Source organism: Oncorhynchus tshawytscha, linkage group LG26, assembly GCF_018296145.1.
Source record: "Oncorhynchus tshawytscha isolate Ot180627B linkage group LG26, Otsh_v2.0, whole genome shotgun sequence".
NCBI classification, from domain to species: Eukaryota; Metazoa; Chordata; class Actinopteri; order Salmoniformes; family Salmonidae; genus Oncorhynchus; species Oncorhynchus tshawytscha.
The window spans coordinates 24939748-25011836 of NC_056454.1; the positions used below are offsets into that span (position 1 = coordinate 24939748).

General features: G+C 44.4%; 1 protein-coding gene across 1 annotated transcript; it reads left to right on the forward strand.

Annotated features, from left to right (window-relative positions):
- Nucleotides 1–31476: 31476 nt before the first annotated feature.
- Nucleotides 31477–48246, forward strand: LOC112225416 (insulin receptor substrate 2). Its single transcript, XM_024389377.2, has 2 exons — nucleotides 31477–35054; nucleotides 47447–48246. Exons 1-2 carry the CDS (start codon nucleotides 31718–31720, stop codon nucleotides 47449–47451), a joined length of 3342 nt encoding a protein of 1113 aa, XP_024245145.1. The 5' UTR covers nucleotides 31477–31717; the 3' UTR covers nucleotides 47452–48246.
- Nucleotides 48247–72089: the final 23843 nt, after the last annotated feature.

Below are 72089 nucleotides of genomic sequence, written 5' to 3' on the forward strand. Positions count from 1 at the left end.
TAATGGGTGCAATAAATCTAACTGAAACTGATCTTTGTGTAGCATAATTATAATCAATCAATAAATGTACACGCAAAAACATAGGTATTAAATACAATCCTAAAAAAAATCTAGCTTTAGTAGTGCATGCTGAGAAATAAGATAATGATGGGTGTCGTTTTGATGGAACGTTTTACTGTCCACTGAGTAAAACTGACACAATCACACTCTCATACTCAACACTGGTTATTAACACATACAACCAGGTTATTGTACACCACTGAGAGTTAATTTAACTCCTGAATCAACACTAGAAATACTGAACTGAAAAATCTACATAAAGTAACACTAACCAATTTGTTGTGCACTTGTTAAATCTCCCTCTGTATAACTGGCTTACAGGAAAGGTAAAGTTTAAGCTCCTCAACAGAGATTTACAATAATGTATGTTCCTTCCTTTATAGAATGGAGGAGGATTATTCGTAATGAATAATACCGAGCAGGGCCTATTCCAGGCATAAGCAACTGTTTAGGGCCCTAGGGGCCCCCACCCAATTATTTAAAAATATTTAGGAACTAATTCGGGGTCTAAACTTACTGTAGAGAGTTACAATAGTAGAATATATGGCAAAATGTGTCGAATTGCAGGAAATTAGATACAAATTTGCAAAAATGTATCTCCGAACTATGACAGCATGTTAGCTGTAAAACTACAATTTTTTCTTTCTGCCCCATGGCAAAATTAGTAGAATTGCATGAAATGAGTTACAAAACTGCAAAATCTTCTCTTTGCCCCATGGCAAATGTGTAGAATTGCAGCAAACTTGATTTGAAACGGCATCATTTTCTCTGTGTCTCATGAGAAAATGTGTAGTATTGCATATTAACTCTAACCACACACTTATCTATGACCGTTGCATTGATGTTAGACGAGGACACTGAAGGTGAGGTCTGAGGCTGAGACTCTTACACCATGACTCAGTATCAGGGCCAGCCACTAACATGTTTTACCTGTAAGGTGAGGGGTCCCACAACCAAATTTTGCTTAGGGCCCACAAAAGGATAGGGCTGGCCCTGATACTGAGTCATGGTGTAAGAGTCTCAGCCTCAGACCTCACCTTCAGTGTCCTCGTCGAACATCAATGCAACGGTCATAGATAAGTGTGTGGTCTGGTCTGGAGTTGATATGAGGGACAAATATAAGGTTAATAGGTCTAATATCATGAGGGGAGATGTGATTGTCCCTGTTACTCATGGATCAAATGTAATACAGCAAACATAGAACATTCACATAAGTTTGGAGCATTACATATTGACGTAGTGGTATTGAAAATAGACAGTGGCTGCGGTTCCAAAGGTAACCGTACTGTTCTGCCGCCTGTCCCGCCCCCTTGGAAGCCTCTCCTCCAGCGAGAAAAATCTGTATCAAGTTCTGCGCATGTGTTTCTTTACCTCTACACACACATGTTTGTGGTAACCCTTCGGTCACTTTCTCACTGTCAATCGTGAATAATAATTCTTCAAGTTTTATGAGTGAAACGTTTATACAGCATCTGCATGCCAACCATTTGATCTCAAACTGTAGCATACCTGTGTTTTGTTTAAATCAATGCAAATATTTTGCCTTATGGCGGCCATGTTGAGTTTTGGCCGCATGAGAGGAAAATAGGGGGTTGCATTCACATGTGCTTGCATGTGTGTGTGCATGTTTGTGTGTCTATGCAATTGCATTGGAGGATATGCATACTGTATTTGTTAGTGAATGTTCTTCATTCAGCATCTCAGACAATGGAACTCAGTTTGACTTCTGTGGTGCCTCGAGAGAAAAACAGAGATGTTGTGAACAATAAAAACAGAGAGAGAGAAAAAGAGAGAGATGAGAGAAGCCAGACAGCTAAGTTATGCATGTGGCGTGATTAACCAATCAAGTATTTTAATTGAATGCTGCGTGTTAATGACTGTCTGTCTGAGAGGAACAGATAGGGCCCATGGGTAGGAGAGGGGACACTCCCTCTAAAACTCAGTTAATCACATAGTTAAAGACATGCCCCGGACCTTTGGCGCCTACTAAGTATTTTTTAAAGGCTGGATGTGTCAATGTGTAGTTCATACATGCATAATCTATGAGCAGAATTACTGTTTTACCTCAATTATGAACTCCCTTGTTTGAAAGCGACTGTTTTTCTGGAAGCTATGCTGTGCCATTTTCCCTACATTTTTCCCCATGTGGTCCAGCCCCCAAGTAATTTGAGTTCTAACCAATGAACATCAGCCTCTCGCCATTTGAGTGATAGCAAGACGCACACACAGTGCCATCCATCATTCTTAAATGGAAGAAGTTTGGAACCACCAAGACTCTTCCTAGTGCTGGCCGCCTGGCCAAACTCAGCAATCGGGGGAGAAGGGCCTTGCTCAGGGAGATGCACAAGAACCCGATGGTCACCCTGACAGAGCTCTAGAGTTCCTCTGTGGAGATGGGAGAACCTTCCTGAAGGAAAACCATCTCTGAAGCACTCCACCAATCAGGTGTTTATGATAGAATGACCCGACGGAAGCCACTCCTCAGTAAAAGGCACATGACAGCCCGCTTGGAGTTCTCCAAAAGGCACCTAAAGGACTCTAAGACCATGAGAAACAAGATTCTCTGGTCTGATGAAACCAAGATTGAACTCTTTGGCCTGAATGCCAAGCCTCACGTCTGGAGGAAACCTGGCACCATCCCTACGGTGAAGCATGGTGGTGGAAGCATTGTGCTGTGGGGATGTTTTACAGTGGCAGGGACTGGGAGATTAGGAGACTAGTCAGGATTGAGGTAAAGATGAACGGAGCATCATCTGCTGGACTGTTCATTAATCGCGGTACTCCATTTTGTTAATTTTTTTGTTTATCTGTCGGCCCCAGCCTTGAACTCAGGCCCTGTGTGTAGTTAATTGACCCTCTCTGCCCATTCATCGCCATTTTACCAGTTGTTGTTGTCTTAGCTGATTAGCTGTTGTCTTACCCGTTGTTGTCTTAGCTAGCTCCACAAATCACCACCTGTGATTGCTTTATGCCTCACTTTATGTCTCTCTCAAATGTCAATATGCCTTGTATATTGTTGTTTAGGATAGTTATCATTGTTTTAGTTTCCTGCGGAGCCCCTAGTCTCACTCAAAATGTCTCAGATACCTTCTTTGTCCCACCTCCCATACATGCGGTGACGTCACCCAGCATAACTAGTACTTCCAGAGATGCAACCTCTCTTATCGTCACAAAATGCCTGGGTTTACCTCCACTGTACCCGCACCCCACCATACACATGTCTGTACATTATGCCCTGAATCTATTCTACCACGCCCAGAATTCTGCTCCTTTTATTTTCTGTCCCCAACGCACCAGACGACCACTTTTCATAGCCTTTAGCCGTACCCTCATCCTACTCCTCCTCTCTTACTCGGGTGATGTCCAGGTTAACCCAGGCCCTGCGTGTACCCAGGCACTCTCATTTGTTGACTTCTGTAACCGAAAAAGCCTTGGTTTCATGCATGTTAACATCAGAAGCCTCCTCTCTAAGTTTTTTAAAACTCACTGCGTAAGCACACTCCGCCAACCCTTGTGTCCTTGCCGTGTCCGAATCCTGGCTTAGGAAGGCCACCAAAAATTCTGTGATTTCCATCCCCAACTACAACATTTTCCGTCAAGATAGAACTGCCAAAGGGGGAGGAGTTGCAATCTACTGCAGAGATAGCTTGCAAAGTTCTGTTATACTTTCCAAGTCTATGCCCAAACAGTCCGAGCTTCTAATTTAAACAATGAATCTCTCCAGAAATAAGTTTCTCACTGTTGCCGCCTGTTATAGACCCCCCTCAGCTCCCAGCTGTGCCCTGGACGCCATATGTGAATTGATTGCCCCTCATCTATCTTCAGAGTTTGTTCTGTTAGGTGACCTAAACTGGAATATGCTTAACACCCCAGCAGTCCTACAATCTAAGCTAGATGCCCTCAATCTCACACAAATGATCAATGAACCCACCAGGTAAAACCCAACATCCATAAACATGGGTACCCTCATAGATACTATCCTGACCAACTTGCCCTCCAAATACACCTCTGCTGTTTTTAATCAGGATCTCAGCGATCACTGACTAATTGCCTGCATCCGCTCATCACTGTCAAATGCTCCCTAAAATACTTCTGCGAGCAGGCCTTTCTAATCAACCTGGCCCGGGTATCCTGGAAGGATATTGACCTCATCCCGTCAGTAGAGGATGTCTGGTCGTTCTTTAAAAGTAATTTCCTCACCATTTTAAATAAGCATGCCCCTTTCAAAAAATGCAGTCCTAAGAACAGATATAGCCCTTGGTTCACTCCAGACCTGACTGCCCTCGACATGCACAAAAACATCCTGTGGCGGACTGCAATAGTATCGAATAGTCCCCGCGATATGCAACTGTTCAGGGAAGTCAGGAACCAATACACGCAGTCGGTTAGGAAAGCAAAGCTGTTTTAAACAGAAATTTGCATCCTGTAGCTCTAACTCCAAAAGGTTTTGGGACACTGTATAGTCCATGGAGAACAAGAGCACCTCCTCCCAGCTGCCCACTGCACTGAGGCTAGGTAACACTGTCACCATCGATAAATCCACAATAATCGAGAATTTCAACAAGCATTCCTCTACGGTTGGCCATGCTTTCCTCCTGGCTACCCCAACCCCGGCCAACAGCTCCGCACCCCCCGCAGCTACTTGCCCAAGCCTTCCCATCTTCTCCTTCACCCAAATCCAGACAGCTGATGTTCTGAAAGAGCTGCAAAACCTGGACCTGTACAAATCAGCGGGGCTAGTCAATCTGGACCCTCTCTTTCTAAAATTATCCGCCGCCATTGTTGCAACCCCTATTACCAGTCTGTTCAACCTCTCGTATCATCCGAGATCCCTAAAGATTGGAAAGCTGCCGCAGTCATCTAGACCCAAACTGTTACAGACCTATATCCATCCTGCTGTGACTTTCTAAAGTCTTCGAAAGTTATAACAGATTACTGACCATTTAGAATCCCACCGTACCTTCTCCGCTGTGCAATCCGGTTTCCAAGCCGGTGACGGGTGCACCACAGCCACGCTTAAGGTACTAAACGATATCATAACCGCCATCGATAAAAGATTGTACTGTGCAGCCGTCTTCATCGACCTGCTCAAGGCTTTCGACTCTGTCAACCACTGTATTCTTATCGGCAGACTCAACAGCCTTGGTTTCTCGAATGACTGCCTCGCCTGGTTCACCAATTACTTCTCAGACAGAGTTCAGTGTGTCAAATCGGAGGGCCTGTTGTCCGGACCTCTGGCAGTCTCTATGGGGGTACCACAGGGTTCAATTCTTGGGCCGACTCTTTTCTCTGTATATATCAACAATGTCGCTCCTGCTGCGGGTGATGCCCTGATCCACCTCTACGCAGACGACACCATTCTGTATACATATGGCCCTTCTTTGGACACTGTGTTAACAAACCTCCAATCGAGCTTCAATGCCATACAACACTCCTTCTGTGGCCTCCAACTGCTCTTAAACGCTAGTAAAACTAAATGCATGCTTTTCAACAGTTCGCTGCCCGCACCCGCCCGACTAGCATCACTACTCTGGATGGTTCTGACTTAGAATATGTGGAAAACTACAAATACCTAGGTGTCTGGCTAGACTGTAAACTCTCCTTCCAGACTCACATTAAACATCTCCAATCCAAAATTAAATCTAGAATCGGCTTTCTATTCCACAACAAAGCCTCACTCACTCACTCACTCACTCACTCACTCACTCACTCACTCACTCACTCACTCACTCACCCACTCACATACCCTATTAAAACTGACTATCCTACCGATCCTCAACTTCGGCGATGTCATTTACAAAATAGCCTCTAACACTCTACTCAGCAAACTGGATGCAGTCTATCACAGTGCCATCCGTTTTGTCACCAAAGCCCCATATACCCCCCACCACTGCGACCTGTATGCTCTATTTGGCTGGCCCTCGTTACATATTCGTTGCCAGACCCACTGGCTCCAGGACATCTATAAGTCTCTGCTAGGTAAAGCTTCGCCTTATCACAGGTCAATGGTCACGATAACAAAACCCACCCAAAGCACGCGCTCCAGCAGGTATATCTCACTGGTCATCCCCAAAGCCCTCTTTTAGCCGCCTTTCCTTCCAGGTCTCTGGTGCCAATGACTGGAACGAATTGCAAAAATCTCTGAAGCTGGAGACTTATATTTTCCTCACTAACTTTAAACATCAGCTATCCGAGCAGATAACCGATCGCTGCAGCTGTACATAGCCCATCTGTAAATAGCCCATCCAATCTACCTACCTCATCCCCATATTGTTATTATTTACTTCTCTGCTCTTTTGCACACCAGTATTTCTACTTGCACATCATCATCTTCAGATCTATCACTCCAGTGTTAATTTTCTAAATTGTAATTACTTGCTACTATGGCCTATTTATTGCCTTACCTCCTCACGCCATTCGCACACACTGTATATAGACTTTATTTTTTCTATTGTCTTATTGACTGTACGCTTGTTTATTCCATGTGAAACTCTGTGTTGTTGTTTGTGTCGCACTGCTTTGCTTTATATTGGCCAGGTCACAGATGTAAATGAGAACTTGTTCTCAACTAGCCTACCTGGTTAAATAAAGGTGAAATAAAAAATATTTAAAAAACAGAGCGATCCTTGATGAAAACCTGCTCCAGAGTGCTCAAGACCTTAGACTGGGGTGCAGGTTCACCTTCCAACAGGAAAACCACCCTAAACACACTGCCAAGACAAAACAGGAATGGCTTTGGCACAAGTCTGAATGTCCTTGAGTGGCTCAGCCAGAACCCAGACCTGAACCTGATCGAACATCTTTGGAGAGACCTGAAAAAAGCTGTGCAGAAACGCTCCCCGTCCATCCTGAAAGAGCTCCCCAAATAATGGTTTGCCAAGCTTGCAGCGTCATACCCAAGAAGACTCGAGGCTGTAATTGCTGTCAAAGGTACTTCAACAGGTACTGAGTTAAGGGTCTGAATAGTTATGAAAATGTGATATTTCTGTTTTTAATTTTTAATAAATTATCAAAAATGTCTAAAAACCAATTTTTGCTTTGTCATTATGGGGTATTGTGTGTAGACTGATGAGGGGGAAAACACAATTTAATACATTTTAGAATAAGGTTGTAACCTAACAAATTTGAAAAAAGTCACAGGGTCTGAATACGTTCCGAAGGCACCGTATGTGACTTAGTATGCAATTTTCGGGGACCACTTTTGATCTCTTTAATGGACTTTGCTGAGTTTCTTAGTGTGCAATGCAATTTTGCTCGGCATTTGCTTTTGTAACAGTGGACTCATTAGTGTGTTATTGGCTTATCTGATGCATCTCTGCAATTAAACCACATGAGGAAAGAGAGGGGCTGATTCCCTCTCTCAGACAGTAGCCATCTATTCCATTAGAATCAGTTGCTCTCTAAGGGTAGACATCTGCATTGGGGAGTTCATCCCCTACTCAATTTACAAGTAATACCATGCAATATGATGTTTTTGTAGTCCATTTCCATGGACAGTGTGTTCATACATTTATGATACAATTCCATATGTCATCTTCTTTCATATCATGTTTTAATTTTTTTATATATATACATTATTCAATACCACAATGGTCCTGGTATTATGTTATTTAGAAATATATACATTATTCAATGCCACAATGGTCCTGGTATTATGTTATTTAGAAATATATACATTATTCAATGCCACAATGGTCCTGACATTATGTTATTTAGAAATATATGCATTATTCAATACCGCAATGCCCCTGGCATTATGTTATCTTATGCCAAAGCATTGGGACGGCGCCTTGTGTGAATGGAGGCTGTGAAGACAAGAGACTCTAAAAACATTTTGTGTGATTAAAGGGATACTTTGGGATTTTGGTAATTGTCTCTTTATCTACTTCCTCAGAGCCAGATGAACTCATGGTTACCATTTGTATGTCTCTGCGTGCAGTTTGAAGGAAGTTACTAACTAGTGTTAGCACAATGCCATCGTATGGGCCCCAGCGGTCGATCTCATTGAGCAAGTCTCCACTCTCCCTTTGCTTTTGCTCTGCTGGCGAAGGTTGTGTTTCACATGTGTTTTTGACTGTGGGTTCTAGTGCTAGCTGGTTAGTTACCTAGTTGGGCTCTGGCTTGCTGCTTTACCGACCGTGTTGGTTTCTGTGTGGATTGATCTGTTTTATTGGATCTAAATTCCTCTCATGCAGCTGTCCAATGGCTCCTGTCTGTTCCTCCTGTTTGTTTACGCTCCGCCCTGGCGTAATATGGTTTCCCTCTCCCTGTTATTTCCAGACAAAATACTACTCCCCCCGTTGCCGCCTGAATAATAATCATGGTCTCTCCTCTGATGTACTTATCCCTGCCCACTCATCATGCATCCTACGTAGACGCTGCTACCTGCATCGTGGCTCCCATCGCAACTGGTCTGTCAACTATACTACTGGTAGCAAAATTAACTCTCTCTGGTCTCACTCTGGCCCTGCTCCCAATCCATAGTCTCTTACTGTAAACCATGACTGCCAACGCCCCCTTCAATAAACCACTATCCATAAACTCCCCCCTCCTCAACATTTGATCAATGAACAACAAAGCCCCCATGTTCAATGAACTAATATCTGAAAAACAAGATAGACTTCCTCCTCCTAACTGAAACTTGGCAACAACCTGGTGATTTATATTCTCTTAATTAACCAAGCTACTCCCGCTGATTATGGCTACCTGTGACACCTCCGCTCCACTGGCCGTGGTGGCAGCCTCACTGTACTGTACAACTCCAAAATCTAAATAACTGAACTGTCTCTCCCTACTGTCTCCTCATTTGAATACATTGCCTACAAATCATCTTGCTCCATGGCCACTATCCTTGTGTACCGTCCTCCTCAAGCTAATGAATCATTCCTGTCTGAACTATCTGAACTAGTCACCATTGCTGTCCCACTCTCCCCCCGCTTACTGTTGCTTGGCGATATGAATATTCATGTTGACTCAAACTCAAAACTTGCCTCTGATTTCATTGCTGTTTGGGACTGTTTCGATATTAACCAACAAGTCAATTTTCCAACTCACATCGAGGGACACATACTTGACCTTGTATGCTCTGTTGCCTCAACCTAACTCATATTTTCCCTACCGTGTTCCCATTGTCTGACCACTGTCACTCCCCAACTGATCTGATGAACTAGGTGCCAAACGAATTGCTCTATCTGTCTCCCTGAACTCTCTGGCCCCTCTCCAAATTAAACCTGTCTCCTTCTCCTTCCACTGGTTTACCCCTGAGCTCAGTGCTGCAAGTTCCACCTACTTCTCCAACATCATCAACACCTCCAATAAGAACTCCAGGACTCTGTTCTCCACTGTTAGCAAACTACATCAGCCTCTTGACGACACCTTCTCTACTTCCTGCACTGAACTCTGCAACTCCTTCCTTCAGTTTTTTCAAGGATGAGATCACCAAAATAAACTCATTATTGACTGACCAAGCTCCCAACCGTCACCCTTGAAACCTGTCTCTATATTTCTACCTCTCAGACCTTTTTCTCCTCTACCAACCCACACGCGCAAATCCCATACACTGATGCATCACAGTCTTTCTGTTCCTCCGCTCTCTTTATTCATGTGTCTGTTCAGTCTGATGTATTGTTTTGACTCCTATTTCTTTTTCTCTACAATTGTAAAGCGACTTTAGGTCCTTGAAAAACAATATCATTCCCATATATTATTATTATTATTATCATCATCATGTAAACTAGCCTACTCGCACAGCCTACACATACTGTATCTGTGAGCTATTGGCTAGAGTGCGTGTGCCAAGACCAGAGTAGCACTTTTACTATTTAATGCAACAGTTTTTGGCAAAACTATTGGTAGAGTTGAAAATGCAATGGAAACACATTGAACTATAGATTTTCATTTGGTACATAAAAACTCATGCGAAGAAGTACATTTTGTGTGCACTACTTCATCATGCACTGATTTTTTTCTGAAACAAGTCAGTTTGGTGGGAACACCACTGGTGGGAAAATGTGCATATTTTCTGTATTGCCAGTGGAGAATATTTGCATGAAAATCTGTCGCCAGTTGGATGGAAACCTAGCTATATGGACATAAAAATAGTATCCACAAGTTCATCTGACTCTGGGGAAGTAGATAAAGGACCTCATTGCCAAAATCCCAAATTATCCCTTTAATGTCTCATGTTTTCTACTGCAATAAAGTTGTTATTAGTCAGGCTACATTTTATTGACCGGCCCATGTTGTTCAGGCCAACGATGAGACAGTGATGATATTATTAGGAGTGTAGCAGGCTGGAGAGAGTGGAACATGGGGAGGTATGTGAAGAAACATGAGAGAGAGAGAGAACGAGAGAGAGAGAGAATGTTGTTATTCTGTTGTTTGATGTCTGTCTTGTGCATAGCAGTCAGGTGAATCCGCCAACGAGGAAAAGGCCTGTATCCCAGGATGCTTTGGTTTTCAAACATCTAACCTCAGAGGATCAGACTAACCATCAGCTGTTTTCACCTACACGAAAGCATTCCACAGGGATGCTGGCCCATGTTGACGCCAATGCGTCCCACAGTTGTGTCAAGTTGGCTGGATGTCCTTTGGGTGGTGGACCATTCTTGATACACACAGGAAACTGTTGAGCATGAAAAACACAGCAGTGTTGCAGTTCTTGGCACACTCGAACCTGTGTGCCTGGCACCTACTACCATACCCCTTTCAAAGGGACTTAAATCTTTTGTCTTGTCGTTTCACCCTCTGAGTGGCACAGATACACAATCCATATCTCAATTGTCTCAAGGCTTGAAAATCCTTCTTTAACCTGTCTGAGTGAGAGGAGAGGCACTCTCACACCCCTGGTTATGCATCACTACAGACCCTGGTCCGATTTCAGGCTGTATCAAAACCGGCCGTGACTGGGAGTCTCATAGGGTGGCTGTAACACTTGTCGTCTGGAGAAAGAGAGGAAGACCAAGGTGCAGCGTGGTAAGTGATCATTATTTTAATAAAACAACTGAACACTGAACAAACACAACAAAAACGACAGACGAACAGTCCTGTAAGGTGATGATAAACACTAAACAGAAAATAATCACCCACAACCAAAATGGGGAAAACAGGCTACCTAAGTATGATTCTCAATCAGAGACAACGATTGACAGCTGCCTCTGATTGAGAACTATACCAGGCCAAACACAGAAATACAACATAGGAAAAGAACATAGACTACCCACCCCAACTCACGCCCTGACCAAACTAACACAAAGACATAAAAAAGGAACTATTTTTTATTGTACCTTTATTTAACTAGGCAAGTCAGTTAAGAACAAATTTTTATTTTCAATGACAGCCTAGGAACAATGGGTCAACTGCCTGTTCAGGGGCAGAATGACAGATGTGTACCTTGTCAGCTCAGGGGTTTGAACTTGCAACCTTCCAATTACTAGTCCAATGCTCTAACCACTAGGCTACCCTGAAGGTCAGAACGTGACAGTGGCATCGTCCAGGTTAGGGTTTGGACGGGGTAGGCCATCATTGTAAATAAGAATTTGTTCTTAACTGACTTGCCTAGTTAAATAAAGGTTAAATTAAAATAAATAAAGAAACATAAGCAAACGTGTGAACATTACACACTTTAAGGAAAAAACACATGGATTTCACGTGAACATGTGATCGCGTGACGTTAATGTGATAAAGTGACAATGCGAAGCAACATGTGAAAACATAAAACTTCACGTGACCACATGTGAGAACTTGTGAAATTAATTTGAAATAAATGTGACAACAATGGGATGCAAAATTTCAACATGTGACAACATGAAACTACACAACAACATTTGAGCACATGAAAACATGATCTTGTGAAGACAATGTGACATCATGGGGATACATATTTTTCCATTTGATGCCATGAAATTACATATGACAACATTTGAGCACATGTAAAAGTCCAGGTGTCAATAATTTTACCTTAAAAAGGTATAATTGACATGAATTCAAATTAAACAGTCATGTCCCTCTGCAGGTTTTGTTCCAGGGATGTACCCAATTACGTTTTTAGGACGTTCTCTGAACATTGTGTCATGGTCACCTGGAGGTTTTTGTCTAGTTGAGGTGAAAATGCGGTAAATGTACAAGTTCTATATTTTTACAGCTAAATTAAGGTGTTGATGGATAGTATGCAGCTGTATTCTGATTACTCAGGACTCAACTTCAATTTGGATTTGAACTGACAACCTCTTTCTTGCTAGCAACCGGAAATTCCTGCTGTGACACCAAGTATTCGGTCATAGTGGAGATTCGCTATATGTACAGTACTAGTCAAAAGTTTGAACACACCTACTCATTCAAGGGTTTTTCTTTATTTGTACTATTTTTTACATTGTAGAATAATAGTGAATACATCAACACTATGAAATAACACATATGGAATAATGTAGTCACCAAAAGAAGTGTTAAACAAATATATTTTCTATTTGAGATTCTTTTCTATTTGAAATTCTTCAAATAGCCACCCTTTGCCTTGATGACAGCTTTGCACACTCTTGGCATTCTCTCAACCAGCTTCATGGTTACCTGGAAAGCATTTCAATTAACAGGTGTGCCTTCTTAAAAGTTCATCTGTGGAATTTTGTTCCTTCTTAATTTAATGCATTTGAGCCAGAATATACAGAATATAGCCCTATTTGGTAAAAGACCAAGTCCATATTATGGCAAGAACAGCTCAAATAAGCAAAGAGAAACAACAGTCCATCATTTCTTTAAGACATGAAGGTCAGTCAATCTGGAAAATCTCAAGAACTTTTAAAGTTTCTTCAAGTGCAGTCGCATAAACCAAGTGGTATGACGAAACTGGCGAAACAGGACCGCCACAGGAAAGGAAAACCCAGAGTTACCTCTGCTGCAGAGGATAAGTTCATTAGAGTTACCAGCCTCAGAAATTGCAGCCCAAATAAAGGCTTGACAGAGTTCAAGTAACAGACACATCTCAACATCAACTGTTCAGAGGAGACTGCGTGAATCAGGCCTTCATGGCCGAATTGCTGCAAAGAAACAACTACTAAAGGACATCAACAATAAGAAGAGACTTGCTTGGGCCAAGATACATGAGCATTGGGCATTAGACCTGTGGAAATTTGTCTTTTGGTCTGGAAATTGGAGATTTTTGGTTCCAACCGCCATGTCTTTGTGAGACGCAGTGTAGTTGAACAGATGATCTCCTCCTGTGTGTTTCCCACCATAAAGCAAGGAGGAGGAGGTGTTATGGTGTGGGGGTGCTTTGCTGGTGACACTGTCAGTGATTTATTTAGAATTCAAGGCACAATTAACCAGCATGGCTACCACAGCATTCTGCAGCAAAGAATCTGATTTAAAGGGACTATTATTTGTTTTTCAACAGGACAATGACCCAACACATCTCCAGGCTGTGTAAGGGCTGTTTTACCAAGAAGGAACGTGATGAAGTGCTGCATCAGATGATCTGGCCTCCACAATCCCCGACCTCGACCAAATTGAGATGGTTTGGGATAAGTCGGACTGCAGAGTGAAGGAAAAGCAGTCAACAAGTTTTCTGCATATGTGGGAATTCCTTCAAGACTGTTGGAAAAGCATTCTAGATGAAGCAGGTTGAGAGAATACCAAGTGTGCAAAGCTGTCATTAAAGCAAAGGGTGGCTATTTGAATAATCTTAAATATAAAATACATTTTGATTTGTTTAACACTTTGATTATTACATGATTACATATGTGTTATTTCAAAGTTTTGATGTCTTCACTATTATTCTACAATGTCGAAAATAGAAAAATAAAGAAAAACCCTTGAATGAGTAGGTGTTCTAAAACTTTTGACATGTAGTGTATGCTAATCCATATTTTCCGCTGGCTGCTCCACCACCGCCGCCACCACTGCCGCCACCACCACCACAGAAAGCACTGAGCTAGGCTGAAACATCTGCATTTTGGAGCTGCCTTACTCAAGAACGCAAAAAAGAGACCATGTTTGTATGCGGCTTTATTAACTTTTTACATTGTTTGCAAACTGATATGTGACACATATTAATGCCAAAATTCAAATCAAATCAAATGTATTTATATAGCCCTTCTTACATCAGCTGATATCTGAAAGTGCATGCAAAACATTTTTTTTCTAAAAATGGGGGGCTAAAAACGGGTGGGGCTCTGAAAATCATCCTATTTAATCATTTAATATATATTTAACACATGATAAGACCACACAGAGACCCATAGATAATTACAGACACCTATGATAAATGAAGTAACCAAAATAACCACTAGATGTCTTGTGATAGATAACATGAAATCCTTAAAATATACCCACGTTCTCGTAGTTTACTGGTACACTTTTAAAAGTTTCCTTTGCAACCTAGTTAGGGTATGCTACTGGGTTGTTCGCTGGTTTACAAAAAGTTCAAAGGTACACTTCACAAGTACATATATGAACTCACATGGTACAGTTCAGTACCTTGCAGGTATAATGGGATATTTTTTTACCTAATATTTTTAATATAAGGTACAATCATCACTAGGTAGGTAATGTACTGGTGGGGTTCATTAGTATATTTGGGTGTGTGGTCAAATGTGCATATTTGTGCCAACCGTCCATGGAAGTGTTATAGCAGTTTAAGTGTTTGATGGATATGCCAATGCAAAATGAGCTCCTCTATTGATGCCGTCTGTTTTATAAACTTTGTCAAAGAATGGTTCAGTAGTGAGTTGTACTGTAAAGACATTGCTGTGCATTTTCCAATTATTTAATGGCAACCTGTCATTTCATACCTGGAAACTCCTTGTCAGTCAGTTACTGTCAAAACTTTGCAAGTAACCTACAGGGTACTTGATGCCACTAGCAATCCTTGGCAGTAGCAATGTTATCTTTGATACCGGAGCTACAATGCATGCGTCGAAATTGCTAAGCAGTTTACTTTGAAACAGTGTGCTGATGCCGTCCAAAGCTTCATTTTGTCGAACAATCACCTGATTGGTTTGGTATTGGGTAGAAGACAAAAAGGAGAGTATTCAGACCACTTCACCTTTTACACATTTTGTTATGTTACAGCCTTATTCTAAAATGGATTATAAATATACACTACCGTTCAAAAGTTTGGGGTCACTTAGAAATGTCCTTGTTTCTGAAAGAAAAGCACACAAGTCTGTTTCTCAAACTAGACACTCCAATGTACTTGTCCTCTTGCTCAGTTGTGCACCGGGGCCTCCCACTCCTCTTTCTATTCTGGTTAGAGACAGTTTGCGCTGTTCTGTGAAGGGAGTAGTACACAGCATTGTACCAGATCTTCAGTTTCTTGGCAATTTCTCACATGGAATAGCCTTTATTTCACAGAACAAGAATAGACTGACGAGTTTCAGAAGAAAGTTATTTGTTTCTGGCCATTTTGAGCCTGTAATCAAACACACAAATGCTGATGCTCCAGATACTCAACTCGTCGAAAGAAGGCCAGTTTTATTGCTTCTTTAATCAGAACAACTGTTTTCAGCTGTGCTAACATTGTTGCAAAAGGGTTTTCTAATGATCAATTAGCCTTTTAAAATGATACACTTGGATTAGCTAACACAACGTGCCATTGGAACACAGGAATGATGGTTGCTGATAATGGGCCCCTGTACACCTATGTAGATATTCTATAAAAAATCTGCATTTTCCAGCTACAATAGTCATTTACAACATTAGCAATGTCTACACTGTATTTCTGATCAATTTAAAGTTATTTTAATGGACAAAAAGTTAGCTTTTCTTTCAAAAACAAGGACATTTCTAAGTCAAATCAAATCAAATATTATTTGTCACATACACATGGTTAGCAGATGTTAATGCGAGTGTAGCGAAATGCTTGTGCTTCTAGTTCCGACAATGCAGTAATAACCAACGAGTAATCTAACCTAATAATTCCACAACTACGACCTTATACACACAAGTGTAAAGGGATAAAGAATATGTACATAAAGATATATGAATGAGTGATGGTACAGAATGGCATAGGCAAGATGCAGTAGATGGTATCGAGTACAGTATATACATATGAGATGAGTAATGTAGGGTATGTAAACAAAGTGGCATAGTTTAAAGTGGCTAGTGATACATGTATTACATAAAGATGCAGTAGATGATATAGAGTACAGTATATACATATAAATATGAGATGAGTAATGTAGGGGATGTAAACATTATATTAAGTGGCATTGTTTAAAGTGGCTAGTGATAATTTTTTTTACATCAATTTCCATTATTAAAGTGGCTGGAGTTGAGTCAGTATGTTGGCAGCAGCCACTCAATGTTAGTGGTGGCTGTTTAACAGTCTGATGGCCTTGAGATAGAAGCTGTTTTTCTCTCTGTCCCTGCTTTGATGCACCTGTACTGACCGCGCCTTCTGGATGATAGCGTGGTGAACAGGCAGTGGCTCGGGTGATTGTTGTCCTTGATGATCTTTATGGCCTTCATGTGACATCGGTTGGTGTAGGTGTCCTGAAGGGCAGGTAGTTTGCCCCCGGTGATGCGTTGTGCAGACCTCACTACCCTCTGGAGAGCCTTACGGTTGTGGGAGGAGCAGTTGCTGTACCAGGTGGTGATACAGCCCGACAGGATGCTCTCGATTGTGTATCTGTAGAAGTTTGTGAGTGCTTTTGGTGACAAGCCGAATTTCTTCAGGCTCCTGAAGTTGAAGAGGTGCTGCTGCGCCTTCTTCACAACGCTGTCTGTGTGGGTGGACCAATTCAGTTGGTCCGTGATGTGTACACCGAAGAACTTAAACCTTACTACCCTCTCCACTACTGTCCCGTTGATGTGGATAGGGGGGTGCTCCATCTGCTGTTTCCTGAAGTCCACAATCATCTCCTTTGATTTGTTGACGTTGAGTGAGAGGTTATTTGCCTGACACCACACTCCGAGGGCCCTCACCTCCTCCCTGTAGGCCGTCTCGTCGTTGTTGGTAATCAAGCCTACCACTGTAGTGTCGTCCACAAACTTGATGATTGAGTTGGAGGCGTGCATGGCCATTCACTAGCCAGAACACTTGTGGGGCCCCAGTGTTGAGGATCAGCGGGGTGGAGATGTTGTTACCTACCCTCGCCATTTGGAGGCGGACTGTCAGGAAGATCAGTACCCAGTTGCACAGGGAGGAGTCGAGACCCAGGGTCTCGAGCTTGATGACGAGTTTGCAGGGTACTATTGTGTTAAATGCTGAGCTGTAGTTGATGAACAGCATTCTCACATAGGTATTCCTCGTGTCCAGATGGTTTAGGGCAGTGTGCAGTGTGGTTGCGATTGCGTCATCTGTGGACCTATTGGGGCGGTAAGCAAATTGGAGCGGGTCTAGGGTGTCAGGTAGGGTGGAGGTGATATGGTCCTTTGGCTAGTCTCTCAAAGCACTTCATGATGACGGAAGTGAGTGCTACGGGGCGGTAGTCGTTTAGCTCAGTTACCTTAGCTTTTTTGGGAACAGGAACAATGGTGGCTCTCTTGAAGCATGTGGGAACAGCAGACTGGGAAAAGGATTGATTGAATATGTGCGTAAACACACCAGCCAGGTGGTCTGCGCATGCTCTGAGGACTCGGCTGGGGATGCCGTCTGGGCCTGCAGCCTTGCGAGGGTTAACACGTTTAAATGTTTTACTCACGTCGGCTGCAGTGAAGGAGAGTCCGCAGGTTTTGGTAGCGGGCCGTGTCAGTGGCACTGTAAAGTTATTTAGTCTGTCTGTGAGCAAGACATCCTGGTCCGCGACGGGGCTGGCTTTCTTTTTGTAATGCGTGATTGACTGTAGACCCTGCCACATACCTCTTGTGTCTGAGCCATTGAATTGCGACTCTACTTTGTCTCTATACTGACGCTTAGCTTGTTTGATTGCCTTGCGGAGGGAATAGCTACACTGTTTGTATTCGGTCATGTTTCCGGTCACCTTGCCCTGGTTAAAAGCAATGGTTCTCACTTTCAATGCTGCCATCAATCCACGGTTTCTGGTTTGGGAATGTTTTAATCGTTGCTGTGGGTATAACATCGTCGATGCACTTTCTAATGAACTCGCTCACCAAATCAGCGTATTCGTCAATGTTGTTGTTGGACGCAATGCGGAACATATCCCAATCCACGTGATCGAAGCAGTCTTGAAGCGTGGAATCAGATTGGTCGGACCAGCGTTGAACAGACCTGAGCGCGGGAGCTTCTTGTTTTAGTCTCTGTCTGTAGGCTGGAAGCAACAAAATGGAGTCGAGGTCAGCTTTTCCGAAAGGAGGGCGGGGGAAGGCCTTATATGCATCGCGAATTTAGAATAACAATGATCCAGGGTTTTACCAGCCCTGGTTGCGCAATCGATATGCTGATAGAATTTAGGGAGTCGTGTTTTCAGATTAGCCTTGTTAAAATCCCCAGCTACAATGAATGCAGCCTCAGGATATGTGGTTTCCAGTTTACATAGAGTCAAATAAAGCTCGTTCAGGGCCATCGATGTGTCTGCTTGGGGGGGAATATATACGGCTGTGATTATAATCGAAGAGAATTCCCTTGGTAGATAATGCGGTCGACATTTGATTGTGAGGAATTCTAAGTCAGGTGAACAGAAGGACTTGAGTTCCTGTATGTTGTTATGATCACACCACGTCTTGTTAATCATAAGGCATACCCCCCCGCCCCTCTTCTTACCAGAAAGAGGCTGTCACGTTCTGACCACCGTTCGTATGTGTTTTCCTTGTTTTAGTGTTGGTCAGGACGTGAGCTGGGTGGGCATTCTATGTTCTGTGTCTGGTTTGTCTATTTCTATGTTTGGCCTGATATGGTTCTCAATCAGAGGCAGGTGTTAGTCATTGTCTCCGATTGGGAACCATATTTAGGTAGCCTGGGTTTCACTGTGTGTTTGTGGGTGATTGTTCCTGTCTCTGTGTTTCCACCAGATAGGACTGTTTAGGTTTTCACCGTTACAGAATCACCCACCACAACAGGACCAAGCGGCGTGGTGAAAGGCAGCAGGAGCAGCGTAAAGAGGAATGGACATGGGAGGACGTTTTGGACTGTAAGAGTATGGACTATACTTCTTGGGAGGAGATAGACAGGTGGGCGGTCGACCCAGGGAGAGTGCCGGAGCCCGCCTGGGATTCGATGGAGCAGTGTGCGGAAAGTTATCGGAGAATGGAGTTGGCGAAGCAAGCACGGCGGCGCGGACGGAAGCCCGAGAGTCAGTCCAAAAATTTCTTGGGGGGGGGCTCACAGGGAGTATGGCTACGCCAGGTAGGAGACCTGCGCAAACTCCCTGTGCTTACCGGGGGGCTATAGAGACCGGGCAGGCACCGTGTTTTGCTGTGGTGCACACGGTGTCTCCAGTGCGGGTGCATAGCCCGGTGCGGTACATTCCAGCTCCGCGTATCGGCCGGGCTAGAGTGAGCATCGAGCCAAGTGCCATGAAGCCGGCTCTATGCATCTGGTCTCCAGTGCGTCTCCTTGGGCCGGCTTACATGGCACCAGCCTTGCGCTCGGTGTCTCCGGTTCGCCTGCATAGCCCAGTGCGGGCTATTCCACCTCGCCGCACTGGCAGGGCGACCGAGAGCATTCAACCAGGTAAGGTTGGGCAGGCTCGGTGCTCAAGAGCTCCAGTGCGCCTGCACGGTCCGGTCTATCCAGTACCACCTCCACGCACCAGCCCTCCGGTGGCAGCTCCCTGCACCAGGCTTCCTGTGCGTGTTCTCGGCCCAGTACCACCAGTGCCAGCACCACGCATCAGGCCTACAGTGCGCCTCGCCTGTCCAGCGCTGCCAGAGCCTTCCTCCTCTCCAGCGCTGCCGGAGTCTCCCGCCTGTTCAACGCAGTCAGAGCCTTCCTCCTCTACAGCGCTGCCGGAGTCTCCCGCCTGTTTAGCGCTGCCAGAGCCTTCCGCCTCTACAGCGCTGCCGGAGTCTCCCGCCTGTTCAGAGCTGCCAGTCTGCAAGGAGCTGCCAGTCTGCAAGGAGCTGCCAGTCTACAAGGAGCTGCCAGTCTGCAAGGAGCTGACAGTCTGCAAGGAGCTGCCAGTCTACAAGGAGCTGCAAGTCTTCAAGGAGCTGCCAGAGCTGCCAGTCTGCAGGATGCCGCCAGAGCTGCCAGTCTGCAAGGAGCCGCCAGAGCTGCCTGTCTGCAGGATGCCGCCAGAGCTGCCTGTCTGCAAGGAGCCGCCAGAGCTGCCAGTCCGTATGGAGCAGCCAGAGCCGCCAGTCAGCATGGAGCAGCCAGAGCCGCCAGTCAGCATGGAGCAGCCAGAGCCGCCAGTCAGCATGGAGCAACCAGAGCCGCCAGTCAGCATGGAGCAGCCAGAGCCGTCAGTCAGCATGGAGCAGCCAGAGCCGCCAGTCAGCATGGAGCAGCCAGAGTCGCCAGTCAGCATGGAGCGGCCAGTCAGCATGGAGCAGCCAGAGCAGCCAGTCAGCATGGAGCAGCCAGAGCTGCCAGTCAGCATGGAGCAGCCGGAGCTGTCAGTCAGCCAGGATCTTCCAGATCCGCTATTCAGCCAGGATCCGCCATTCAGCCTGGATCCGCCAGTCAGCCAGGATCTGCCGGAACCGCCAGTCAGCGAGGATCTGCCAGAGCCACCAGACAGCCAGGATCTGCCAGAGCCTGCTACCTGCCTGAGCTTCCTCTCAGTGCTGAGCTTCCCCTCAGTCCCGAGCTTCCCCTCAGTCCTGAGCTTCCCCTCAGTCCCGAGCTACCTCAGTCCGGAGCTGCCCCTCAGTCCAGTGGGGCCCGTTGTTAGGTTTCCTAGGCCAAGGTTAGCGGCGAGGGTCGCCACTCAAGGGACGCTAAGGAGGTGGACTAAGACAATTATGGAGTGGGGTCCACGTCCAGCGCCAGAGCCGCCACCGCGGACAGATGCCCACCCAGACCCTCCCCTATAGGTTTAGGTTGTGCGTTCGGAGTCCGCACCTTGGGGGGTTCTGTTCTGACCATCGTTCGTATGTGTTTTCCTTGTTTTAGTGTTGGACAGGACGTGAGCTGGGTGGGCATTCTATGTTGTGTGTCTGGTTTGTCTATTTCTATGTTTGGCCTGATATGGTTCTCAATCAGAGGCAGGTGTTAGTCATTGTCTCCGATTGGGAACCATATTTAGGTAGCCTGGGTTTCACTGTGTGTTTGTGGGTGATTGTTCCTGTCTCTGTGTTTGCACCAGATAGTACTGTTTAGGTTTTCACTTTTCTTGTTTTTGTTTAGTCTGTTCATGTATAGTCGTCTTTATTAAAAACATGAATAACCACCACGCTGCATTTTGGTCCGATCCTTGCTACACCTCTTCGTCAGAGGAGGAGATAGACGAAAACCGTTACAGAGGCTTGTTTCTGTCTGCGATATGCTTTAAGAAACCAGCTGGCTGCACCGACCCCGAGTCTCTCGAGTGAGCCATGTTTCCGTGAAGCAAAGAACGTTACAGTCTCTGATGTCTCTCTGGAATGCTACCCTTGCTCGGATTTCATCAACCTTGTTGTCAAGAGACTGGACATTGGCGAGTAGTATACTAGGGAGTGGTGCGCGATGTGCCCGTCTCCGGAGCCTGACCAGAAGACCACTTCATTTGCCCCTTTTACGGCGTTGTTGTTTTGGGTCGCCGGCTGGGATCCGATCCATTGTCCTGGGTGGTAGGCAGAACACAGGATCCGCTTCGGGAAAGTAATATTCCTGGTCGTAATGATGGTGAGTTGACGTTGCTCTTATATTCATTAGTTCCTCCCGACTGTATGTAATGAAACCTAAGATTACCTGGGGTACCAATGTAAGAAATAACACTTAAAAAACAAAATATTGCATAGTTTCCTAGGAACGCGAAGCGAGGCGGCCATCTCTGTCGGCGCCGGAAGTAAGTTACACCTAACTTTTGAACGGTAGTGTATTTACATAAGTATGCAAACCATAGCTTATTTACATAAGTATGCAAACCATTTGCTATGAGACTCAAAATTGAGCTTAGGTGAATCCTGTTTCCATTGATCATCCTTGAGATGTTTCTACAACTTGATTGGAGTCCACCTGTGGTAAATTTAATTGATTGGACATGATTTTGAAAGGCACACACCTGTCTACCATGTGGAAAATCACATTGTGAAATTTCACCTGTGAAATCATCTGAAAACTTTTCTTTGGAACATGTTGTGTGACATTTCACATGTGAATACGTGTTTTTGGAACACTTCACATGACATTTCACATGTGAATACGTGTTTTTGGAACACTTCACGTGACATTTCACATGTGAATACGTGTTTTTGGAACACTTCACGTGACATTTCACATGTGAATACGTGTTTTTGGAACACTTCACGTGACATTTCACATGTGAATACGTGTTTTTGGAACACTTCACGTGACATTTCACATGTGAATACGTGTTTTTGGAACACTTCACGTGACATTTCACATGTGAATACGTGTTTTTGGAACACTTCACGTGACATTTCACATGTGAATACGTGTTTTTGGAACACTTCACGTGACATTTCACATGTGAATACGTGTTTTTGGAACACTTCACGTGACATTTCACATGTGAATACGTGTTTTTGGAACACTTCACGTGACATTTCACATGTGAATACGTGTTTTTGGAACACTTCACATGACATTTCACATGTGAAAACATTTTTGTGATCATGTGAAACTTCATGTGAAATATCATCACATGTGAAGTGTTCTAAAAACACACGGTTTCACATTTCTCCTCAGTATACTGTCTTCATCTCTATTTCTCCCCTATAACCCTCACCATGTCTCTCTCCTTTAACTGTATGCTTTCTGCTTACCAATTCCAAATGATACATCCATCCGACCATCCTTCCATCCGTCCCTCTATCCGTCCCCCCATCGGTCCGTTGTGGTTCTATGAAAAGGCAGGGACACATGAACAAGAGTCAGTCTCTAGCCCTGTGACCGCCACCATCCAAACCTCAATCTTTGTGCTGCTAACCTAATGAACTTTGAACTTTAAGAGGCAATGACCCCATGATCCCAGACCCAATGGCCTTTAACCCTCTGCTGTTGTTGTTTTTAATCAACAAGGCCACCAAGACAAGCCATTCTGTCTTGCAGTGTTGCCGAGATGTGCTGCTATGCGTTGCATAAAATACCATTCTGTGTCAAAAAACAAAAGAAACAAGGCAACAGAGATTTGATGGATGTAGTCGATTTCAGTTTTGGCTGTGGCTACATTCATATACTTAGAGAATCATTTTTTGTCAAATTATTTTACTGCTTGACTTGCAAAACCATAGGCATCAAGGAGCACAGTTAGAGATAGATAGTTACCAATCTATGGAGCTGAGTGCAAAATCTCACAGAACAATGAGGTGTCCTGTTTTTCCGACGTTTTTGTTACTGTTAGTGCGTCTGATTTATGACCCCTGGCATATGGATGGGGAGTGGTGGGAAGATTGTAAATATACATCCTTCATCTGTCCCCTAGAGCTGCCAGCAGACAGATCAAATCCTGGAAATATGTTATCCCTGCTGTCTCTGTTTCCTTGTACACTACATCTCTGGTTTCTTAACCTCCCTTTCTGTCTCCTTGTCCCCTCCTTTTCTGTCAACTTGTCCCCTCTTTCTGTCTCATTGTCTTCTATTTCTTAGAGCACCCCATCCCCTACTCTGTCCCCTACCTCCCTATGTCATACTCCAGTATTGCCATGTGGATGCCTACATGCCATTTATTACAATAGGATTTCCCAATTTCAGTCCATCCATATCCCTCACCATTCTATAACATCTGGAGTTGTAAATAAGGAAGTGATGTTGTGCTGTATATCACATTTGGTGTGCCATCCCTCATTGACATGACAACCCCATCCTGGGCTAAATAAATGAACCCATAAAGCCTAATGGACTCATACAGACTGGTGCGGATGGGCCGTGTTTAAAGCCTTGTAAATCAGGGTGTGATGGCCGTTTAATGAACTCGTAAATTAATTCACCACGGTGTATAATTCGCATGGGCGATAAATATGTATGTAGTTACCTAAGAGGACGGAGAAGACATTGGAGATGAGCAGATGTGCACACAGCTAAGGACTGACGGAATCCAGGCAAGGCATTTTATAGGCCTATCAGAGACGCGATCCGGTCGTTTTTGTTCTAAATATTCTTGTATTTTTGTTCTAAATCTATGGACATGACCCAGTCGTTTGTTCTAAATGTTCTGTTTTTTTTGTTGATACATCCATAACAATGACTTAAGGCATAGAACATTTTCTCTCTTGCCAAGCCACTGTTTGGAAGAGATAGCCAACCACACAGCCAGGGTTGGGGAGTAACGGATTACATGTAATCTGTTACATGTAAGGGATTACAAACATTTGGTAACTGTAATCCTTTACGTTACCAGCAAAAATATTGCAATCAGATTACAGATACTTTTGAAAAACTAGGTGATCACTTCGAGGATTTTTTTAAAATTCAGAAAGGATGTTTGTGAAAAACATTATTTAAAACTTCTCTGTTTTCTCAATGACATTCAAATCAGCATTGGAAAAAAACGCACGTTTAAGTTTGTTCTAGCTGAGCGAGTCTGACCGCAAGTCAGAAACCACTATGATGACACACCAAATGGGTTTGATGGATCGCGGGAAAAGAGCGGGAATAGGCTTTTGTAGGCTACAGTCCAAGCCATGTCTTCCAATGGTGCGGCTGCTGTCGGTATCCAAGATTATCCAACTTGAATAAACGCTTGGAGGTAAGGATGACAGCAGTGGTGTAGTCTACGGCGATACGGATATCACTTATTACTGATATCTCCATAGTGCACAGATGTGAATCACACTGCTGCTCTCATATATATCCATTGATTCTTGAAGAATATCATTTATAAATGCCTCATGAGTTTAGTTCAACTGTCACACTCCATGAGAACCCAAAATATAAGCTTGTTTCCCCCAAAATCTTTGTAAACATTGTAAATGTAAACAAACAATGTATAGCCTCGTAACATGGTTAAAACAATCATTTTGATATCATGGATGGTCAGTCCTTGCATCCATAGCTCTGTCTATTAATCTGAGAGTGGTTACATTTCTCCAGGCCCAGCCTTCAGCTTTTTACCAAAACAGAGGTGGGGTGGATTTGCCCTTTAAACAGCTGCATATTATCAAGATATCAGTGTCACCAACAAAGAGGTAAACAATAGGCCTATGGCAAATGCAGCATATGGCATTCCTTTTCCACACGTAAATAGCACTTTTCAGTAGTGCTCAAAGCACGTCATTCCATGAGCGCAGCATTTATTTTTCAACTCAAATCAATGAGCCCAATCAGTCCTTCATGACAACAAAATAAATAAATAATAAACAAAAGAGTAGGGCTGGCTAGTAAATTCTTAGTTTTGGGGTTATGCTCAGGTAAAACAATTTGGCTAATCTATACTTCCATATTTCCAAATCCTATTCTTGAAGATCAAGGGGTATAATATTTATTGGAATTCTGAAAGACTTTGGTTTTTAATGTAAAGATATCATTATATATCATTGTATTATTATATGTAGTAGAAAGTGATTGGTTAGAAGAAGCCTACTTAACCAACCTATAAAGTAAAAATGAACATCCATATATGGCCAGCTGTGTAAACTTTAACATTAATTTATCCTGCAATTAGATGTCATTAAATTTGTGTCTTCTTCTAATGCCTCTTAAGGGGAAAGTCATCTAAAAGTAATTGAATGTAATCAGATTACGTTACTGAGTTTGGGTAATCTAAAAGTTACGTTACTGATTACAATTTGACAGGTAACTGTAACGGTTTACATTTAGAACGCAACCTACCCAACCCTGTACACAGCCAACACAATCACTTCAAATAGAAGCTGGAATGACAGCAAACTAGCTGCATTTCGTGTTTTCCTATTGACATTTCTTCATATTTATCCATAAAAATGATGCTGATTCATGATTTCGACTGGCTGAGAAAAACTGCCAGCCTGTCTGTCTCATCCCGACACCTTCATTATCGTTCATTACACATTTCAATAGTCTCCTTCACATCAACATGGACCGAAGACGGATATAAAACCCTCAACCTATTCAAATTGCATTTGACATATCAGCGCTCCCGTGCTTCATAAATGAATAATGTGATCGTAAAGAGCCTTAGAGGTTGTGGGAGGTGGTGATTAGGGCAGAGAGGGGTGCAGCAGGGTCTGCACCCAAATTAAATACAGGCCCATACCCTATCAGGACCTGACGCCCGTCCATTGAGTCACTTGAGTAATTTGCTGGCTATAGGGGAGCTGAGGGGAGAGACCGGGTCAGGCTGATGTCACTCCGTGATTTGATTCCATTTCCAGTGCGGCAACAGTCAAATCAGTGCTATTGGTGGCATAATTGACTGTGTAATTGACCTTGGTGCTGAGGACAGAGTCGACTGGCTGCTGAGCCAGCAGAAAGGTTATTAACAGGAATAAAGAGCAGTGAGTGAGGAATATGTTGACTTTCAACATTTTCATCTTTATGCCACTTACATAGACCACTTATGTGGTAGACAGACTGACTGTTAGAACTAGAAGGATCTCTAGTTGAAAATACATTAGAGACAGTGGGTTGGATATCTATGTTTGGCTATCTCTGTCATATCTGTGTCATTGCAGCAAATTTACAAGTGTTAAAATCTCAGTGTTAAGGTAAAAAGTGTAGTGAGTGTTATAGCTGATTTTTGATTTGAGTGGGGTTAACACCAGTGGGATTGAAGTGTTATCTGAATCACAGTGGAATCAACACTGCGTTGCTTTGTGTTGTTGTTACTAGACCGTGTTGAGTTAATTTCCGTTCATTCTCTCGGTGAAAGGATGTGGGAGGGGCCTCAGGGGCCCTTGAAATTTTCCCCATTTTGTTACGTTACAGCCTTATTGTTTTTTAATCCTCAGCAATCTACACACAATAACCCCAAATGACAAATCAAAAAAGGTTTTTAGAAATGTTTACAAATGTATGAAAAAAAAACCCTGAAATACCTTATTTACATAAGTATTCAAACCCCTTGAAATTGAGCTCAGGTGCATCCTGTTTCCATTGATCATCCTTGAGATGTTTCTACAACTTGATTGGAGTCCAGCTGTAGTAAATTGAATTGATTGAATATGATTTGGAAAGGCACACACCTGTCTATATAAGGTCCCACAGTTGACAGTGCACGTCAGAGCAAAAACCAAGCCATGAGGTAAAAGGAATTGTCCGTAGAGCTCCGAGACAGTACTGTGTTGAGGCACAGATCTGGGGAAAGGCACCAAAAACATTCTGCCGCATTGAAGGTCCTGAAGAACACAGTGGTCTCCATCATTCTTAAATGGAAGAAGTTTGGAAACACCAAGATTCTTTCTAGAGCTGGCCGCACGGCCAAACTGAGAAATTGTTGGAGAAGGGCCTTGGTCAGGGAGGTGACCAAGAATCCGATGGTCATTCTGATAGAGCTCTAGAGTTCCTCTGTGGAGATGGGCCAAATTTCCAGAAGGACAACCGTCTCTGCAGCACTCAAAAAATTAGAAATGTATGGTAGAGTGGCCAGACGGTAGCCACTCCTCAGTAAAAGGCACATGACAGCCCACTTGGAGTTTGCCAAAAGGCACTTAAAGACTCTCAGACCATGAAAAACAAGATTCTCTGGTCTGAGGAAACCAAGATTGAACTCTTTGGTCTGAATGCCAAGTGTCACGTCTGGAAGAAACCTGGCACCATCCTTATGGTGAAGCATGGTGGTAGCAGCATCATGCTGTGGGGATGTTTTTCGGCATAGGGACTGGGAGACTAAACAGGATCGAGGAAAAGATGAAAACCTGCTCCAGAGTGCTCAGGACCTCAGACTGGTGCGAAAGCTCACCTTCCAACAGGACAACAACCCTAAACACACAGCCAAGACAGTGCAGGATTGGCTTCAGGACAAGTCTCTCAATGTCCTTTAGTGGTCCACCCAGAGCCCGGACTTGAACCCGATCGAGCATCTCTGGAGAGAACTGAAAACGCTGCCCATTCAACCTGTCAGAGAAAGGATCTGCAGCGAAGAATGGGAGAAACTCCCCAAATACAGGTGTACCAAGCTTATAGCGTCATACCTCTAATAAAGTGTTCTTTAAATCGGGATTTGCACCATCCATGGTGTAGGTATTTAACAGGGTCACATAATTGATAAGAACGTGTTATAGGTCCTGAACAGTCATTCTGATTCCAATGTAAAATAACATTTTGAGTGACTAAAATATCACCCATAATATTTTTTTTCAGGATTGAAATGCAAACATTTTTAGAAAATATTTTGTTGTCTTATGGCTAAGTACCAGGAAGTTTGAAAAGACAGGCTGAGTGGGCGGGGAGTTTATATTTATGAGGTCTCCTTGACTGACAGTTCTCTTAAATGTTCTTTTAAATACCAAGAAGCTTGGATGCAGTGAGCAGTGTTGCAGTAAAATCATCTCAAGCAGATTTGGTGACACACAAAGCAACTCAAACAACATTGAAATTGCATCAATAGCTAGGTTTCCATCCAATTGGTGACAGATTTTCATGCAAATAAAAACAAAATCCTCACAAAGAAAATCTGTACATTTCCCACCCAGTGGTGTTTCCACCAAACGGACTTGTTGCGAATAAAAATATGTGCTTGATGACAGTGCACAGAAAATGTACGTTCTCGCCTAAGTTTTCATGTACCAAATAAATTATAAAGTTAAATGTATTTCCATTGCATCTTCAACTCTATGGATAGTTTTGTCACAAACTGTTGCGTTAAATAGCAAATGTCTAGCCAACAGTTTGCAGATACAGTGCATGTAGGCTCTGCAGGTAGGCTAGTCTACATGAAAAGATTATGGATAAGAGCAAGAATGCTTTTATTTGTCAAAACCATTGTCAAGCATCGATCATCATGCCACCAGAATCAGACCATTGTTTTTTGGGAGGGGAAAGGAGCATCAAGATCACGTGCACTTTCACCACCCTGTGAAGTTCATTCTAAGTTATTTGTAGCCTAATAAACTGCATGGTCTCCCTAGTCATAGTGGGATGACTACACACCATGTCATCGCGTGACTCATACTGAAGTTTACATTCAATATTATGGTTATTACATCAATACAGTATTTGCGCATGAAGACATTTCCACAACCATTTCTCACATAATTAATGTTACCAACACAAAAAGATCCCACCATGTTGAAGGAACAAAATATCTGTCAGCATTTATAAAAATGTTTCAAAACGTTCTGTTTCCACCACAGCTGTTGTGAACTATGTTTTGATACTGTATGACTTTCCTTGCATAAAACTGTAGATACTAACGTGGCTATTGTTGTCAACAGCTCCCATTTAACATGTTTCTTGTGATGTAGTTCAGAGCAGCAATGATGGATGTGTTGATATGACAACTGCATCAGAGTTTTGAATGACCCTCCTAAATCCAAGTGTTTGACATGGGGGAGGGGACCAGTAATTTTATGATCAAACTTTAACAAAGTATAAGCAACATACATTTTTCATACTTTGGTCATCATACTAGTTTCATCCAAATATCATCTAATTTCATGAAAAACATGATTTTGACTGTTCATGACCTTGACGTTTAACACTGCTGTGTTCAAATTCTGATCTTAAATTCGCAGTGGATCTTCTTCTTCTTCGCAAACCACTACATGAAGGCATTTCCATTTAAAACATGACATAACAATGACTTTAACGTCATTTTTATTAACAGTATTAGTGGCACTAATTAAGGGGAGATCATTGTGTTAGTAGGTGTCTAAAGCATCCCATCAACCCTCTCTCGATCATCCATTCCTGGAAAAGCTGCGTCACCGGTACAATGTAGTGCCACCGAACAGAACAACACGACCTTACATCACCTGCCTGGCAGACAAATAGGGTGTTTTCATAAAAGACCGCCTCTCCTCTCTACTGGAAAATAATCTGGGATGGTGGCATGGAGAGGATTTGGGGTTGTGCGATAGCTATTTTTGTTGTTTTCATGTTGAGAGGGGCTCTCTCCCTCCCCTGCCAGTTTGTATCTATGCTTTAGCCCAAACGCAATAATACAGGCATCATCTCCAGAACATCGAATACACACAGCATCCATATGTTCAATGGTCACAACCACCCCTTTGCTCACACACAGTCTGCAAAGGCAAATATACCCACGCATGCAAATAAGGACACAGTATTCAGAAACGCTAGGGCTACTCGTACTGAACAGTTGGGAGCCAGGGCGCATTAAAAATAGATCAGTGGGCACGCACGTTACGTAACAAACTACATTGCGCGCTTTGCTCTCGCAGTTTAATGATTCTCTTCTTGCCTAATGTTGTAAGAGAGGAAAAGAGGGAGAAGAACTGCATAACTCCCTTGCCATCATGGCGCAGACATGAATCTAGGGTATGATGATCGGGGACGCAGGGGAATTATCGAGTGTTCCCTGCGTCAGAGGCGCTACCTCGATCTCTCCCGCTCTCCCTCCCAGCCTAGTTGTGTGACAGAGCCGCAGTCTAATCTTGAAGCTTATTTTCTTCTGAAGTTGGAGGGCAGCGGCTGGGGCCTCTCACCCTCCCCTCGCTACGTGCGCCTCAGTCACGTTGTTGTCGCAGTTGAATAATATATTGTAGAATCTACTAGATCACACAGTGTTTTTTTGAATTGTGTAATAACTCATGCGTAATCAAATGCCAATAGACCTAGTGCTTTATATCATCATTGGGTTGTTATTTAAATGCCACGGGTGACATTGTTGCACAAGCCTTGTATTAGGATATGTAGGCTAATATAGGCATAATTCTTTCTTGACACCACATAATTGCATAAATTAACATTTATAACATCAAATAAAATCAAATGTTATTGGTCACAAACACATATGTAGAAGATGTTATTGCGAGTTTAGCGAAATACTTCTGCTTAACGTTACATGCCTACATTCCCACGAACTTCGATCAGTTTATACACTCTGAAACTTCTGACAGCTACTGTTCTTATTTCATATCAATAAACTGATAATTGACCGTGTCCTCAATAATTCTTATTGCGCACAAACCTATTACATCAATACTTAACCCAAATAGCCAACACGATCTGTGATAGGCCTCTTAATGAATACGTTGATAAATTGCCCTGGGAGAAGAGCATATACGTAAGCAGTTATGCATAAATGCATCATAGAGAGATGAGCGGGTTGACAGTTCCAACCGTACCCAGGGTGAGTCGGAAGAGGGCAGGAGTGTGTGTGTGTGTGTGTGTGTGTGTGTGAGAGAGAGAGAGAGAGAGAGAGAGAGAGAGTGTGTGGGAGGGCTTTCTCTCCCATCTGACTGAGTCTTTCACTATCATTCAGCCCTGTCCACCAATGAGCCCATGATCTCATCAAATAGGCGGATTTGCAGGTACGCCCCGTCGGCTTGCACCGCCCCAGTGTCAGTGTGTGTATTTTTCCCTGCCCTTCTCTTTTTTTGTAACTAAAGCTTGACGTGTAGAACGTCACACGTTGTTTCTCTCTTCACTTCGGTAACTTAGCGATATGGGTTATTTACTGTTAAACTGTTACATACGCCGGACGCACAACCGGCGCCTGGAGTGAAACAGAGCCTTGGAGAGATACGGACTATAAACTACAGTTGATCTCTCCAGCCTTCGATAAATCAGGATATAACAACAGGTTAAGGAAAGTGAGTTGTTAAAAAAAACGATAGAATGGCAAATCCACCAAATACTGGAGGACACTTGTTATCCAACGCGAATATTAACAACAACAAAATTAAGAAATGTGGATACCTCAAGAAGCAGAAGCACGGACACAAGCGATTTTTCGTTCTGAAGGAGCCGAGCGAGGGCTTCCCTGCCCGGCTGGAGTACTACGAGAGCGAGAAGAAATGGAAAAACAAGTCGGCAGCAAAGAGAGTTATTCCGCTGGACTGCTGCCTCAATATCAACAAGAGAGCGGACTCCAAACACAAACACCTTATCGCCCTCTACACCAAGGACGAATATTTTGCTGTGGCAGCAGAGAATGAACAGGAGCAGGAGAATTGGTACAGAGTCTTAACTGATTTAATGAGCGAGGGGAAAGTGTACTCAGACGGCTCCGCATCCAATTCCGCGTCCTCGCTGGTGGGGTTTGATGAGGGGAACTACGGGATGATTACGCCGGTAACGGCTGTGTATAAGGAGGTATGGCAAGTTAACCTAAAATCCAAAGGGCTGGGACAGAGCCGGAATCTTACCGGGGTGTACAGGCTGTGCTTATCCAGCCGGACTATCAGCTTTGTGAAGCTCAACTCGGATGTTGCGTCCGTCAGTTTACAGCTGATGAACATTAGGAGATGCGGGCACTCGGAGAGCTTTTTCTTCATCGAAGTCGGCCGGTCAGCAGCCACAGGACCCGGCGAGCTGTGGATGCAGGCTGACGACTCCGTTGTGGCGCAAAACATCCACGAGACTATTCTGGAGGCGATGAAAGCCATGAAGGAGCTGTCAGAGTTCCGGCCGCGCAGCAAGAGCCAGTCATCGGGCACTAACCCCATTTCCGTGCCCACCCGGCGGCACCACAACAACCTTCCCCCAAGCCAGACCGGGCTCCAGCGACGGTCGCGCACTGACAGCATGGCCAAAAAGTCCCCCATGAGTAAATTCACCTCCTGTCGGATACGCACTGCCAGTGAGGGAGATGGCACCATGGCGCGCACCTTGCCTGTGAACGGGAGTCCCCTCAGCCCTGATATTCACCGGACCCTATTAGGAAGCTCAAACACCATCACAGCCCAGCACTGCCGGACATTTGAATCCTCTTCCCTCCAGCACAGTAAGTCCATGTCCATGCCTCTGTCCCACTCCCCACCCACAGCCACTCCCAGCCCTGTCAGCCTGTCCTCTTGCTCTGAAAGCAGTGCTCCTCGCCCCTCCAGCTGCAATGCATCTGTCTCTGGCTCCCCCAGTGATGGCGGCTTCATCTCCTGTGATGAGTATGGCTCCAGTCCTGCAGCCCTGTACCTCACTCGCAGCAGTAACACTCCAGAGTCCCTAAGGGCAGACACACCCCCCTCCCGGGATAGCAGCGACTTGCATGGCTACATGGTGATGGAGAGGCAGAACCAGAACGGTTTCCGCCGGTTACCAGAGCTGGACAAGGCATACCGGAAACGCACATACTCCCTTACCACCCCGCCCCAGCACAGGGCGCCGCCCCAGGTCTCCTCCACCTCATTGGACGAGTACACGCTTATGAGGGCCACCTATACCAGTAGCGGCCAATCGGGTCGCAGCTCTCACACCGCCTCCCCGAAAGTTACATATCCTGAGGACTATGGCGATGTCCAGATAGGCTCCAATGGTCACCTAGGTGACTGTGGCTACATGCCCATGACTCCGGGCATTGCCGCTCAGACAGGGTGGGTCAAAGGTGATGCTTATATGCCCATGAGCCCCATGTGTGTGTCGGCCCCCAAGCAGATCATCAACCCCCGCTCTCACCCCTCTCCAGCTGGGCTCTGCTCCCATACCGACTCCCCTGGAAGCGTGTCTCTGGAGGACAGCGGCTACATGAGAATGTTCTGCGGGGCCAAGATGTCTGTGGACAGCTCCGACGGGAAGCTCACCAACGGGGAGTACCTCAACATGTCCCCTGTGGACCCCGTGGTCTCCCTCACACCCCCAGACTACATCCTTACAGACACTACCCCCCAGCTTCACCCTCACCACAGACAGCCTTACTTCATCAGTTCCCTGCCCCGCTCTCTCAAAGCCCAGCCCCAGAGGAAGGGGGTTACAGACACAGACCAGTACGTGGTGATGAGTCTACAGAAGAAGAGGATAGAGGAAGAGTCCAACTACTGTCCCATCTCACCTGTCTGCTCCGCTACACCCCCCACCTCCACTCTCTCCTCAGCCCCCTCACCCCTCAGAGCCGGCACGGTCACTCAGGAGGGGGGTCTGGTCCACAAGGGGAGGGTGAGCCGGCCTACCCGGCTGGCCCTGGACTCTCTAAGGACGCTGCCCTGTATGATCGAACACCCCCTCCCCTCTGAGCCCAAGAGTCCCGGGGAGTACATCAACATTGACTTTGGCAACACTACACGCTACCCGCCCATCTCCGCCATGACTGAGCGCTCTCGTTCATCACTGGGCTCGGTGGACGGGCTGATGAAGAGTTCCCCGCCACTCTCCGATTACGTCAACATTGACGTCAGATCGCACTCTCCCAAACACGGCGATTCCCCTTCTTCAATAGGGTGCCTGGAGCCGAGTCCTGCGCTTCCCTTGTGTCCCAGCCAGCCTCCCAGCGCAGAGCAGAGGGAGAGTGAGGAGCAGGAGAAGATAATCGTTGTGGAATATCCTCTCCAAAAGCTTGCAAGCCCTGTATACCTGGTTGGTGATGTAAAAGACGACTACACTGAGATGACCTTCAGTCCAACCAACCCACCTCCCTCTGCCCCTCTCCCTGCCACCCTGTGCCCCTCTGATGCCACCACCCCCCTGCCCACCAGCCCGTCTGCCTGTGTCCAGAGACTCACCCTGAGGGGAGAGGGTACAGTGGGGTCCCCCCCGGTTCCTGTCGAGACCTTCTTCCTTGGGTGTCCGTCTCTCTCCATCTCCCCTGTCAACCCAGACAGGGGGGCAAAGGTGATCCGGGCCGACCCCCAGGGGCGCAGGCGCCACAGCTCAGAGACCTTCTCCTCCACCACCATGGTAACGCCAGTGTGCCCATCCTTCGCTCCCGATGCCAACAAGCGGCACAGCTCGGCATCGGTGGAGAACGTGTCGCGGCCGGTCCGGAGCTCGGAGGGTTCAGATGAAGAGTACGGGAACAGCAACAGCCCCATGTGCCGGGAGACGTCGGCGGGCTACCAGAATGGACTTAACTACATTGCCTTAAACCTGATGGAAGGGAGCCTGGGGGGTTGCAGCACTCTGGGGGGCAGTGAGGGACTGCTGAGGTTCAAGGCAGCGTGTGGATGCAAGGGGGGCATGAACGGTTTTAACACCAGCCCCTATGCCACCATGGGCTTCAAGGAAACTGCAACAGCAGTGAAAGGTGAGCCAGCACCGACTCTGTGTGGCCGTGTGTGTTTGCATGCTTATCATGAGCCCATTCATTCATCCAGGTGTTCATTCAAACAGTCAGTGTGTGTCAGTGCTTGAGTAAAGATATCGCTTTAGTGATAGCAACCCATTTATTTGGCATATCTACCCGTTGCTAAGCAGCAGTGCACTCCAAGTTTGTCGTGTCCTAAGGAGACGTTGTGTGTTCGCTGTGTCAAACTGAAGCCAACATTCTAATAATGCCAGAGAATTTAGACTGCCTATGTGGCACGGACAGCAGCTGCCTATGTGCGCGCGTGATTATCATTATGCGATAGCTCGGCACGCAGACCACGGGTTTCTATCCCTCATAGTCTGAACTCAACCAACCCACTGTAGCCAGCCAACTCACTACACTGTGGCTTACTGTACACACTAATGTATCGACAGGCAGTGAAATTGAGCTCTGCTGCCCGGCTTTAGGGCTAGCAGCTCCCTGTCACTTTACCCAAGTGGAAAAAACAAACAGACTTGCGCAGTGGTTACAAAGGCGCTGTTTATCTAGGCTGTATACTTGGTATTTGATATACCGTTGACGCATCCTATATTTAATGTCATTTTGTTTTTTACACGCCCTTTGTAATTAGGTGGCGAGACGGCATGATGGTTTTGAGCAACCTAGTCATGAGAGAGAGAGAAACAATATATATGTTTACGGAAGCAATGCAGTCTTATAATGATGAAGCGCGCCCATATTAGGCTACTTTTTACGTGACAGTTTTATGTGCTGTATATTCAAGGAAAATATGAATATGGAAAACAACCATGTTTTTCAAGCTGTTTAGTGTTCATCTGTTTGTTATTGCAAGTCCGTTTAAACAAATGCATTGGTGCTTATAGTGTGACTACTAATTCGACCAGGGATATCAAGCAAATTTAGCCACTGGGCCACATTCGGTCTTCAACGAGGTCTGGAGGGCTGCACAAAAAAATGTGTTATATTTCATTGCCTTCAAAAATAACAAAAATGTGTCTTCTAACCATCGTTTTTGGAGTTTCCGATGCTCCCTGACTGTCGAGTGACTATTGGCGAGCTGGACAGTCAAGAAACTGGATGAATGCAGGTCCGTTGAATGCACAGTGATTATTAGTGAGCTGGACAGTCAAGAAACGGTATAATTTCTACAGTTTCGATTTGGTTTTAGTCAACTTAAAGTATATTGAGTTTGTTTCCCCCCCAAATGTTGTTTTCATTATTATACATTTTTGTTCGATGTAGATGTTTACTCAAACCACCCGCGGGCCAGACTGGCCCCCCTCGCGGGCTGGATCCCGATGTATGCTTGACAATTCTGAACTAGACCATAGACTTGAGATATTATTTCCTTCTCTAAACGTGATTTATCAAACATGTGGATGGTGGATGCGATGAAACAGGACAGGGCAAGTTGAAACACCATGATAAATGTACAGTAAATGTTCCAGCCCTGGCAAGCAGTATAATAAGTGCTTGTAAACTGTGGTATTTGGATTGGATTAGGAGTAGCCCGTCACACCCATACAGTACATCAGTTAGCCCAAGACTGTGGGAAATATGCATGGTGTTGTGAAGTAAGTAATTGAAGTCGTTTCTATTCTGGATCAATGTGTGCCCTCGAGTCCCACCCAGCAGCATTCCTTGTTACGTAGTTATTATCTTTGTACCAGACTACGCTAGTACAAATGTACGAGAAAACATCCCAAGGGGTTCAATGATGCAGAAGATTTTTTCCTCCGCATGCTAGAACAATCCATTAGGAATAGCCAACCCACTGGTCACACACTGGTTGAATCAACGTTGTTTCACGTCACTGAATTGTCATCTGTGTCCAGTGGGTATGGACCAGGGTTTTTCTTATTTCTATAACACAGTTAGGCTATATGTGCTCTGAGAGTTTACCTTAGGATACAGCAAATATAGTGGGAAGGAAACTAATTTCTGTTCAAAATGATAATGGGAAAAAATATATATATTGGGGACAGTTCGTTCATCTAACAAATCACACTTCAACCCCAGTAATGTAATGTTTAAATATTGATGCGTCCCATATGAGATAGAGAGTTGGGGACACCAAAACATGACCTTTCACCTGGTTCTGGCAAATCTATGCGTGCCTATGTCTACTGCAGCATCAGTATCTTGTTGTACAAAAACAAAGAACAATTTATATACCTTTTAAGCGCTATGTCATAAGTTACCATAGATCTGTACCCATTGTATAATAGGTTTGCACATTGATGGTGAAATATGAATGACTTGTAGGCCTATAGGTAGTGGTTACACAATGTTGTTGTTGTTGAAGCTCCCCACTGACATAGTGATCTGCAATGCACGGGTGAAGGGAGCTCTCTCTCTCTCCTCCTCCTCCTCTTTCACTCTTCTTCCTTTTCTCTCTCCTCTGTCTCCCTCTCTGGCTGTATACTGTAGGGCTGGGTACAGTCTGTGCACTGGGTCCCCCAGAAAAACAAGTGAGTCAGTTGTTTATCAGTTATCAGGTACTGGGCTTCAGGGCAGGAATGCAGGCATTGTGCAAAGGTTGCTGGGAGAGGTGAATGCTCACTTGTTTTTCTAACCTACTGGAGATGCTTTTGTTTTTTTTTTTACTGTGAGGAACTTTACAAAACAGACCATAGTGCACACACACACACACACACACACACACACACACACACACACACACACACACACACACACACACACACACACACACACACACACACACACACACACACACACACACACACACACATACACACACACTGAACTTGCTCTCGAGAGGACTAAAAGTCTTCACACTTATTGGCCAAACATACTAAATCAAGGGTGTGTGTGTAGTTGTAGTATGTATTATGCCAGTGTATTTAAAAAAATATATATATGTGCAATAAGGTATTTCTGTTGGGTTGTCTCTGAATGTGCGTTTGAGCATGAGTATGTCTGCTGAGTTGTTTTCTAGGTAGGGCAGGCATTTCCGCACTCATGTGTTTTTTCTACTAAATAAGTTGAGCAGGAAGAAAGACATGGCCCTAGGCTATGGAAGGAGAGGAGATGGGAGGAGGAGGAATGGAGTGACGTTAGTTTGTTTTTCAAAATCATGATAAAACAGACCACAGGGAGCCAGTAGGTAGAGGGAGGGAGAGGCTAAAGAACGAAGGAGGGGGAGAAAGATAGAGAGAAAGGGAGCAGTGTTGATCCGGTAAAAGTTGGCCCTGGCTGGCTTGCCTGGTTATTTACGGGATTCCTGAAAAACAAAAGATCAGCCGGAGAAAGAACAGTTAGCTGTGTTTCCGGAACGGCCCAATACTCTGCCCCGATCAGGAATGCTGTCAGGACAGCCAGCTACTCACTAACACTCTAATCATAAACACCCACCCCACAGAGAGGCTTAGACTTCAGCCACAGGCCTCACTGTGTATGTGTGTGTTTACTAAGAAATTACCGGCTTTTCCACATTCTCCCCTCACCATCACAAGGCGAGACAGTCTACATTCCACATGCTCACATTAATTTTCGAGTGGCTAGATTTGAGATGCAAATCATCTGAGGCTGAAATGACCTTTTTTATTGTGTGTGTGTGCCTGCTGCTCTTTTGACAAACACATTATATTAGAGATAAAGCCTTCAAAGCTCTTTACCTACACACCAAGGATATGGTCCTGACATCCTGTTCTAAACGTGTGTGTGCACGCGTGTGTTAGTGTGACAGCTGCTGTGTGTATCTGTGTGTAGATTACTCTGGCCTTGTGTTTTTGTGAATGAGGGATCAGGGTTTGAGATGTATTAGTTTATTGGCTCATTGAGCTGATGGTCGGTCGATAGCGTTTTTGCCAGTGTTGTTGTTTTGGTTTGGGAAAATGCATACACTCACTGACAGGGGACGGGGTGAGGGGTCACTGAGTGGGTTGGAGGCTGTTTAAATTTCAACACGCCCCTGTACGGCCCACCCCCACCCCTCGCTATGCCCCCATCAGAAGTGTGACCTTTGAACTGCCCTTGGGTGTGCAAGGGCTGTTGGGATTCGCATTTTGCCTGAGAAACACCAGATATCAGCAAACAGAAGAAACATGCACACTGTTCAGTATTTAGCTATTTATCTCCCCTACTGTCTCGTTCTCTCTGTGTCTGACTTTCTCTCTAATCTTTATCTCTCTGTCTATCTTCTACCTCTCTTTTGTCACCTGACGTTCTTTGTTTTTCTCTGAAGCTCTTTATCATCCCTCTCTCCTGCCTCTCTCCATTCCTCATGTCTTCCCCTTGTTTACCAGAGCTCTCTCTCTCTCTTCTCTGGCTGGGGTTAGTCAGGTGTTTGGTACAGACACAGGGAGACGGGGGAGTTGACTGACTCACTCTCTTCATGTTTTTATTTAGGAGCCCTGACCAAACCCTCTCACCCCTTTTCCTTCCCTCTCTACCTCAGTGTGTGTTTGTGAATATGCCCGTGTGTGTTAGCAGATGGTGATGGCCGGGGTCTTGCACCTGCGCCTCCAAGCACTGGTTATCTGGCCCTTCAGAGGGAGTGACAATACGCTAATGACCAGCACCATCTGCCACAACAACAGAGAGAGAGAGGAGAGAGAGAGAGAGAGAGAGGAGGAGAGACGGACAGAGAGAAAGGAGAGACGGACAGAGAGAGAGATGGTGGAGAGAGGGGGGGTTGGGAAGCCAAATATCACTCTATCCCGTATCCTACTCTCTCTCTCTCCCTCTTTCACTCACTCCCTCTCTCTCTTTCTTTATCTCCCTCACTTTTTCTAGCATTAGTTTCTCTTTTCGGTAAATCATGTGATCTGGCCTCCCAGTCAGTTGGTCTCTGCCCTCCTCTCTCTCTCCTTCCAGAGAGCCTTCTGTCTATAGTGCCTAGTTCCAGCTGAGTGCCACTGATTGGCTTTAAGGACAGACCATGGAGGTTTGTTTAATGACTAATTAAACAAGTAGCTCATCAGATAGCTAATCAGCCCCATTACAGGAATTCCTTGAATTGCCTTCTGTTTTATGGACTTTGAATAGAATAATGGCTTTCATTAATTTGAACTAAATTAGTTAACTAAATGAACTTTACTGAGGTGGGGTGATTTTAGAGGATAGCATAGCAGTGCTGAAAAAGTCTGCTTGAATTGTCAACTGCTGTGTGTGGTTAATTATAGAGCAGTCCTATAATAAACCTAGATGTAGTGGCATATTTAAAAAATATTGATTTTGTCCTCACCTGTCCTCCCTCCCCTGTCTCTCTCTTTCACCTGTCTTTCACCTCACCCTCCCTCCCTTCCTCCCTCCCTCCCTGTCCGTTACAGTACCTTTGAGTAAACTAGGGCGGGATGTTCCATGGGTAGATAAAAACTCTGTCAATGTTCCCTCCATTTAGCTGGGAGTTAAGGAGGATTACATTCTGTTCAGGATTAGACATTGTTGAGCAGCTTGTTTTGAGTTAGGGGAACGGAGAGCACACACACTGAGGTGTTTTTCCCAAACAGTGAGGTGAGTTGAAGTTAGGATCAATTAAGCCTCATTGTGCTCATGTCCTGACTTCTCAGATACAGGCTTCAGTCCCTCAGCCAACTACTACAGTTACATCATAACACAGCTCTCATGTCCTCTCCTCTCCGCAGAACAATGTGTATGTTTATGTTTGCCAGTCAGTCAGATGTCAACTGCATGTGTGTGGGTGCGAGTAGTGCTCTGAGACATGGTCGTACAAATGGCTAGATTAATGTGTTGTTGGATTACCTTGGCCATTTGTGATGAAGTTTAATCTGTGTCCCAGAACACGTGTGTGTTTGTGCGCGTGCGTGTTTGGCACAAGGTAAAATTTCAATTGAAAAAGAAATATAAACACGTGCGATTTGTAATAATAGAATAGAAATGGGTGCTGGACTCTCTTTAAGGGCTTGTGCCGTGACTGAATATAATTGCCCAGCATGTGACATGATTTTAAATGAACACATTTCTCCCCGTGCAGAGAAGCACTTGGCGGTTGGACAGATGTGTGTGTGACTAATGTAATATGCTATTGCGATAATGACTTTATACAATCAGAGGAAATGTAATGGCTGTAATGGTAGTGATGGTTATTGTCTGACCTCGTTTAGTAATTTAGGCCTATTTGGACGATGCCAAGCGGTTTTACGTGATCTCCTCACCCATTCCTTCTTATCCTTCTTTCTTTAGTTCACTCTTTTTCCCTCCCTCTACCTCTCTCAAAAATGGAAATGTTCACATTTCACATGATTTTTTAACACAACCCTGTGCAGAAACAAAAAATCTACCTCCCCTCCCTACATACACCACTACCCCCCTACATACACATACACCACTACCCCCTACATACACCACTACCCCTCCCCTCCCTACATATACCACTACCCCTCCTACATACACCACTACCCCCTACATACACATACACCACTACCCCCTACATACACATACACCACTACCCCCTACATACACCACTACCCCCTCCCCTCCCTACATACACCACTACCCCCTACACACACATACACCACTACCCCCTACATACACATACACCACTACCCCCTACATACACATACACATACACCACTACTCCCCTACATACACATACACCACTACCCCCTACATACACCACTACCCCCTACATACACATACACCACTACCCCCTACATACACCACTACCCCCTACATACACCACTACCCCCTCCCCTCTCTACTTACACCACTACCCCCTACATACACATACACATACACCACTACCCCCTCCCCTCCCTACACACACCACTACCTCCCTCTCCTCCCTACATACACCACTTGTTGTGTGATTAGCTGTCTTTGTGTGTGTGTGTTATGAATGTATAATGTGTTTGTTATGAATGTGTTAAACGTGTGTGTCCTTCCTGGAAGCTTGTGGGTGTGTCTGTGTGTGGGTGGCCTAGATAGGAGGAGGAGCTGGCCATGTTAGCAATGTAAACAACGTGGATGTTGTTGTTGTTTGTTTGGTGTTTGTTTGTTGTTTGTTTGTCCTGTGGGCTCTTGACTTGCTGAGAAGAGAGAGAAGGAGAGCGGAGAAGGGAGAGCGATTGCTGATGATATTACATCTCCCCATGTCCCCCCCTCCCTCTTCAGGTGTGGCAGAAAGGCTACATTAGGGTAAGTCCTGTTAGGAGAGCTACAGGCCTGTTATGTCTGAGCTATGCTACTGCTAGTAGAAGCATATAAATCAACTACTGCTAGGAGAACCATATAAATCAACTACTGCTAGGAGAATCATATAAATCAACTAGTAAGCACATAAGCACATGTTTACTGTACTCTAAACTACTGTACTAGCAGTACAGTACTGTGTGTGTGTGTGTGGTAGAGTGTTCCTGGCCTGAGAGATGCAGGTCTAAATATAGCCAGTGAGAAATACATAACTCATGTAGAGAGCAGTGTGTACGTGTGGGATGGGGTAGGGGTACCTTCCAGGGATGGGATGCAGGGTCTGTGTGGCATGGCTGCAAGGGGGAGGGTTACAGAGTAACGGGTTCATTTATCCCTCCCTCTCCCCCTCACTCTCTATCTCTCTCCCTCTGTGATTAGCGTGTGTAAGATTAGCTGTGTTAGGAGAGGTTGTCTTTCTCAGCTGACACACTGCACTCAGCAGGGCTGGTTGAGTCTCCACTGATAAAAGGAGATTGTGATAGCTGGGCAGGAGTGTGTGATTGGTAACCAGAGATGTGTGTTTAGAGACCTGGCCTGTGTGTCTTGAGATGATTCAACTCTGATTCCCGGCAACCTTCCCTCATCCCCACTCCCTCATACCCCTGTGTCTGCAACCAACAGGTCTGAACCGGCCCTGCTGGCACACACGCATGGCCTCACCACATTCTCATGTCTGTGTGTCAGGTTGATTGTGTTACTCTGGTTTTCTGACCCTTTCCTCCTTTCCCTGACCCATCAGGGAAAGTGACTGGGCCTTGGTGTAATTGGCCCTGTGAAATTCAAACTACTACTGTGAACTTTGCCCCCCTCTTCCCGTCCCACACATACAACACAATTGACCACTCAGAGTGGTGTGTGTGGGACAGGGAGAGTGAGGGCAAAATTCACAGCAGTTGTTTTAATTTCTAGTTTGAACACAGAAGTGAGAAGGTATTTTATCAGCTGTGTTGTTATGAGTACCTACATGAAAAATTATTACAGTTTACTATAGAATTCTACAGTACTTATTGTAGAGTTATATTGTAAACTGTAGTATATTGTATAATACTCTACTTCACACTGTAGTATCCCTCGATCATGTGTAGTAGTTACTATATAACGTTGTAGAATACTATAGTATACTTTAATATCTGAGAAAAAAACTAGTAAATATTACAGTAATATCTGCAAAAACACTACAGTCCGCAAAAACATTACACTTTTTTAACTATAGTAAATACAGTATTTAATTCGCATATATCCTGCCCATTACCCTCCCCAATATCGCAATTTGTGCCACCAATAATTGTGAAACCCACATGCCAAGAATAGACCATATATTTTGTTCCCTACATGATATAGAAAACAGAAGAAGTTTTGAAATCAACACATTGACTGTAGTACTCACGCTTCAAAAACTCTTGACCATTGTTACTTTCCCTTCCGGGATGGCTATAGGGCCCTACCCTGCCCTCCCTTTGGCGAATCAGATCATGACTCCATTCTGCTCCTCCCTTAAGGCAGAAACTCAAACAGGAAGTACCCCTGCTAAGGTCTATTCAATGCTGGTCTGACCAATTGGAATACATGCTTCAAGATTGTTTTGCCAATGTGAGTAAGACATTTAAGCATGTTAACCCTTGCAAGTCTGCCGGCCCAGATGGCATCAGTAGCCGCGTCCTCAGAACATGTGCAGACCAGCTGGCTGGAGAGTTTATAGACATATTCAATGTCTCGCTATGCCATTCTGCTGTCCCCACTTGTTTCAAGATGTCCACCATTGTTCCTGTACCCAAGAAAGTAAATGTAACTTAACTAACTGATTATCACCCTGTAGCACTCACGTCTATCATCTTGAAGTGCTTTGAGAGGCTAGTTAAGGATCATATAACGTCCACCTTACCTGACACCCTAGACCCACTTCAATTTGCATACCGCCCCAATAGATCCACAGACGATGCAAATACCATCGCACTACGCACTGCCCTATCCCATCTGAACAAGAAGAATACCTAAGTAAGAATGCTGTTCTTTGACTATAGCTCAGCCTTCAACACCATAGTACCCACCAAGCTCCTCATTAAGCGTGGGGCCCTGGGTCTGAACCCCGCGTTGTGCAACTGGGTCCTGGACTTCCTGGCCGGCCGCCCTCGGGTGGTGAAGGCATGAAACAACACCTCCACTACGCTGATCCTCAACACAGGGGCCCACAAGGGTGCGTGCTTAGACCCCTCCTGTACTCCCTGTTCACCCATGACTGTGTGGCCACACACGCCTCCAACTCAATCATAAAGTTTCGCAAACAACACAACAGTAGGCGGCGGAGGAGGAGGTGAGGGCCCTGATGGAGTGGTGCCATGAGTAATAATCTCTCCCTCAACGTCAACAGAACGAAGGAGCTGATCATGGACTTCAGGAGACAGCAGAGGGAGCATGCCCCTATCCACATTGACGGGACCGCAGTGGAGAAGGTGAAAAGCTTCAAGTTCCTCAGTGTACACATCACTGACCATCTGAAATGGTGCACCCACACATAAAGTGTGGTAAAGAAGATGCATAGCGCCTCTTAATCCTCAGGAGGTTGAAGAAATGTGGCTTGGCCACTAAGACCCTCACAACACCGGGGGAACACTACAGCACGAGATGTCACAGGAAGGCCAAAAAGATCATCAAGGACATAAACCACCCGAGCCACGGCCTGTTCATCCCGCTATCATCCAGAAGGCGAGGTCAGTATAGGTGCATCAAAGCTGGGACCGAGAGACTGAAAAACTGCTTCTATCTCAAGGCCATCCCTGTTAAATAGCCATCACTAGCCGGCTACCGCAAGGTACTGAACCTTGCACCTTAGAGGCTGCTGCCCTATGTACATAAACATGGAATCACTGGTCACTATAATAATGGAACACTAGTCACTTTGATAATGTTTAAATACTGCTTTACTCATATGTATTCTACTGTATTTTAGTCAATGCAATTCCGACATTGCTTGTCCTAATGTTTATATATTTCTTAATTCCATTCTCTTTACTTTTAGATTAGTGTGTATTGTTGTGAATTGTTAGGTACTACTGCACTGTTGGAGCTAGGAACACAAGCATTTCGCTACACATATGCTAAATATCGGTATGTGACCAATACAATTTGATTTGATTCATGCTATAGTTGAACTATACATTCTACAGTATACTACAGTGAATACAGTAAAGGCCCTCAAAACACGACAGTTAACACTATAGTATTTATACCATAGTATATTGTTTAGTATTTTGTCATGTGGGTAGTGTGGGTTATTAGGTGTAGTGTTATGGCTAGGTTTTGTAACCTACCTCAGTGTTTCCCTTAGGAAATGTATAGATTTAAAGCATATTTCCTGCAATTCTACACATTTTGCCATGTTCTTATGCTATCGAGTGTCTCAAACATTATCACACAATTAATTAGATTCTCCCTGACTCTCTATTTTTTATTTTGGTGATTGTTAGTTTTCAACGATGATCTGATTAAGAAAGATATACAGTGCATTTGGGAAGTATTTAGACCCCTCCATCAATCTACACACAATACTCCATAATGACAAAGCAAAAAGAGGTTTGTGTCTACAAACTTTATATATGGTTTTAGTCGTTTAAGTTTACACTGAAAACGATTTACCGAAAATAATAATAAAACATATATACTGTATTTTGGTAAGGTTGGACAGCTATGAGGTTTGGTTCCCAGTACCAGGCTAGTTCCTGCTTCCTGGTTTACTGTCTCAGACAGAGCACAACACATGGTGAGACAGGATGTCTGTGGAAGTGGGTCAGCCCCTCTAATGTGCTTAGCAGGTTAATTGAGACGCTAATCAGCCTCGTGTGTGTGTGTGTGTGTGAGAATCACTCCTCTATATACTATAGTATACGATGTACTGCTCCTCCTCTGTGACTGAAGTTTTGGGTATAAGCAGTGCACTTCTATTTACCAGATTCCTCTCTTTCTCCTAGTCGGTGGGTATAGGGGATCAGTAGTCTGGAAAAGTACCAGTATTTTAGTGTTTTGGGCTGACCTTTTGGTTTCAAGTTCTGGTGTTGTGTGTGTGTGTTGTAACACTGGGGGTTCTGAATTGGGGGTTTGTTTAAGAGAGTGACGATCACATCGAGCTCTGTGAAAACACCTCTTGTTCTCTGCTTGGAAAAGGGAGGAGTGAGTGAGTGAGGCATTGCTATGTGCTGTTAGCTGAGACTTCCGCTGCCATGTGAGCACTGCATGCAAATCACACTGCACAAACAAGTACACAGGAGAGAGAGAGAGAGAGAGAGAGAGAGAGAGAGAGAGAGAGAGATTACACAAGGCCAGAAAAACACTGTGTATACGTACATGTTTGTCAGTGGGTGTTTGTTTTAATCACATTTCCTATTGCTGCAGGATTATTTTCCTGCTGTAATCACTGGCTCAAATTTAAGATCCTACATCTGTATGTGCTTCTGTGAGTTCTGTATTCTTAGCTGTGGGTTGGTTCTTATATCCTTGTGGGGACCTAAAATAACCTAAAATAACCAAAAGTCCCCACAAGGATAGTAAAACAAGGAAAAATCACCCTCGTAGGGACATTTCCCACGTCCCCATGAGGACAAAGGTTATTTTACACTAAGGGGTTAGGTTTACAGTTACAATTAGAGTTGTGGTTAGAATTAGGGTTTGGGTGAGGGGTTAGGGTTAGAAATGTATTTTAGGTTCCCATGAAGATAGAAGAACATAATGTGTATGTGCGAGTGATTTATGAGGTTGGAATGGGAGCCACAGGAGAGAAAGGTCAAACGGTGTATCCCCACTCTGTTACCAAGTATGGAATAAGTGTTCTTCAGCAAGAGGGAATGGTGTGTGTGTGCGTGTGTGCGTGTGTGTGTGTGTGAGTGTGTGCGTGCGTCAGCTGGGAGCAGGTGCTTTTGCGGCAGGGGAAAAACCGTGGCATTTAGCACTATGCAGCTGACGGAGTACAGTCTCCAATGACGACAAACACAGACCCATACAAGCACTAACTGACACACACACAAAACAACAACACACTCATGCACACACACATCATTTTCAAAGGATAAGATAGCGAGAGCGTAGTGGGACAGAAAATGTAATGTATTCCTATACCTGTATGTGTAATTTGCTAGTAGATACATACGGCAACCTATTTAACCAAATCCCTCCCCTCTCTGTTTCTCTTTCTCTCCAATCAGACTGAACACTGATGGCACCGCCCCCTCTTACACCCCCTGCTCCTCGCTCCCTCTCTCTTGTTCGCCTGGCTGTGAATGAGGGATGAAGCTGCAGCCTAGTGACGAAGTCGCCACGCAGACAGCTGGACCATGTGCTGCAGTAGACAACCTTTAACCTCCACCATCCCCTCCCCAGGGGTCAATGGGACCACCATCGTCACGGCAATGTGGACACCCCCCCTTCCAAGCTTCCTATCCTCCCCACATTCGGCACCCAAATATTAAGGGTCCGTCGCTGCTGCTCTCTGAACAACTACAACTTAAAGGACTGTACTCATCGATTATTATCTATGTACATACAAAGTTACTTCTGCAAAATAATTATTATAATTATTATTATTATTCCACTGGTTTTCGTTTGGCTTTGGCTGACAGGGCCAGTTACCCTCACTTTAATAACCTGTGAACCAAACCTGGAGATATTCCACACACTCCCACTCACACACATTATATATACGTACACATCACATATTTATTTATTTATATGTGTGCACTTTGTTGTGTATATGTGTTTGTGTGGATGTGTACACTAAATTTGTACGAAAGAGAGTTGGCATTTTACGAACATATTCAGTATATAACAATGTACTAAGTTAACAGTTGCTTAAAAGCCTACCTCAGAGCAAACCAGGTTAGTACTTATTTACACACCAGAAGTGTACAAAACATTAGGAACACCTGCTCTTTCCATGACATAAACTGACCAGTTGAACCCAGGTGAAAGCTATGATCCCTTATTGATGTCACTTGTTAAAGCCACTTCAATTGAGACATGGATTGTGTATGTGTGCTATTGAGGGTAAATGGGCTAAACAAAATATTTAAGTGCCTTTGAACGGGGTATTGTGGTAGGTGCCAGGTGCAATGGTTTGAGTGTGTCAAGAACTGCAACGCTGCTGGGTTTTTCACGCTCAACAGTTTCCCGTGTGTATCAAGAATGGTCCACCACCCAATGGACATCCAGCCAACTTGACACATCTGTGGGACGCATTGGAGTCAACATGGGCCAGCATCCCTGTGGAATGCTTTCTACACCCTGTAGAGTCCATGCCCCGACGATTTGAGGCTGTTCTGAGGGCAAAAAGGGGTGCAACTCAATATTAGGAAGGTGTTCGTAATGTTTTCTACACTCAGTGCATACAGAGATATATTTATTTATTTTCAGGGGTGAATGATTTTATGAACACCAATCCAAAGCCTTACTTATCTACTGTCCACTGTTACTGACAGACATTTAGTTTGGACCTATAAACACGCAGAAAATCTAAGACTTAAACCGATCGCCATGGAGATGGAATTTTTGTCTGAGCAGCCGGAGAGGAAGAAATCTTTCCTCTTTCCCTCTGCTATCATAGATTCCTGAGATTATTGCAGTTTGTTCACATATAGGTACTATATATTAATGTCATAGTAATATATGTATCATTGCATACAAAGGTTAGGAGAAGAATCTCTTACGCATTATTCCACACACACAATGCAAATACAGAGAAGATAAGGAAAACGGGACCTAGGAGGATTTTTTTGGAGTAGGACATGCACACCATCGTCACACACACATCCCAGTTTGACCTGGGCTTCTGGTAGTCTTTAGTGACTAAAACACCATTATAGAGACAAAGCGGAAGGTACCTTTATATACTTTAACCTATTACCTTGTTTACTCACAACAACCCACCTGTGACATGTTTTCTCACGTGATGCCTCAGCACTGAGCCTCTGGTAAGCTGTGATAGGCTATTTGGCACATAGGTGAGCTGTCATTGGGCGGGTGGGCAGACACATACACACACCTGGCTGTTCAGGGAGGTTTTGACACGATTGAAGCCATCGCTGCTGCTTTGGGATCTGACACTGAGTGAGGAGACACCAGAGCTGACGCTGCACGGTCTTGCACTTACAAACTCCCTAGATTGTAAACACAAGACACTTTTGAATGTAGTCTATTCCATGTTCTCCTCTTGGGGAATGTAACCACCGTGACAGCAAGGAGAAATACCACACCAATACTAATAAAAACAACTACTACAACAACTTCATGCAGAATGCGACAACAAAAAAAAACAGATACGAAAAGCAGTGTCACTTACTTTGAGTTTGTTGGTACTCAACGTTTGCCTATATACTGTAAATAATGTACAAATACAGAGAATTACAAGTGAGTGCAAGCTGAACCTTTAGCTTTGGAGATATTTTAAGTTAAATATGATAACTTATGTTGTTTGTACTGTATATATGTGTTTGGAGTGAATTCTTGGAAATGAAAGCACTAATTATTGTTATATACGCCAAGCAACAAAGTTTGGACTTGATTTTTTGAAACTATTATTACATGATGGTCTTGTGAAATGAATGCCACTACAAGGACATTTTCTAATGCTGTAATGCCAAGATAGATTTTAAGAGAAATTATTAATTAAAAGTTAATTCTTGCTACTTAGGTACAATTCACGAATGGCATATGCAATATTTACATTTCTTTACAGAGAGGTACCACATTTATAAATACTATGTTAATAATCTTTGTTAAACCTCAAAACATATAATTTTTTGGCCTCTTTGTAAATTTTTTCTGCCAATTTCTTTTGGAATGTTTTTGGTTTGTTTTTGCTATTGGAGCCTATTGGTGATTTGAGCAGTGTTTTTTTGCATTTGGATAACGTTCCCGTTGGGTTTTAATTTAGCATCTAAAGGATAAGATAACATGACAAACTAGCTTAACTTGCTGTGTCTTCCATTGTAAATACTTAATATCTTATTGCTTATTGTGGTTCTACTAAGAGATGATAATTTAAACCTAGTGTAGTTACCATGGCTTTGGACTGTATTGATTCTTTATAGACACATGCAATAAAGAATAACACTATTTAAGAAAGCTAATGTCTCTGTCTTCTCTCTCTTTCCTCTCCTCTATATTTCTTCACAAATGACTGTGGAGGTTTTTTTTTCTCTCTCATCTGAATGACAGAATGAAGGAGCATCACCAGTCTCCTCAGACACCAGATGACTCAATTAGTTTTAGGGCTTGTTCAATGACAGGGTTTCTTCATTACATCAAATAAAATCAAATAAAGTCCTTTGTGTCTTAGCCACTCATGTTCTTCTGTTCCCTCTCTGCTAGTATCCTTCAGTAAGTGTTGTTCTATGACTTCTGTCCATTGAACAACACCCCAGTAGCAATATGAACAAATGAGAAGAGTTATCTTATCATCCTCTAACATTAAAACTGTTATTGTTTTGCCCCCCTCCACTCCCCCTGCACCCATTATCTTCCTCCTTCCCAATTACCCCTCCACTTCCACCTGCCCTTCTCCCCGACCCCTTACAATAGTAATTAGACTAGCTTGTCATCAGCGACATGCAGAACTGTGAGGGAATAAAAAATAAAAAAAAAAAGCAGTGATGGGATTATGATCCTGTGCCCTCAGCCACATGCTGTCAGATTAGTCCTTCTCACAGCTGTGCTAATTAAAATGGTAATTAAGGCTGAGAAACCAGGTATCAGTGTAACAGTCTGGTTGGGATATAAGTGTGTGTTTGGGGGGTATGTGTATGGGGGCAGAGTTTATGGAGGGAGGTGATTGTATTTTGATTGCATGTGTGTGTTGGGGGGAGGGTGGGGTATGTTTGTGAGGGGGTGGGTAAGATTGTTATTGTGTGCATGTAGCATGTGTGTGTAGGTGAGAGGAGGAGACATATTTGTGTGTTGACATGTTTATGAGTGTGAAGAGTTGGTTTCGAGGGACAACAGACCAAATCAAACCCAGTCTATTATTTCAGTTCTGTCCTGAGCAGGTAGAGCTGTGTGGGGCAGAGGCTAAAGAAGCATAGATTATAGAGAGGAATCACAGTAGCCTGGGTAGAATATAACACAGGAATGAAGGACTGGTTGTACCCAAGTTAGTAGAGAGGGGTAACAGAAAGGGTTAGGGTTAGATTCAATCCATAGCGATTGAAATTTAAAGGCAATGTTTTCACTTTCGCAGAGACTGGATTCACAGTAAACGTTGCATATGCTCAATCTACAGCGTGGATCTTAATCGCTATGGATTGAAGGGGTAGGAGAGAGGGATATAGGATTGAAGGATTCAGTAGCGTGACATTTGCGGGCCAAAATGCTTGACTTTGCTGACATAATTCTGAAATGTTGCATGGCAATTAACAATGATTTAGTGCAATTTGTCATGAAAGTGCGCTGATGACGCAAAAGGTTTGTTGACAGTGTGGTGATTGGTTAAAATTGCGATTTTGTAGTGCATTGAGCGGACGGTTACTGTTTTATGCGGTAATAGGGATTGGTCAAAGATGCAAGCCCTGGCATAATATGCAGAGAATTGTTGATTTTGCCCAAAATCTTACAATCCTGAAAGGACTGAGGATTCTGACAGGAGAGGGCTCACCTGTTCTCTCTAAATGAGGTTCCATCCATCACGTCTCTCCTCCCTCTCTGCTCGTTAGGCCTAATTAAGCACACTATTTTGCCCTATTAAATAAAGATGAATGTATCAGGCTAAACACAGCCAAAATGTTCTCTATGGACACACACACACACACACACACACACACACACACACACACACACACACACACACACACACACACACACACACACACACACACACACACACACACACACACACACACACACACACACACACACACACACACACACACACACACACACAATCCATCATGACTGTCACAATTACAAAATATTGTGTGAAATGGTAATATCATGCTGTAGCCTGTATTCTGAAATATGTGTGAGGCCCAGGTCAGGTCAGGTCCCCTGTGTTTACAGTGAGGGGTTACTGGAGGATATAACAGAGAGTGACACATGAGCCAGATACAGTCAAGACTGTGGTGAGGAAATGGAATGTTCAGCCTTACCGGAACCAATCAGCACAGGGTTACTAATGCAATTTGGTTCACTATGGTGTCTGTGGTGTGGTGTTTTAGCCCAGGTTAGCTCAAAACCCACCGTAAGCTGAGCTATGAAAAAACATACCCAGATCAAAGAGCAAGTTAATAAACCCCTTTTCTCCAAACCATTTAACTGAATGTAATTTGAGTGTGGGTGTAAGTAAAAATACTGTAAAGTACTACTTAAGTAGATACTATTTATATATATTTTTTACAACTTTTACTTTTACTCCACTACATTCCTAAAGAAAATATTAAAATTTTTACTCCATACATTTTCCCTGACACCCAAAAGTACTCAAATGTTTAGCAGAACAGGAATGGTCCAATTCACACACTTATAAAATAAAATCCCTACTCTCTAATGTGGGGAACTGACTTTAAAAAAAATTAACTTGGCAAGTCAGTTAAGAACAAATTCTTATTTATAACAATAGCCTAAGGACAGTGGGTTAACTGCCTCGTTCAGGGGCAGAACAACAGATTTTTACCTTGTGAGCGCAGGGATTTGATCTAGCAACCTTTCGGTTACTGACCCAACAATCTAACCACTAGGCTACCTGCCACCCCACTAAACACAAATCCTTTGTTTGTAAATTAGCATTGGAGTGTGCCCCTGGTTGTCCGTAAATAAAAAACACAAGAAAATCGTGACATCTGGTTTGCTTAGTATAAAGAATGTGAAATGATTTATACTTTTGCTTTCAACACACTTTTAGCAATTACATTTACCTTTGATACTGAAGTATATTTAAAAACAATACCTTTAGTCTTTTAGTCATATAGTAAAAATGTAGTTTGTCAAATTTTTGGAAACGTCTAGGTGCAACAACGGCTCAGCCGCGAAGTGATAGGCCACACAAGCTCACAGAATGGGACCACCGAGTACTGAAATGCGTAAAAATCTCCTGTCCTCGGTTGCAACACTTGCAGCCGAGTTCCAAAATGCCTCTGGAAGCAAGGTCAGCACAAGAACTGGGTTTTCAAGACGGAGCAGCCGCACATGAGCCTAAGATCACCATGCGCAATGACAAGCTTTAGCTGGAGCGGTGTAAAGCTCCTCGCCATTGTAATTTGGAGCAGTAGAAACGCATTCTCTGGAGTGATAAATCATGCTTCACTATCTGGCAGTCCAACGGACAAATCTAGGTTTGGCAGACGCCAGGAGAACACTACCTGCCCCAATGCATAGTGCCAACTGTAAAGTTTTGTGGAGGAGGAATAATGGTCTGGGGCTGTTTTCATGGTTCGAGCCCCTTAGTTACAGTGGAGGGAAATCCTAACACTACAGCACACAATGACATTCTAGACGATTCTGTGCTTCCAACTTTGTGCCAACAGTTTGGGGAAGGACCTTTCCTGTTTCAGCATGACTATGCCCCATGCACAAAGTGAAGTCCAACCCCATTGAACACCTTTGGGATGAATTGGAACACTGACTGTGAGCCAGGCCTAATGGCCTAGCATCAGTGCCCAACCTCACTAATGATCTTGTGGCTGAACGGTAGCAAGTTCCTGCAGCAATGTTCCAACATTTAGTGGAATGCCTTCCCAGAAGAGTGGAGGCTGTTATAGCAGCAAAGGAGCTACCAACTCCATATTAATGCCCATGGTTTTGGAATGCGATGTTCAACTAACAAGTGTCCACATACTTTTGGTCATGTAGTGTATCTTTACTTTTAGTCGAGCATGACAATTGGGTACTTTTTTTCAACACTGGTACTTGTGTCCAATTTTAAGAAATGTACTGTATAATAATGAAATAATTTGAAACAATGCACAAAGAAATGTCATCCTGCGACCCACCTGGACTCCTGCCGTGACCCACAGTTTGGAACCACTGTTTTTGATCATTTGAACAAAAACATTTGAACAACAGTGCGGAAAATGTGGTTTCAAATTAAAACATTTCTAATAGTGCACCTTCAACAGGATTCAACATCATACCGTTACATCACTGACTGTTCCATTGTTCCCTACTTTACCTGCTAAACTGCCTGTCAGGTAAATCGTTTTGTACAAAAGTACGGTCTCCAGTAGAGGTTGGTGTTTAACCTGTCTAGGACTGGGGTTCCGCTCACCAACAGCCAATGAAATGGCAGGGTGCCAAATACAAATCAACAGAAATCTCATAAATCAAATTTCCCAAACATACAAGTATTAGGCACCATTTTAAAGATAAAATTTTCGTTAATCCATCCACAGTGTCTGATTTCAAAAATGCTTTACAGGGAAAGCTCCACAAACGATTATGTTAGATCACCACCAAGCCAACTATAAATGCTTGTTTTGTTCGATAATGTCCATAATTTATGTCCATTTATGTCCAATAGCTTCTTTTGTTAGGGCGTTTGGTAAACAAATCCAAATGTGCGATCTGGTCTATTCGGACGAAACCTTCAAAAAGTTATATTACAGGTCAAAGAAACTTGTCAAACTAAGTATAGAATCAATCTTTAGGATGTTGTTATCATAAAAGTTCAATAATGTTCCAACTGGAGAATTCCTATGTCTGTAGAGAAGCAATGGAACGACAGCTACCTCTCAAGTGAAAGCGCGTGACTGAGAACAAGGCTGTAGGCAGACCATTGACTCAAAGAGCTCCCATCCGGCTCCACATCACAGTAGAATCCTCATTCAAGTTTCTAAAGACGGTTCTAAAGACGGTTGACATCTAGTGGAAGCGCTAGGAAGTGCAACTTTATCCATATCCCACTGTGTATTCAATAGGGAGTTCAAAAACTACAAACCTCAGATTTTCCACTTCCTGTTTGGATTTTTTTCTCAGGTTTTTGCCTACTATATGAGTTCTGTTATACTCACAGACATCATTCAAACAGTTTTAGAAACTTCAGAGTGTTTTCTATCCAATACTACTACTAATAATATGCACATATTAGCATCTGGGACTGAGTAGGAGGCAGTTCACTCTGGGCACGCTATTCATCCAAAAGTGAAAATGCTGCCCCCTATCCCAAACAAGTTAAAAGCAGCTTGGAATAGAAGAAAGCACTGAAACAACAACGCAAACACTGGGATCTCGCATTTTGCAACAAATTGTTTGAAAAAGCACGTGATCAAATGACGCTTCGTATGTCATTGATGACGTACTTCTGATAAAGTGAAACACGCATCGGCACACTGCTTCGAAGTCAGCTGGTTAGCGATTTTGACACCTTCCTCAGAGCTCTGGTATCAAACAGGACATCACAGTTTTCACATGCTAAGGTTGAACATTGATCTTTTTATGCGTTCAATGACACTTACAGAAGTGTATGCATTCCCTAAAACCTATGCAAACCGCATTGTCGGGATACAATAAGGTGATATACTTTGTTATAATCTATAATAAATAATCTTAATATTATAGAATGTGTTATAAAAATGATCATATGATGAACATGGATGACATTTACTTTCGTGGGTGTCCAATAAGGTCTATCTAAAAGACACTCCCTTCATACGCCAAACCTCCTAAAAATAATTGAAGGATTATATTAAAAAAGACCCAGCTTCTAGGTCAACCCAGCATCAGAGTAAAACATAACTAACAGATGGTTAAATTAACCCATGTTTGGGTAATCCCAACAACCCAACTTTATTACTATAATGCATTTTTCACGCAACCCAACTGGCTGGGTCAAAATTTCCCAATGGTGCTTCTGTCCACTATTTAACCAGTGCTGGGTAATCAATAACCCAAATTGGGTTGTTTTTAGCCCATAATATTTTTTGGAGTGAACCATCGCCTCTCTCCTCTTCTCTTCCCTTCCCGCTCTCCTCCTCTTTCCTCTCCTCTCCTCTCCTCTCTCCCACCCCTATAGTCCATGTGGTCAGTCGTGGTCCAGTGGAACTGTCCCAGCCCCATTATTTCCACTACGACAGGAGCAGGAGGTGGGAGAAAAGGGATAGAGAGAGGGGATCGGGAGAGGAGAGGAGGAAAGGGGGAGTACAGACACAGCCTGCGGTTTGTGCACACACACACACACACACACACACACACACACACACACACACACACACACACACGCACACACACACACACACACACGCCTCATTGCCACTCACCACCACACACATACATACAGTATACACCTACAGCTCATTGCTACTCACCACCATGAATACCCCACATGCATATACATACACCCCCACGGCCACTCACTCACTCACACACGCCTCATTGCCATTTAGCACTCATTGTGTTGAGCACTTATGGCTAGGGTCCAGGTGGTGTTTCCCTGTTGCTGAGGGAAGGGGGAGGAGGGATGAGAAGGCGAGAGGGTAAGGGGCGGGATGTCTGGGAGTCGTATGCCGTCTCCACCATATCACTCAGGGCTGGTAAAAGGGAGAAGGAGAGGGGAGTGGGTGATGGCTAGTGAGATTTCTAAAACTCTCCCCAGCTCAGCCAGCTCTGTAGCTATTATGAGAACTGGATCATGAGAAGCTTGTTTTTTTTTGTTGTTTTTGTTTCAATATTCTTGGAATTAGTGGTAACTCAAAGAACCCTGGAGATCCTCAACGAACCCCTGGAGTTTCTCAAGGAACCATTGCTAGTCAATGGTTCATATTTGCCCCTTCGGTTAGTTAAGGGGTTCTTGGAGGAACTTTTAATAGTTCAATGTAGCAACGGGTTCCTGGAGGAACCCTGGAGTGGAGGTGTGGTTTAGTAGGGGAGTGGCTATAAGCTAGATATTTTTTGTCCCACCCATTAGGGTTCTGTTGTAGTGACATTACATATTGAGGTTGAATACAGTTTTGTAGTTTCAATGCGGTCAACAGAGTATGAGTTCTTCAAGAGTCAATGCCTTTTTAAAATTTGGATTAATTACCACTTTATTAATGTATCTAATCGGCTATAATGTAATGTGCATAAATATTCAAGGAGTGTTTAAACTTGCACTGTGCAAACTTAACATGAAGAACAGGGATGACACCAATCTGATAGGCTAATGTATTATTGAAGGTCCTGAACAGTCATTCTGAAAAGTACATTTTCTCTCATGGCTAACTACCAGTTTGAAAAGACAGGCTGACTGGGCGGGGAGCTTATAGTCATGAGGTTGCCTTGACTAACAGCTCTTTAAAACAACTATGTCAAGCAACTTGGATGCAGTGAGAACTGTTGCAATAAAATCATCTCAAGCAAATTTGGAGATACACAAATCAACTCAAACAACATTGAAATTATATCAATGATATCAAAACAAATGTTTTATTCTTCTTTGATGAGGTATCACGGCGGTTGGCATCCAATACATGTTGTGTTACCACCACATACCAGACTGGAGTATAACTCCCGTATACTTTGCTTGAAAATAAATCAACAAATACCCTACCATCTAACCCTACACCTCCTAAAACTCCACCACCCTACTCCACTATTTAAATGTATTTATTCCTACATCAGGCCAACAGCCTGAAAGGATGGGACACCACCACTCAACACACCCTGTAACTCTTCTGAAGTCAAGTCTCGTACATACAAATACCTCTTTGATAGGTAACACCACAACCTCAGTTTTCTGTGACTTATGTTTCATCCCTGCAGTGCAGTTGATAACCATTTCTATAAACGCTAAAAAGCCAATCTTGCTGAAGCATATATCACCTGTTAGCCTATCCCTCTGTACTAGTATAAATCTACTACTCACACCACTCCTCTCAGGATCCCTCCCCCTTAACCCATCTTCCTCTACTTTCTTCAGTGCCTCAGCATACGACAACTTCTGCACTACTGTACTGCCCTGGAAACCTCAACCTGCCTCTCCCGCACCGGACATTTCTGATCACCAGCCCCATGGGCACCCCTACAACTAACACATACCACTACTTTCCCCAATGCTAACCATTCTTTTGTCTCATGCTTTTCTGCACACTTCTCACACCTAGGAACCTCAGTCCTACACACTGCTGCCACATGCCCATAAGCTTGACTTGACACCTGTAACAACGTAATGTATTCGGCACAAAAGCTCATACAGGGTCATTTATATATCCTAACATCACTTTATCGGGCAAAGACTCAACATCCAAACTCAAAACAGACGACTCTTCTGTTTCACCACTCACGCCACCCTGTCTGCGTTGCACCAAATATGAGCATCATAAACACCGGGAATCTTCACATTTACTGCTACCCCAGTAATCACTCCTTTCAATGGGGCAATTTTCTTGTCCCAATTTGTTTAACGCGGAGCGCCTGCTCCCTCTGACCCGCAGGAACCCAAACAATTATCACAAGACCACTTCTGGTTACCTTCACCGATTCCATAGCACCCAACTCTGAAGCCACAAACGGAACAGAGCAAAGGCAAGGTCCACTTTTAAAAAAATGTCACTCCTACCATCACAGACTCATCTTTATGCTGACCCTTGGTGCAAGCCTTGGGCTCCGAGAACTTCACCACACCTACCCCTTCGATACTTCGCCCTTACTCACTTCCATTTGAACTCCTGTCTTAGATCCGGCATACAGCTCACTCTGCTTACACTTTCTACAATTCTTCTTTCAGAAACCATCTTCCTTTTTTCCACTATTTTTAAAAAGAAATTCAGATTCAAGCTCACCCTCTTCCTCTCTCTCTTAGACCTCCTCTGCTTCTCTTTTTCCCTCCATTCCTCCTCCATATTTCAAGTATATGCCTCCTTATGATAATACTGCACTTTTCCTGAAATACATCTTGTTCTTGCCCTCTCAAGGGATGGCATTTTCCTCGACACACACCAAACAGGGTGCTCAGCTGCTATCCCGTCTCCCACCTCAAAAAATGTTTTATACACACCAGCACTGATGGATGCGTCAGCTTGACAACTGCGTCTGTGTTTTGAACTACCCTTCCCTCCATTTTTCATGCTGGCTGAAGACCTTGCTAGCCCGTATCTATGCTGAAGAAAAATATAAATGCAACATGTAAAGTGTTGGTCCCATGTTTCATGAGCTGAAATAAAAAATCCCAGAAATTTCTCTCAAAATTTGTGCACAAATTTGATTACATCCCTGTTAGTGAGTATTTCTCCTTTGCCAAGATAATCCATCCACCTGACAGGTGTGGGATATCAAGAATCTGATTAAACAGCATGATCAGCACAAGGTGCAATTACACAGTTGCACCTTGTGCTGGGGACAATAAAAGGCCACTCTAAAATGTGCAGTTTTGTCACACAACACAATGCCACAGATGTCTCAAATTTGGAGGGAGCTTGCAATTGGCATGCTGATTGCAGGAATGTCCACCACATTTTAGGTTCCTTTTGTCTGCCATAAGTAGCCTCCAAAGTCATTTTAGAGAATTTGGCAGTAGGTCCAACCGGCCTCACCATCGCAGACCACGTGTATGGCGTTGTGTGGGCAAGTGGTTTGCTGATGTCAGCGTTGTGAAGAGGGGTTATGGTATGGGAAGGCATAAGCTAAGGACAATGAACACAATTGCATTTTATCAAGGGCAATTTGAAAGCACAGAGATACTGTGACGAGATCCCGAGGCCCATTTTTGTGCCATTGATCCGCCGCCATCACCTCATGTTTCAGCATGATAATGCACAGCCCCATGTCACAAGGATCTGTACACAATTCATGGAAGCTAAAAATGTCCCAGTTCTTCCATGACCTGCTTATGCACCAGACATGTCACCCATTGAGCATGTTTGGGTTGCTCTGGATCGACGTGTATGACAACGTGTTCTAGTTCCCGCCAAAATCCAGCACCGCCATTGAAGAGGTGTAAGACAACATTCCACAGGCCACAATCAATAGCTGCATGAGGCAAATGGTGGTCACACCAGATACTGACTTGTTTTCCGATCCACAATTTTTTTTGAAAAGGTGTCTGTTATCAACAAATCCATATCTGCATTCCTCGTCATGTGAAATCCATAGATTAGGGCCTAATGATTTGATTTAAATTGACTGATTTCTTACTATGAACTGTAACTCAGTAAAACTTTTGAAATTGTTGCATGTTGCGTTTATATTTTTGTTCAGAATAGCAAACACCAGACACAGATGAAAGGGGAAACATATAAGTATCTTGGCCATAGATGAATAGGGTAAACTTTTAATTATATTTGCTGGGACCCTAAAGTCAGTAGAGTAGCTATCTAGCTATATAGACCATGCCCCTCTGCAAACACACTTTGTCCGATGTTGGTTACAAGGCGGTACACATTTAAATGAGGTAAGATAATATAATGTTAACATTGGTGTATTAAAGTGAGAGTTAAGGTGATGTCACCTTGTCCCCTTAATAATGAATACAAGTTTTTGACATGGGGGAGGGGCAACATGATCTCATAGCTTCAAATCGGGATTTGACTTCATGTGGATGAACGTCTAATTTTGACCCATTAATTCCACATGGTTACAGGGCTCATTCTGTGTGGCTCCATGTTTTTATCAGAACCAACTCAAAGGGTTAAGTTTAGGTATTAATTCCAAGTGGTTAAGGTTAGTGCTATGGTTTGGGGAAACCATAAAACATAATAATAATAAAAACAATGCTCTGTTTCCATTTAGCATCATAAAATACTCTCCCTGCTTGCTGGAGAATTGTGAACTGCTGTGGCGCAGTGGCCTCAGCAGTGTTCTCTGGCTCTGAGAGTTATGAGTTTGAGGCCAGTGTTGTTTATCAATGTCCTCAGGACCTTCTCAAAGTGAGAAATTGACATGTGTTTCTGGTGAGCAGGCTGGGCAGGGACCAGTAGCTTTATGATCAAACTTGATCAATGTAGAAGTAACAGTCATTTTTCACACTTTGGTCATCGTACTTTGATCTGGTTTCCTTCAAATATCATTCAATTTCATGAAAAACATGACGGGTTGGAACCTTTACACAGTGGTTCCTCTAAGACCCTTTTTAGTGGGATTCTTCAAGGAACGTTTTTCAAATGGAAAGGTTCTGACAGGGTGGTAACCCTAAAGGTTCTTCCAGGCACCTTAACTTCTAAGAGCATACTGTCCATCTCTCTCTTCAATTTCCCCTGTCCTCCCTCTTTACCATGTCTCCTCTTTTTCCCCTGTCCTCCCTCTTTACCATGTCTCCTCTTTTTCCCCTGTCCTCCCTCTTTACCATGTCTCCTCTTTTTCCCCTGTCCTCCCTCTTTACCATATCTCCTCTTTTTCCCCTGTCCTCCCTCTTTACCATGTCTCCTCTTTTTCCCCTGTCCTCCCTCTTTACCATGTCTCCTATTTTTCCCCTGTCCTCCTTCTTTACCATGTCTCCTCTTTTTCCCCTGTCCACCCTCTTTACCATGTCTCCTCTTTTCCCCTGTCCTCCCTCTTTACATGTCTCCTCTTTTTCCCCTGTCCTCCCTCTTTACCATGTCTCTTCTTTTTCTCCTGTCCTCCCTCTTTAACATGTCTCCTCTTTTTCCCCTGTCCTCCCTCTTTACCATGTCTCATCTTTTCCCCCTGTCCTTACATGCTTATCTCTCTTTCATTGGAGAGATAACTTTGTTTTCCCCTGTTCTTCATGACAGTATTAGTTGTTGTTGAGATCCTCTCTGGAAATTCTGGTGGAAATACTGTGCTTGAAGAAACATGCTCTCTATGTGTTGTAATAAAGACACACCCATACCTGACCTACAGCAGCTGTAAACACACACACATGCACACACCCAGAATTTGCACATACACAGACACTCTCTCAGGCAGATGTGCACACACACACACACACACACACACACACACACACACACACACACACACACACACACACACACACACACACACACACACACACACACACACACACACACACACACACACACACACACACACACACACACAGAATTTGCACATACACAGACACTCTCTCAAGCAGATGTGCACACACACACACACACATGCACACACACACACACACACACACACACACACACACACACACACACACACACACACACACACACACACACATACACACACACCTACCAGGGATGAGTCACTCTGGGTGGCTTGGGTCGGGAGACATAGCATGAGCTCATTACATCGCTCACACTCCCTCTCTCTCTCCGTTTTGTCTCATCTTGCCCCTCTCTCTCTCTCTCTCTGTCTCTCTCTCGCTGGTCTTTGTTGTTCTCTCTGTGATCAGAGGCATTAAGGGGTGTGGCTGAGGTGGGCTACATTCACCTGGTGGCCATGTGTAGGCAGGGCCACAGTCACCGTGAGAACACTACCTGGAAAACAGCTGGGAGTGTCTGGAGAAGGAAAACAGGCTGACCAAAACACACACACACCCTCACGCACTCACGCACGCACGCAAGCACACACACACGCACGGACAAACACACACGTACAAACACACACACACACATGTACAAACACACACACATGGACAGCTGGGACATCCTGACTCATTTCTAAGGAATCCCATTGGTTGTTAAGAAATGCACAAACCCTCTTATAAGAAACGCAGCATCATAGGGAGATCTAACTTATTTTGTTTTTACACTCTCTCCCTTTCTCTCTCTGTTTCTTCCCTCACATATTTTCCTTCTTCTCCCTTTCTACTGTGTTCAGACAGGCCTGTGGAATGCCCTCGCCCTTCTGTCTTCTCTGTTTGTTTACCTTCAGACAGACACAGTTCTGACTTCCATTCCCAGGCTCTGCACAGAACCACTGAACTGTGAGAGTGTGTGTGTGTGTGTGTGTGTGTGTGTGTGTGTGTGTGTGTGTGTGTGTGTGTGTGTGTGTGTGTGTGGAGAGAGTCTCTGACCTCTATCGCAGGGCACCAATTAGACCCCCACAGCCACCCGTAAAAACATCCACCCTCATACTGCCTCTCAAAACAACAGTAAAAAAGAGAGAGTGGGGACGCTCTATTCAATCAGATACGCTTTAGCCGTCATCCTATAACGTTTGTTTTGGAGGTGACATTGCATTATAGCTGTCAAATCCACAAGTGGCTCCTGGCATTATACCTAAAGCGGACATTGCCAATGGCTGCATGGAGTCGCATTAACAGAAATCCCATGCAGCCTTGGAACACTGGAATGTGAGATGTATGCTACACCTCAATTAGGATGATAGACGTAATCTACACCTCCATTAGGATGATAAAAATCCTTATTTTTATTTCTATATAGCCTAAACTTTCTCCTTCTGCACTTCTAGCAGGAGTGGGTGGGTGTGGCTTCATGACAATGATTGCAAGAGCAGGTGCTCACAGATTTGAAGGCTCCAACTATCAGGATAAAGGTAAGACCCAGATGCAGACCGTGTCGAAGTAACAATGTTAATTAAAGCAACAGGGGCAAAGGTACAGGACTGCAGGAAGGCTCAGGGTCAGGGGAAGGCAGAGTGGTCAGGCGGGCGGGCTCAAGGACAAGACAGGACAGGCATGGGTCAAAACCAGGAGGAAGAGAAAAGAGAGACTGGGGGAAAGCAGGAGCTGATACAAAAAAACGCTAGTTTACTTGACAAAACAAGACAAACTGGCAACAGACAAACAGAGAACACAGGAATAAATACACAAAGGATAATGGGGAAGTGTCACGCCCTGACCATAGAGAGCCTTGTTATTCTCTATTTTGGTTAGGGCGGGGTGTGACTAGGGGGGGTGTTCCTATCTAGGTGGTTTATTTCCATGTTGGCCTGGTATGGTTCCCAATCAGAAGCAGCTGTTTATCGTTGTCTCTGACTGGGGACCATATTTAGGTAGTCATTTCCCCACTGTGTTTTGTGGGATCTTGTTTTTGTGTTGTTGCCTTTGAGCACTTCATTTACATCACGTTTCGTTGTTTCTTTATTTTGTCTTGTTCAAGGTTTCACATTAATAAATATATGGAACCCAGATCACGCTGTGCTTTGGTCCGAGTATGCTTCCAATGACGATTGTGACAGAAGATCCCACTACAACAGGATCAATCAGCGTGCCCAGGAGGAGAAGGTATCCTCGACTTGGAAGGAAATTCTGGATGGGAAGGGATCCTGGACTTGGGAGGAAAGGACATGATCGCCTTCCTTGGCGGCAGACGCAAGGAGAGAAGGGAGGACAGCGACGACGCTGGGGTTCGCGGCCACTTAGAAAGCCACAAAAACAGCCCAAATGTTTTTTTGGGGGGGAGCACACGGGGTGGTCAGCGGAGGCGGGGAGTGAGCCAGAGCCTGTGTGGGAGTTGATAGAGGAAGGTAATGAGAGATACCGGAGAGAGGTTTTGGCAAGGAGTATGCTGCAACGGAAGCGCGCTGAAGAGTGCCTTCTCAGCCCGGCACCATCTGTGCCAGCTCTACGCACCAAGTCTCCAGTATGCCTTCACAGCCCAGTACGTCCTGTGCCAGCTCTCCGCACTCGCCGTGTGAAGTATGTCATTGTTCCAGTACAATTTGTGCCGCCGGCTCTACGCACCAGATCTCCAGTGCGCCTCCACAGCCCAGTACGTCCTGTGCTAGCTCCCCGCACTCACTGTGCGGAGTGTGTCATCGTTCCGGTACAATTTGTGCTGGCTCTATGCACCAGATCTCCAGTGCGCCTCCAAAGCCCAGTACGTCCTGTGCTAGCTCCCCGCACTCACCGTGCGGTGGTTGTCATCTGTTCGGTACCAGTTGTGCCGGCTCCACGCACCAGGTCTCCAGTACATCTACCCAGTCCGGTACGTCCTGTGCCTGCTCCTCGCACTTGCCCTGAAGTGTGTGTCACCAGTCCAGTGCCACCTGTGCCGGCTTCACGCACCAGGCTTCCGGCGACGGTCCCCAGTCTAGAGCTTCCGGCGACGGTTCACAGTCCAGAGCTTCCGGCGACAGTCCACAGTCCAGCGCTTCCGGCGACGTTCCACAGTCCGGAACCTCCTGCGACGGTCCATGGTCCGGATTCTCCTGCGACGGTCCACAGTCCAGAGCCTCCATCTCCAGGGCAGGAGCGTTTTTCTGCGCCGATGCCCAGTCCAGGCATGGTGTCCAGTCCCGCTCCAGGGAAGAAGCCTCCCTCTGCGCCGGTGCCCAGTCCAGGCACGGTGTTCAACCCAGCTCCATGGCCAGGGCCCTCCTCTGCGCCGAGGCCCAGTGCGGGCACGACGTTCTACCCGGCTCCAGGGCCGGACCCGTGTTCTGTGCGGGGGCAAAGACCCGCACCGTAGCCGCCACCGACACTAGTCATCCCCCCTACCCTCCCTAGTTGGTTTCAGGTTTTGCGGCCAGAGTCCGCAACTTTTGGGGGGAGGCAGGGAGGGGGGTACTGTCACGCCCTGACCATAGAGAGCCTTGTTATTCTCTATTTTGGTTAGGTCGGGGTGTGACTAGGGGGGGTGTTCCTATCTAGGTGGTGTATTTCTATTTTGGCCTGGTATGGTTCTCAATCAGAGGCAGCTGATTATCGTTGTCTCTGATTGGGGATTTAGGCAGCCATTTCCCCACTGTGTTTTGTGGGATCTTGTTTTTGTGTTGTTGCCTTTGAGCACTTCATTTACATCACGTTTTGTTGTTTCTTTATTTTGTCTTGTTCAAAGGTTCACATCAATAAATATATGGAACCCAGATCACGCTGTGCTTGGGTCCGAGAATGCTTCCAACGACGATTGTGACAGGAAGATGGGCGACGCCCTGGAGGGGAGTGGAGACAATCACAAAGACAGGAGAAACAGATCAGGGTGTGACACCAGGGACATCCTGGACCCTGAGTCAGTTCCACCACTGCGTTAAATGTCCTGTTTCCGATTGATTAGATGTGTGTCCAAAGGTCTTTAATCATAGCAAGTAATAGCCAAGTATTGACAAGTCACAATAAAAAAAGATCTCACCAGTCATGAGTATGGAATGCTGGCGGTGGAAGTCAACAATGAGGACTGGTCCAGGATGTCTCTAGCGGTGAGCCAGCACCTCTCCTCCGGGCTATAACCCTCCCAGTCAACCAGGTACTGGAAACCCCTGCCCTGCAGTCGAACACTCATGAGGTGTGTCACAGTGTAAGCCGGTTGGCCGTCGATGAGATGGGGAAGAGGAGTGGGCCTAGAAACAGGAGACAAAGGGCTGTGAGACATGGGTTTAACTTTTGACACATGAAAGGTGTGGTGTATATGAAGGGTACAGGGCAACAGAAGACGAACAGCAGAGGGACTAGAGGCCCGTGACAAAATCCAGGGATATGTGGGACCAGGGACGCTGAGGGACAGGCAGAGGTTGCAGAAGGCCAGCCAGGTGTTCGTGCTTGACGCAGTCCGCTCTGCGGTCCTGGAGTGGGCCCACTCTTCCAGACTGGCCTGCCATCCTGGTTCCTGCCAGCCAGAGCTTGCCAAGGAGTCTTGTTCTGGGCACGCACTGGCGTTTGTGCGACAACGCTTTTGGTGGCCCACCGAGACAGTGCATCTAGCTTGACATTATTGGGTCCCGGCCGATATGAGAGGGAGAAGTTGAACCGTGTGAACAGCAGGGCCCATCTAGCTTCCCTGGAGTTAAGGCGTTTGGCGGAACGAAGATACTGCAGATTTTTGTGGTCGGTCCATATCGGTCCATATCATGACCAACCACAAGGGGGGAAGCCAGGGTGCGGTAACCCCGGATGAAGTGGCGTTAGAAGTTGGTGAACCCCAGGAAACATTGCAGCTGCACCCTGGATGTTCTCCCCCTTCCAGCCAGTGCCGCCACTCCTCCAACGCCATCTTCACTGCGAGAACTCACGATTTCCCAGATCAAAGTTTTTCTGTGGCGTTGAGGCGATGGGAGAAGAAGGTACAGGGATGTAGCTTCAGGTCCAGGGCAGAATGCTGGGACAGGACCGCCCCCACTCCTACATCCGATACATCGGTCTCCACCATGAACTGACGGGAAGGGTTTGGAAGAACCAGGATGGGAGCAGTGGTGAAGAGGTATTTGAGGTCCCGGAACGTCCGGTCAGCAGCAGGGGACCACGTGAACGGAAACTTGGGAGAAGTGAGTGCTGACAGGGGGGAAGCCAGGGTGCAGTAACCCCAGATGAAGTGGCGTTAGAAGTTGGTGAACCCCAGCAAACAATGCATCTGCACCCTGGATGAAGGCTGGGGCCATTCCAGCACCACTCTCCCCTTCCCGGGATCCATCGGGCCACTCCCAGCGGAGATGTACCCCAGAAAGGGGATGGTGGAGCGATGGAACTCGTACTTCTCTGCCTTAACAAACAGCTGGTTCTCCAGGAGGCGTTGAAGAACCTGTCGGATGTGGAGCACACGTTCTTGGGGGGAGCGGGGGAAGACGATGATGTCATCAATGTAGACGAAGATGAACCGGTTCAACACGTCGCAGTAAACATGATTTACCAGAGCCTGGAACACAGCAGGCTGTGCTAATCATAGCAAGTAATAGCCAAGTATTGACAAGTCACAATAAAAAAATATCTCAACAGTCATGAGTTTGGAATTGTTGAGAACTTCACCAGTCCTAGTCATCAGCTCTGGAAGGACATTCTTCTTCACACATGCTGATAGCTTTTACCACCTTGGCCATTGTCCTCATTTTCATCCCCCAGTTCAGCTCAGCAGTCAGTCAGATTTTGTTGAATTAAATAGTTGAATTGTAAAGATGTGACTCATTAATAACAGGTTTAGTCAAATACGCTAAATTATGTTGCTAGGCTACTGTCACAGACTTTCGAATCCTGATCGACCCACGTCACTGAATGATAAAAATGTGACAAATGCTTTTCACATGTGATGTTTTTTTTTTACACGGAATTGGCCTATTCCTCTCTAAAAAAAATATTGGATAATTAAAAACACAATGTCAAATCAAATTCAAACTTTATTTAAATTACTTTGTATTCTCTACTTGAGTGTTCTGATGGGACAGGAAGTGTTGTTTCATGAATGAAATACTGGCACAAAATGTGTGGGCTGGTGAGGATTGATTAATTAAGCCAGGGACGGAGTGGGTTAATATAGTGTCTTATGTGAGTTCACTGCTTATGGGGGGGAGGTGATACATGGAAAAGGGTGTGTGGGCTGGTAAAGGGAGAAGGGTGTGGTGGGGGATAAAGGGAGAAGGGTGTGGGGGGGGTTAAAGGGAGAAGGGTGTGAGGGAGAGGGGTAAAGGGAGGTTGTTGAGGAGGAGGAGGAGAAACAGCACTTCTCATCAAGTGGGAGTGAGGGGTGTGTCTCAGACAGGACACAGAAGGAGTCAGGGTCTGTAGTGACCAAAGCTGCTTTTGAGTGAGCACTGATACCAGCTAAAGTCAAGTTAGAATGTATCAGTTATCCCGTGAGAGCTTTTGTTCCAAACCCATTACGATGTTTTAGGTGCCAAGTTTATGGTCATGTTACAGATTCCTAAATTTAAGAAATATGCAGGAGGGCATGAGACAAAGGAATGTGTAGTATCTGAGGAAACAGTTGTATGTGTTAACTGTAGGGATACCCATGGTGCTGGAGGTCAGAAGTGTCCGGTGAGAAAAAGGCAGGTTGAGGTTGCCAGGATCAGAGAAGTATAGAAGGTGTCATATACTGAGGCAGTGAATAGAGTAGTAGAGGAAGATGGGTTCAGGGCGACTGATCCTGAGATGATCCCTGTGAGGAGGCCGCGGGCCAATAGAGAGTCAAAAGAATAACATGTGCTTCAATAAGGTTTGGCCTCTTAGCGTTCATACTGTGGCCATGGTTATCAACTGTACCGCAGAAATGTCATGTAAATCAAAGAAAATACATCTTGTGGTGGCAGTTGTAGAGAAGTACCTGGGTGTACAAGTTTTTACTGTTAAAAAGTTACAAGGTGTGTTGAACAATAGTGTCCCGTCCTCCCAGGCTGCCGGCCTGGTGTAGGATCAGATAGGGTCAAGTAGTGGAATAGTGGTGAGGTTTTAATGGGTGTAGGGTTAGTTGATATGACAATTTTCTTCCCATTTTTCCCATCCTTTTCACTTCCCTTTTTGTGTCACAAAGTGTAATTCATTCACACTCCAGAATAGTAGGCGGAAACACAAGGCTAGATAAGAGAAATAGATGACCGGCCTCACACTCCAGTACAGTAGGGTGTGGTATATGCACCGTTCAGTTGGTTTTGATCCGCCAATACAAATGTAAGCCCGTGCATCAGTCAAAGTAACCTAATAAAATAATCCTCATCAAAATCAGTTTATGCTAGAGATATCAGTTTTTTTGGATAGGCTGCATCTCAATCTGCCACATCCACCTATGTTTTGCCTGCCGCATCTGCGGTGGAAAGTGGCAGAGCTACAGCACTGTTTGTCAGACCAGGAGACATCCCGAAAATCGGTCTTCTCACAGAAATGTCTATAGTCCGAACTCCAGAATAAGGGAAGGAGTGTGTTCATTTTAACTTCCTGGTGCACCCATCCCGTTAGCTGGATCATTTTCGTCAACATCCGCTGAATTGCAGAGCGCCAAATTCAAATTAAATTACTAAAAATATTTAATTTTCATGACATCACAAGTGTAATATAGCAAAACACAGTTTAGCTTGTTCTTAATCCACCTGGCATGTCAGATTTCAAAAAAGAGTTTTGGTGAAAGCTATCCAAGCGTTTATGTGAGGACATCTCTCTCAGCAGACAAAACATTACAAACAACTAGCAGCAAAGTAGATTGGTCACGGAAGTCAGAAAAGCAATAAAAATGAATCGCTGACCTTTGATTATCTTCGGATGTTTGCACTCACGAGACTCCCAGTTACACAATAAATGTTCCTTTTGTTCCATAAAGATTATTTTAAATCCAAAAACCACCATTTGGTTGGCGCGTTATGTTCAGAAATCCACAGACTCGAGTGGTCACGACAGGGCATACGAAAATTCGAAATAGTATCCGTAAAGTTCAAAGAAACATGTCAAATGTTTTTTATAATCAATCCTCAGGTTGTTTTTACAATAAATAATCGATAATATTTCAACCGGACCGTAGCATTTTCAATAGGAGTGAGAGAGAAAATGTCTGCTCCAAGCTCTGCTGGCACCCAGCCATCCAATGACGCGATGTGTTCTTTCTTGCTAATTTTTCAGAATTAAAGCTTGAAACTATGTCTAAAGACTGTTCACACCATGTGGAAGCCATAGGAAAAGGAATCTGGTTGATATCCCTTTAAATGGTGGGAAGGCATGCAATGGAACAGAGAGGTTTCAGGAAAAACAGCACTTCCTGGTTGGATTTTCCTCAGGTTTTCATCTGCAATATCAGTTCTGTTATACTCACAGACAATATTTTGACCGTTTTGGAATCTTTAGAGTTCTTTCTATCCTAATCTGACAATTATATGCATATTCTAGATTCTGGGCCTGAGAAATAGGCAGTTTCATTTGGGTACGTTTTTCATCCAAACATCAAATACTGCCCCCTACCCTCAAGAGGTTAAATATAATATAAATTCATACCATTCTCAGTGGAAATGTTGTTTGTAGAGAGCACAAACTGTGTAACACTGGCGACGAAGAACTTTTGGTTTATTTAATTTGCTTTTACCAGCTTACTGTCAATTTCTTTGTTGTCTTTGTTTGGAGAGCATGTGCCCTGTTTCTCCGTCATGTTTAATGTTGTGTGAACTCGCGTGCTTTAGCATACATAGATATACCTGACCTGCGCGCCATGAATAGGTGTGGCCAAGTGTATTTAAATGACCATTTGGGGATGTTCTAGTTAGTTCTCTTTTGGGTAACTCAAAGGGTGGCATTATCTGAGCCTGGTAGACTCCATCTGTGCTTTATTGGTTAAGACAGGTTTTGAATGATGAGAGTCTTTTCCTTTTGAATGCTGACATTTTGATGTCAGAACTTTGTCTATATTTATAAATTTCACCTTCATCTTTTAAACACCAGCACTGTGTAAATATATCCAACACTCATTTGGACCTCTTCCTGCCTGCCTCCTGCTGAATATTTATCCTTATGACTGCTTGAAGGCCCCTATTTCACGCTGATACAGTGTAGCGGAGATACAGATTTCGCACCCACCTGTCACTTCAAAAGCACACAATAAGTCTTGACATTTGAACTTCATGTTTGTGGTATAGCGTGATGTAAGCAGAATTCAATGTAATTCCAATGCAAGAACCCCAAAGAATGAATAGCCCCCTCGTTGACTTCAACTGCCCCCTTATTCACTTTATCCTGGTTCCGGGTCTGGGCTACACATTACATTTTAACATCAAGACAAAAGCCCAGTTGCTAGAACAGCATTTACTAAATAACGTTAGCCTATCAAAAATAAATGATTAACCCTATCAGACAAATATAAAAGTACAGTAGGTCTACCTTACAACATTACAACAAACCGGGCTTAATTTTTGATCAATATCATGCAAATCATTACATGTGGTGAAAGCAAATTGCGAATGAAAACGTGGGTATAAGTGAGTTCCCTGCAACTAGCTGTTTTATATGGGAGCCCATACCCCAAAATGTAATGCTGATTTGTCAACATGCACAATTAGTATGTGCTTCAGTCTGATCAACTTCAGCCTACTGATAACAACCACAGCTGCAGGTAGCCTAGAGAAGCTTATGCACTCTGATCCCATCTGGGCCTGGCCAGGGGTAACATAACCTCATGTTTGTATAGCCTAAGCTATGAATTTATAGCCTAAGCTATGTATTTATAGTTTAAAATAGGCCCATTTATTTGTGTTCTTAGAACATTTTATTTTAATCAAACTTGGTTTATATTCACAATTCGGGTGGCTAGGTTACCTAGGCCTTTTTAATCCAAAACTATTGACTGGAATTAATCCGTCAACACAGTAGGGATGATATACTGTATGAGTATCTTTTTAATT

Bases quoted from the DNA above. Each gene is read 5' to 3' on its own strand.
- LOC112225416 (XM_024389377.2), top strand. From the start codon at position 31,718: ATGGCAAATCCACCAAATACTGGAGGACACTTGTTATCCAACGCGAAT.